The sequence below is a fragment of the Hoplias malabaricus genome, chromosome 12, assembly GCF_029633855.1.
Source record: "Hoplias malabaricus isolate fHopMal1 chromosome 12, fHopMal1.hap1, whole genome shotgun sequence".
NCBI classification, from domain to species: Eukaryota; Metazoa; Chordata; class Actinopteri; order Characiformes; family Erythrinidae; genus Hoplias; species Hoplias malabaricus.
In genome coordinates, this window is record NC_089811.1 from 28,867,965 (window position 1) to 28,939,907 (window position 71,943).

A 71,943-nucleotide genomic window follows, 5' to 3' on the forward strand; every position below is an offset into this window, starting at 1 on the left:
ACATAAAGGTTTTATTAAAACTTTTGTAGATGTAGTCATATTTAGGAAAAAATAAGCCAACCCTGTTCTTGGGATAATTGATTTTACTTTAATAATAATAATAATAATAATAATATTTGACATTTGAATATTATTCCACCCGGAATCACTGGGCGCAAGGCAGTATAGGATTAAACTCTGCAGCTGTTTCCCAAATGCCAAGGATCTCCTCCAGCATGTCCTGGATTTCTTCAGAATAAAACAGTGCCCCTTTTGTTGTAATCATTGCATCGATTTTAATAACTTCTGGAGTGGAGTCACTTCTTTGTCTGGTACATCATATGTAATGGACTCATGCTCATAAAAGTCCTCCCTCTTTCGTTTCCCTTGCATTTGCCATCCAGCATTCCTTTCTATAACCTGTCCACAGGCTTCCTCGGCCAAGTGTTTAGGGAGGTTTACCTGGTAAGCTGAGGAGGACCTGGCTATGATAGACATCTGCTCAACGTAGGTATTATTATTCCACTCTGAGAAGTCTGGCTGCCTGGAGAACTCGTGAATGCTAGAAGCAGAATCTACACTCTTAATTTCACAGTTTGGTGAAAGGGCCAAGAATTTAAGCTGTTCTGCTTTTTCATAAGCATCCACCATCTGCAATGGCTGACCCTCTGTAAGCACTGAAGACAAGAAACAAACAACTCTCATTTATAAACATTGGTTATTATATATATATATAAATCAAGTCACATGCTTCAGTGTTTTCAAATTAAACAAGTAACATGTCTGAAGAAATGTTTAGTAGTTTAGGCAATTCTGTACACAATGCAGTTCAGTAGGATTGTATGAAGAGTGAAAACATCTCTGCCTGGAAAAGGATACTGCTTATTGTTCTCTAAATTGCTGGGTGCTAGGGTCCTCCATCAGCACCAGCAGAAAGCTGTAAACATCAAAAATTTCATTTGCAAGCATCTATTCTGCAACTTTTGACCACTGCTCGACATCTTTAATATTAATGAAGACAATAGCCGGAGGTAAACTGTGAATCCTCAAAGACCCGCGTCAATCATAAACCACTGCATAATTTTGTACTATTTAGACCCATTTATCTAAGAGCACAGGATTACTTTATTAATTGAAATAAATTATTTTAAATGGTAAATTTTCTGACCAGGACTGAGTGACAAAATCAGCTCCATCTAAGACTGGGTACTGCTGCTGTCACTATTAGAGAATGAATTGAACAAAGAGGACCTGTCCTTATCCTCAGAAAAGTCTGAACCAAATTAAGAACCTATACAAGAGCAGGAGAGAAAATCTGCTTTATACCATGACACCACCAAAACATGCCTTTCCCCATGGGGTCTGTCTGTCTCCATCTTAGAAGGCTGAGGGCACAGTGAGGACAGAAAATAACTGAAGAGCATCATTTTTAAATAGAAGATAATTTATTTATCATTTCCTAACATGTTTGCAAAATGGAAAAGCATGGAAAGCTATATGATCCAAAATACAGGAAATGTACCCTGCACCAATGGCTGCTTGAGGGAAAAATAATTAACACCCCACCCCATCTTATTTATTAAAATAAAAATCATTTAGATTGGTAGTGTTCAAAATCATTAGTAATATGATGATAATGTGGATGCAAATGTCCATGTGTAATGAGTAATACAGTGACACAAAAGTGATTAATATGATGAAAACAGCACAGGCACAGCACCTCTGAGCTGACCAGTTCAACAGCATGTTTAATTATGTTGATAAATGCAAGCTCTTTTCATTTATGCATTCATAGCACTTTGTGTGAACTGTATTAACGTAAAAGTGTACATTAAAATGTAATAGTATGAATAAAATGGCAGTTTAAAATTGCATGCTAATGTGTAAAACAAACAAATATGCAAGATCCATATTATAATATGCTGCTTTTTCTTACTGTTAAATGGAATATTTGTTTAATTTCAGCTAAAATGTAGCTGTATTTCCAGTCCCACAGCTGAATCATCAGTTCTACTGGACTGGTACTTCTGTGCTCTTCTGTAAGATAGAGGTCAGAGGGGAGCAGGGGGGCAGTGAGTCCACACCCAACAGCTGGCGTGTGCAGGACTCCCAATCACGGCCGATCTCCAGTCTGCTGCACACACATGGGTACTGTCTGTCAGCCCAGCACGCCCAGTCCACAGCTCTCTTCACCACCTCATAGCACGGCAGCCTACAGGAGAAACAGCTATGTATTACAATTATACAAGCTTTCGTAATATGGGAGCACACTATATAGATACTACCTGCTAGAAAAAGAAAAGGAGTCAGTGAGGCGGAAGAGAGACTGAAAGAGCTCGCCCTCAGTCATCTTCATCACTCTCATCAGCTGCAACACCAGCAGCGTGGCCACCAGCCTCAGGATGTCAGCACTAGCCTTCACACCTAATGAATAAAATCAGAGAAAAAAAAATGTTTAACTGCTTCTGCACTTTGCAGTTCCATCAAGTGATGACACATTGCCACGTTATAGACAAAGCTGACCAAACTTTTTAGAAAACGTTGAATATATCATTAGTTGGCTATGCTCTGAATATGATTTTAAGAAAGTTATGAACGATTGAAATGTATGTATTCAATCAATAATCCTTGATCAGATACAGTACCGTACTCAATAAAACACAGAAGCAGAATAGCAGCTATGTTTACCCAAAGAACAGATGCCTTTTTCTTTCAGGAAAACATTGGCAAAGAAGTCCACATCCAGACCAAGAAATCTACTCAGCTCTGCAGTACATTCCCAGTAGCCGTCCTGTGGCCAACAAAAAATAAAATACATCTCATTCTAAATGAATCTACAGTGCCCTCCATAAGTAATAAAACCAGCGCACTGAAACCAGTCAGATTACAGATAAACTGCACAGTGCTATTTATCTTTAATCCAAAGGGTTTCAGTGCACTATATTTATTGCACAGTATACATCCTACTTCTACATTAATATTTTATGTAAGCACAGATATTAGGAAACTGTTTTTGACTGTGGTTAAAAGCTCCTAGTTTCAGAGCACAAGTCATTTATATTCTGTTACTGTCACCTGTGTATAAATGAAGTTGGCATTAATTAAAACTGAGAGCCTGGAACAGAAGCTTAAACACAGTTCATGTTCTTATTCAGAATTGTGGTGGGCTCTGAGCCTTCACAGAACCACTGGGGTCAAGCTAGGAACAGCATGGACAGGACAAAAGTCCATCTCAAACTATAATATTTTTCAGATTATATTTCAGACTATTTATATTTGTGCACATGGTGATATATTTACCTGATGCTGAAGGTCAAATAGTTCCTCCCAATTGATCATGTCAGGTCGTGTATATTGTTTACACACACTGTCACACTCCAGTAGGTTATGACCAGACTTCCCAACAGGAACTGGGGCAGGTTTTACTGTACGTGCTGCTTGACGTCTTCTACGTCCGCAATAATAGGACAAAGACTTCAAAGAGGCATCATGCATACTCTCAAAATGGCTTGACTGAGGAGGATCACCTAGACGGGGGAAGAAACCTGTATGAAACGATGCAATATACAGCAATGAGTTGAAATTTAAACTACTTAGTTAAAAAGAACTAGATACTGTAGTGTAATAAATGTTCATTCGTATTTGTGAACTTACCCTGGGTTTTAGATTTCAAACATTTAGTGGCAGGAACAGATGGAAAAGCCATGTCAGGAGAGGAAACTCTGTGGAACCTGCTCTCGCTATCAGAGTAACAATCAGAAAACATAGAAGCGCGCTCATATTGGCGTAAACGAAGAAGACGAGGTAGAATAGGAGGAGAAGCACTGATATTTATGGGATCAGGAGCAATGGGGCTAGCACAGAATTCCGCAAAAGACGTAGTAGCAGAATTTAGAATAGGGGGTAGAGGAAAACTCTGAACATCATGGCCAATGGTTCCAGGAGGACACGGGGGGAGTTCTGTGACACTTAGTGGAGAACCACTAGACAATGGACGACAAGTAGAATTAAGACAGGAGGGAGATGCAGCAAATGAAAAAGAAGGCGAGCATTCAAAAATAGTGGGTTTGACTTTCACAGCCGCAAAGGTCATATCAGAACAGGGTAGTGGAGAACAAAGCACAGGATGAGGAACAGATTGAGATCTATGTAGCGGAGAACAAGTAGACTCAATGGCTGTTAAAATAGGCTCAATCGGGTCCTTCGTGATAATAGGAGGAGGAGGAGGAGGAGGAGGAGAAGCAATACCAAGGGCAAAACGCATCGTATTTTTTCTGCACCTTATCTCTGAGACTTCATGAACACCTGAGATGGAATGGGAGTCAGGAGCAATGGCAATTGCAGAACCAGAATCATATTCAGATATCAATGCAATTTGTTCATTACAGGCTGAAATTTCAACATCATCATAAACGTCTAATCCATCTTCTAATTCTCTTTGCATAAATAAGCCCATCTTTGGTATCGAGGAATCAATGTCGCTCCAACTTTCAGCACTGTCGCTCCTAATTTCAGCATCAAATGCCCAATCATATGACATCCCGTAAAGAACATCCTCCTCCTGGGATGAAGGGAAAAAAGGTAATCAAAGCAAAGTTTAATTTAAAGTTAAAAATAAACACAAATCGATTTGTCTATAAACAAATATTTTAAGGTAAATTATGACTTATATATTTATAAATCTTTATTTCTTTGCATTTATCTTTTAACTGGAGAAGTCTATGACCCCAACATACCTCTTCTTCCAAAGACATCTGCTTCTCCTCTGTCCAGCCCATGTAGGGAAGAACATCAACATCCTCCTCTGCAATGATCTTTGGGACATCAGTGATTCCAGACTCAGGCTGCTCCTTGTCCTGTACACAGAATAAAGGGAATACATCCTCTTTGGAACATCTGTTACGCTCTACAAAAAGAAGTGATGCAAATCTGCAAAATTAAGCCTTCTGTCACCTGAAGAGGAACCTGGAACCCTTAGCATATCAGTACTAAATACACACACAGTCGGCCTACCTATGCACATATACAATCAACAGATATACTGCCTGCCAGGACCACCTCAGAGCGGCTAGTATCTGGGTGGCGGAACGTTCTCAGCACTGTAGTTACACTGACGTGGTGGTGATGTGTTATTACGTTGCACTAACATGAGTGGATCAGACAAAATAAAACAAATTTAGTGTCTTAACATGAACAGTTAAAGACTTCTATCAGTCAGCAGTGATCATACCCTTTCTTCAATGGCAACAAAGCTGGTGAACTGGGACAGGATGGAGAATTCTTTACTGAGCTCAATGACATAGGATTTCAGCTCCATCTTCTTTCCCTGTTAATGGCAGTGTAAAAGAAAAAACACACACTCAGCCCTGAGTCATTTTTCTGTCATCACACACCATGAAATTACATTCAAAATGCAAACACAAATGTACATAGTATATAATCAAGAACGACACAAAGTAAATATTTTCCTGGCACTGTTTTCTAGAATGAACGAATCTTGTACTGTGGCCTGAGCCAGTTCACAAAGGCCTCACTTCTGACTGTGAAAAAGTGCCCCAAAAGGGCCAGGAAACCCATTAAACATGTAAATGTAAAACCATTCTAGAGTCTGCTGTCCTTACTTCATGTTCTGCTTCGCTAGAACCAAGACTGCCATCTTCAAAGTCTCTGATAATTGCTCTTGCTGTTAGTTTGTGAAGAAACTAAGGCAAACAGAAACGCAAACAAGAGAATATTAACAGTGATAACCGAGGATAAATATTAGGTGAAACAATATTATTGTAGGATCCAAGTCTTACTGTTCCTTTAGTCTTCTGTAGTTCTGTTGTGGAAACCACTGTCTGAAGCTCCTGACCACTCAGATCACCAAACAGAGTGGCCTATAGAGAGCACGAGCTTTGAGTTTTTTAAAAATGTCAGATCTACCTCATTCACCATTTATCAATGGGAAAATAACATTGACAGACCTGAGTGCAGTGTGGCACAAAGCCATAAACCAGAGTGTGACAGTCACTGAAGAGAGCGTGGAGCTGGGAAGGGGCTTGAACAGGAGGGGGCGCCCTGGGGTTGAACTGTTGCCACTTTACTGCCACTGAACTACAGCCTGGAGATGCCATGCACTTCACCTGAGATTTTACCTGGAACAGGCAAGCAGCCACATTTCACAAATGTGCCACACACACACACACACACACACACACACACACACAATGCAACACATAATGAAGTGGAACTCACCTTCTCAGCCCAAGTGTGTTTGGTTTTTGTGTCAAAAAACTCATATGCTCCTCCACCTGCCTGAGCTAAAGCTCTCAGCATGTGTCGATTAGCTGTTGGGCTGCAAACAAATACACTGTTGGTTTCTGACTTACACACCAAAAGTTCAGTGGTCAAATTCCCAATGTTTTTGTACTATTAACAAGACAATATATTTTATACAGATTCACTACAGAACAAACTGACACTTGATGCATAGGGGAAGGCATCCATAACTCCTGTACTGTTTTTTAAAGCCAAAGCTGCTGAGCACTGACCTGAGGCCGCAGGTGAAGAGGCGTGTGTGATGGGTGTTTTCTCGAACCAGCTGCAGTGTTTGAGGTTGGTTCTGAACATGTCCATCAGAGAGCAGGAGAACATTCCTTATGCCATGGGTTGGAGGCAGCAGATTTAGACTGCGCAGGGGCCTCCACAGCTCAGTGCTGCCCCCAACAGCAGGAGAGGTCTAATGGTACAAACAGAAATAGCTTAAGCGTTTAATTCCAAAAGGCATTATAATCAACTTTCTAGGGGATTTGTAGCCAAGTCTTCCACATACCCCTTATTCATATGTGATTATTTCGTGTGAAGTTGAAGAGGACTCACCATGATGAACTTCTTGGCTGATTTAAACACATCCATATTCTTTAGTGCATTTGGTGAATGGAAAGCTTCCTTAAAATCTGTTAAATAGAAATGTTAAGGTTTTCCATGAAATAATTCTAAATCCTGCTGCCTAAACAATAATTTCCTTGAACAAACAGAATATGTAAATACTCTAAAATAGTAAAATAGCACTAAATTAACAGGCTTTCCTTTCTTAGCTGTAAGACACATGAAGCAAGACACAAACCAGTCCCAAAAGTGATGATGTTGGCTCGTAATGCACGGTCCAATGAGTGAAGAACGTTTACAGCGATTCTGCGTGCGTTCACCATGGCCTCTCCTCGCATGGACTCTGATGTGTCCAGCAAAATAACCACGTCACTCACACCAGAGGCAGAAACACCACTGGACTCAAAATCTGGATAAAACACCAGCATGCAAGCCTGCATAGGTCAAACACATCCAGAGTTAGGGGAAAAGAACTGTAAATTAGTTTCTTTTAAATTAATGATTTTAAACATCACATATAGTATTATCATTTAAATTTACCTCACTCTCTTTTTCGGGATGTTTCTCCACCCACATCCTGGGCATATGGATCTGAGACAGAGTAAAGCTGAGCCGGAAGCCATCAGCACTTAGAGTCTGCTTTGGTAATGTACTTACTACAGCCTTACAGTCAGTCCTCTATAAGAAAACAGTTCCAGTTTCATATCACATCAATACATGGAGAACATACAGTAGCAGTAACAAGCAAAACCACATTCACTGATAGGACACATGGTGAGGAAGTTTAATTTGGGTGTGAGGGAATATGAGGTATATGATGAATTGGGATTTTGTGTTTTTGATTTTGTTTATATGTAATTAAATTTGTGTTGTTTGTATAATGTGGTGTGTAAGGGTATTGTATTTGTAATAGAGCCATTGTGGGACGCAAGACAAATTTCAGAGAGCTCTGGCAGTAATGTGTATTGTATTGTACATGCTAGGGATGAACAACTGACTGCAAAGTGTGGATTATTGGGCCAAACATGCAATTTCCTTGGCAGACCTGTGTTTTCTCTATTTTTTCCTTTTGCATACACAAATAACAAAGCATTTGGTACGCTTGAATATTTGAACTCAGCTGCTGTACCAAAATGCTCTCTGTAGCATTTATGCATGTTTTGAGCTACACAGTCTGTTATAATTAATACAGCAAGTGTTACAATATGATCTTTTAAATAGCAAGTACTGTAATTTATTATGCAGTGGGCTAAAAAATCCTGAAAATGTAGTAATAAGTTCCTTGTGTACGCAACCCACATAGTGCAACCTTAGAATAAAAAAAACATAACAGATATCTCTGAAAGTCCTGCAATTTTGAATTTCATGAAAAGATTAAAAATGGTGGATTACTCAATTACTAATATATTCCAAAACAAAAGACAAATACAAAGACACACCTTTGTTTTGATTAGATGAGAACACTCCAGGTCAATGATTTCAAAAGGCATTTCAATGGACATGCACAAAGAAAACTCCCTAGAAAAAAAATAAAAAGCATAGACGTAAGTAGTTTTAGTCATGGATACATTATTTATATATATAAAAAATCTGAATGTCATATGCATGTATTCCTCACCCTTCTGACTCAAGCTCTTTGACACAAACTTTCTCAACAGTTGTCTGCAACACAAACACACTCATTATCACAATATCAGGGCTAGCTCAGCAAGGCAACATTCAGAAGTTTAACCCTGTACTTTCACATAAATCAAAATTTCTTCTCTACCTGGGTCCTCTGATTGAGAGCGGCACTCTGCTGCCACGGAGCCACACTGCCTGGGAGAGAGAAGAGGATGCGGCTTGCTCTCACAACCATCTCAGTGATGAAGGTCACTTTGATCAGCACTGTTGCTCCAGGGGGCAGGTTCCCCACACTGATTGTGAAGACATCCTGAAGGGCAAGATTGTGTAAATTAACGCACACAAACACACACAAATATTGTGAAGGATGAAGAAAGAACCTTTAATTATTTTGGAAAAAGGTTTCTAGAATCGATAGTCAACTGACACGTGAATTCTGATTAAGCCCTGGAGATTACTCATTCAGGACGCTCATACACTGAAAGAAACTTTGTCACTGTGGTGGTACCTTCTAAGGTACATATTCTATTATAACTCTAGATTTTAAAATTGGGTTGACTTCATTCACCCCATTTCATGTCCAGGACTTATATTATGTTTTTTTTTTTTTAATTTGACTCTATTCTATAATTCTATAAATTATTATTCTATAGTTCTATAATGAAAACAAATATTCACCCCTCTTTCTGGAGAAGATAATGTAAAGTAATTTTAAGGAACACAACTGGACTTTTACACACTGTTTTACTTTTAAAAAGGTACATTTACACTGTTTGTACATTTAGTGACCAATTATAAACCTCTGTCATACCTTTTTTTTCTGAGAGTGTAATTATGCATAGTACATACATTTATATAACAAAACAAAAAAAAAAGACTCATACAGGTGCATCCTGGTCCATCAGGTAGGCTCCATGCCCTTTCTCCACAGCTTGCCTGTACTCTCTACGTGCCTGCTCCTTCTCCTTCACCTGAAAAAAGGCAAATAGAAACAGGATCTATAGACTACACTGGCAAAAGTGAAACTGAACTGAATTGTAGGAACAAAAATGCCAGCAAAGTTTAACTACCTTTCCAATAACATGCTTTCCATTAATGAAGGCTTCAAACCCACACACTGCTGCCGTCTCTTCTAAAGGAAAGACATACTTTGCCTCAATAGAAATAGTACTGTCGTTTGTGTATGTCTGGAAAATTATAACCTGTAACAAGAAAGACAAAATCTACATTAAAAGCCCACATTTGATCTGCCCACATTCATTTTATTGAGTATGAATTTCCACAGCATTTTTTGGGCAATAGTGTAATGGAATTGCATTCTCTGGAGAAATGGAGCTTGAGGATGAGCTGGAGAACTAACCATCATCAGCATCCAACCTCATCAATGTCGCTGTTAAAAAAGCTCACAATGTTTCAACATTTAATTTAATGTGAGTAGAAAATGTAACTGGAGCTTTTAGGGGTGGGAAGGTTGAGAAGACCTCAAGTGACATCTCAGTGTTTATTAACTGCATTGTTGAACATAATTGATACTTGATTACAGTATCAGAGCTTTACTACACAGCAAGTAGCAGTGTAACACTTTACCTGAGACAGCAGGTCCATCAGTTTACACCTCACATGCACAGACTTTAGGGGGAGCGTCTGACCACTGCTATTTAACAAACCAGCAGTGACCCCATCCAGAGGGTTCTTAGTCACCTCAAAACCATCATTGTCATCAAATGGCACTGGAATACCGAACACACATACACACAACACAGTGAATACAGCTAACCTACATCAATGTTGAGCCTACTTTGGATTTATAGGAAGTAAACACTTCACTGTTCATCCGATTAGTAACTGTGGTTTAAGAATACATCAAGTCAGTTTTAGGGTGTTGTTTATTACAGAGTGATATTGTGATGAGAAGGTCAGACACTCACAAAGGTCAGAAGTAAGTAGAGAGTTCGTAAGCTCTACAGATTTGTCGATATGAGGCTGAAAGGTTTTCAGCTGGTCCTGCTTCAGAGAAAACTGAACTACGTATTTCAGCCTGACCTGGTCTGTGTTATATACCACATATTCATCATCCTGAAACACACACAGAAACCTGGTAATCCAAACTCTAAGAAAACATACTGTCCAAAGAAATGCTTTTATGAACAAAATTTCACCTCAAAATCTGAATGTGTGGTTTGGGTGCGGTGAACACCGTGCACACTGTGGTAGCCTTCAGGAGCACAGGTCAGAGTGGTGTCCCTCTTGTTCAGGTTCTTACACTGACCCAAAGCTACATCACATACCAGCAGCAGCCGCGTGCCATCTGTTGCACTGGGCTTGGAATATTTGACTGAAGTGCTGAAAGACAAAGCAATCTGCTAAGGATCTAATGTTAAATCAAAACTGATATAAACATTGACTTTAGACCATTATAAATAAAAGCATTTGGGAGTGAATGAATATTCAAATAAGGCTTGTTGGAAGTAAACCCTTTAGTCCTGTAATACTAATGGCATGGAGGCAGAAAGCTAGCTCATAATGAAAAGAAATTGAAGAGCAGGAGCAAGGAACACCACAAAAACATTTAACAGCAGATAATGGGATATTTCACATAGGAGGACATCTCATTTAGCCAGATAAGCCAAAATTGATAATTATCCAATAGTAAAGATCCCTAGAGCTTGTCCAATTGGACAGTCTTTACTTTGGGCCTAAGTTATCTGGCCAACCTGAGAAATCCTGTTTGTGAATACCTCCTGCCTGGAGAAAGCAGGATGTAACAGTAAATCACCACTATCGGAGTTGGGAATTGCTGTGTCGGTTCCTATCTGATGACTATAATAACACTGAACATCATTAAAGAGTACAGAACTTTTCCAAATGTATTATGTACAGACACTGACCTTAGAGAGTCGCTGAAGTAGATGCCACTTCCCAAATTTCCCACATCCGTTCTTTCAATCCCGTGCTGCTCAACTCCAAATCTTGGCAGTAGCAGACCCCTGGACACAACCAAATCAATCCCACTCAGGTACACATTCTATGTTTTGTGTGTGTGTGTGTGTGTGTGTGAGAGAGAGAGAATGACAGAGAAAGAGGGCATGAAAGAGCTATAGCAACAGAATGAGTGAGTGTGTGAGTGTCTGAAATCTCCTAAATGTCATCTAAAGAGAAACTATTCTAAGGGAAGAAGGAGCTTGACGATCATGACTGTATTGAATGTTTGCGTAAAATGCTTGGTCTTCTGATATCTCCACAATTCGTATTATTTTGGCTAGGTAAAGTTAGTGTATCAGAATCCTGGCAATGTTGTGACTTATTGCTGACAAACTTAATTCATATCAAGGCACTGACTCATGAGAGCGTATGAACAGTGAACTTGCTAACAGTAATTATTTAACTCGTTTTTCAGGCACAGTCAATGAGTGAAGAATGGCTATGCTCACACAGGAGGTAAATGTGACCCAAATCTGATTTTGTTGTTGTGCTTTTCACACTGTCTGTAATGTGCCCTATATTTGACATCAATCTGAACAGATCACACTCTTAAACTGAGCCGCACGTGCAAAACAACAATGCTTCAGGCTCTGACCGGAAGGAAATGTCCGTCTGTTCCATCCAAATCACGTCTGTTTTTAAGTGTAATTTACTGCAGTGTTTTATCACAACACCACCCTTTTCTTTATTCCAAATGAGTGTAAAACCATGATTAAAATTAAAGACTTTAAAATAAAAATATTAAAACATGAACTGGTGTTGCCAGGTCTCTCAAGCATGGCATGTCCACGGAGAAGGAATCAAGCACCAACATAAATAACATTTCATACAAGCATACTTCATACCAATATAAACAATAGAAAATTCATAAATAACTACTAAGACAGACATATTATGTATTTGTTTTATATATAAAAAAAAATATCACCAGATTTTACAGAATATAAAAAGAATTTACCAGGCCATTTTCATTTCATGGATTGGATTTCAATACCACACATGAAAGTGGCCCAAATCTGATTTTAAAATATCAGATAATGTGATTTGAGCTGTTCATACAGTCATACAAACGACATATCCATGCCACTTTTATCCATACAAGTGACAGGGAGAGACTCACTCTTACCGAGAGAGAATTCCCACAAAGCTGCTGGGGCTAGATGAATGGAGGAGGGGCTTAACATTACCAAGCTCCTCTTTAAACAAATGAAGCTCTGATGCTCTGTTCACGTATAGTATGTGGTGGATCTGCATGGGCCTGTAGTAACATTAAACATAAACATAAACACAGACACACAATATAAGATGTGCATACAAAGATACAGAGCAATATTTTAAAAACGATTATATATGACACATATTATGTAATAATTATACATACATATCCTGCAAAAGCTGGCAGACAGACTGAAACTCTGGGCTTTGTGAAGGCACTGGTTCAATGCTGCATCTCAGAGCTCTGTACTTTCCCAGAGAAGATGGAGAGGGGTTTCCCAAAGTTGCCTCGGTCATATTCAGAATATCTCGGATCACCTGGGGAGGTTCAGTTGTACAATTTCAGGACTGAAAACAGTGTACATTCTGGCATGTTCTTAAAATGGTGATGCAAGACCCTGCATTTTGGAATGAAAGGTTGAACTCAAACCAGCTGCTTACTGATAAGAATGGACATATATGTATATATATATGTTGTACAGTATATGTTTAATATTTTGCACTAAAATCTACAGTGATTGTGTGTTAAATGCATTACCTGGCAGAGGTCTAGTTTCTGAGACACAAGCTTCTGTTTTGAGTCAGGCTCCTTCATTCTGAGAGGTAATAGGGTATTGACCTCCTCCAACAGAGCTTTCACCTCCTCCTCACTCACACACTTCTGTACCTGCAGTAGCAAACCCTCCACCTTGCTCACCTGTATACACACACACACACACACAAATAAAGATTTAATGCTCACAGGATTGTACAGGTAACTTGGTGCTGTTTTGCCAACCAATAGCGTGATGCTAATGCTGTAGCCCTGTCTCATCTTGAACACTGCCTTCCACACATTTAAACCCCCTTCCTCTTTTCGCTTATGGTCAACTCTAACCATATAACAATAATTTTTATGAGAGTTTATCCACGTTCCTCCATTTTAGTAATGCATGCTTGAGTTTTAATAACTCTTCCTGTGGGTGACCTTCGGTCTGCTAAATACATTAAAAACCATGTTTTATATAAAAACTAAGCAGCAAATGTATTTAGGCAGAGATATATATATGGAAAATGTGTATATGGTGGACAACAGAAAAATTATAAAATTTTTGCACAAAATGGCATGATTAAAAATACAACCAGTCCAACAGAGGCAAATCAATGCAAAAACCGAAAAACCATAAAGACGAGAACAATCTAAATCAATAACCAGACCGATAAAACCAAATAATAAAATAAACAAAATAAAATCAGAATACTCATCAAAATTGATTTTTTGTCTTATTTACACCTAACATTTTTGATGTAGGTTCTGTCATATGAAATTAAACCAACTATTGTACTTTTGGCTATGTTTCATAGCCAAATAATAAATATGAGTTTGATACTGATATTCATTCTGTTATCAACCTTTATCAAGCAGAAAGTATGAAAAAAGTTATGTCAATATGATTATTTCATAACATTGTGTGTTTTGTGTTGTTTTATTAATATTAAACTTGAAATATAATGTTACCATTCAATTCAATGAACTAAACGTTCTCTAATTACTGCAAAATATCAAGATCATATTTGTGCCTTTGCAACAAATGACCATATATGTAAAAGTCTGTAAACACATTAAATGTGTAATTACGTTGCCTGATTCCATCAATTTCATATAAAACAGTCACCAAAGCATTTCCTCTGTTTATTAGGCACTAGATATATTTTCATTTATATGCATTCTCACAATCAAAAACAGTAGAAACTGTACTATTAAATTGGTAATTGCTGATATATGATTCTACACTGCAGAGGCTCATAGGATAAAATAATGTAAAAAATGATAATCATGTAATAATATGCTAAAAGATATTCAAAATCCTACATACATCATTCAGACTGATGCTGGAGACAGGAACAGTCAGGATGTTGCTGAGAGACCCGAGGGCCTCTGTCCATATGAGTTCCACAAAGGCGCCCACTTCCTGAGAGACTGTACTGCAGTTCAGCTTCTCTTCCAAGAACAGCTGTAAATCATACAAGTCACAGTGTACAATCTGAGCTCCTTGGTTCTCACATTTTATGACTAGATAATTATTGTTAAAATACAATCACACACCATTAACGTAATGATTTTTATTCATCAAAGTCTTTACAATAAAACATACAATTTGTCATTGTCCTTATTCACAATCTCCGCAATGCACTCAAATAAGCCAAATGTAAAGTAAACTGACATAATCTACTACAATAACAACACATTTCCATTCCCTTAAAGACACCGTATGAGATTCTGGAGAACAACACTGAGGTTTGTACTTGACACTGTGAGAAATGCGTCCCTCCTTTAATTGTTCCTTCAGAAGCTCCATTTTGTGTTTTGTTTCTCTGTCTGAACCACTAGGTATGTTTCCTGGTTGCACAGCCCAGGCTAGAGATAGCCATCTATGAGGAAATATTCACTGAATATTATAAAAAATTGTGGAGGAATGAAATCACATACAGTGCCTTTAAAAGGTCCCATTCCTTCTAGAAAATGGTTTCAAAACTTAGAATCCAAGATCTTCTAGTAACTGTAGAGTTTCACTGACCTGCTGCAGGCCATGGGACGCCAACTTCTGTGCCACTGGAGGAAGTGTTCTTGCTGATGTAAAGTCGCTTTTATTGAGTTCATCCTGCCACATCAAATATACATCCACAGCTTCCTCAGAGCTGGAGCTGTACATCTGCTTTTCCTTCACTATGGTTTTCTTTAGCAGAGGAAAAACAATAAAAACACTAATGTACTTTATTTGGGTTCATTTTTACATGGCTTACTGAGGTTTTCAGTTACACTTGGTGGATCCTTTTACTGAGTTTTTTATGGCGGCTCGGTGGCGCAGCAGGTAGTGTCGCAGTCACACAGCTCCAGGGGCCTGGAGGTTGTGGGTTTGATTCCCGCTCCGGGTGACTGTTGGTGTGGAGTTGGTGTTCCTCCCTGTGCTCCGGGTTTCCTCCAACAGTCCAAAAACACATGTTGGTAGGTGGATTGGCCACTCAAAAATGTGTTTGAGTGAATGTGTGTGTGTCTGTGTTGCCCTGTGAAGGACTGATGCCCCCTCCAGGGTGTATTCCTGCCTTGCACCCATTGATTCCAGGTAGGCTCTGGACCCACTGTGACCCTGAACTGGATAAGCGGTTACAGGTAACACAGATATATATATATAAATAAATACATTTTTTGCTATCAACATGCTATTGATTAAATATCTAGTGAAATAACTGAAGAGGAAAAATCAAAATATCCATTAGACACTTGCAAAAGTACTACTGTAAAGAATAGTACACCAGTAATTTCAGGGCAAGGCAGGAACACATACTGGAGGGGGTGCCAGTCCTTCATAGGGTGACACACACACATATCTACAGACACTTTTGAGTTGCCAACCGACCTACCAACGTGTGTTTTTGGACTGTGGGAGAAAACCGGAGCAAACGGAGGAAACCCACGTAGACACGTGAGAACACACCAAACAGTCACCCGGAGCGGGACTTGAACCCACAAACTCCAGGTCTCTGGAGCTGTGTGACTGTGACACTATCTGGCCAGATGTGAAGGAGTTATCAGAAGGTCTAGTCAGTGGTTGTGGATAAGGAGAGCACAGATTACTTGAAGAAATGCACTGTAGAGTTGCTTGTGGTTGTTGGTGATGTAGCACGTAGAGTTCACATGGAACTGGTGACCCTGAGCATGCATTAACGGTGCCAGTGGGGCTAGGTACAGCCTTAGTCACCAGGGAGGTCAGTGTGGATTTATGGTGGTTGATGATTAAGGATAAGTCAGGACTGTAAAGCTGGCTTGGAGGGGGTGGGTCTAGGACACCAGACTTCACTGTTGAGCCTTCTGGAGGTGTCACTGGCTTAATTCAGCAAAACACTGATGAGGGGAGGTGCCTACCTCATGGCCCCTGTGAACAGCTAGTGATGCAGTGGGTGGTTGGGGTACTCATGGGCTGGGCTCAGTGAGTAACTGTAGTTGTTAAGGATAGCTGGTTGCTGATCGGATTGTAAATAGCCACAGCAACCCTAGTGGGTAAATGTAGGAGCAATTTTGGTGGCTGCAGGTTGGAAGAGAGTGTGGTGGGCCCTATGTGAAGCTCTAATCAATTGGCATAGGATATTTTACATTTTATCCTGTGTATAATTATTATTACAAATAAGCAGCATAGAATCAGCAGAAATAACTGTACATAAGGATTTTAATGCTTTTTTTGGATTCAAACAAGCTCACCTCTCTCTCATTCATGACAGAATTAACTACACAGTAGTGCTGTCCTGCTTTTCCTCTGGCACACTGAAGCTCTAAAACTGACCAGGTTTTTGTTTCAGCCTTAAAAAAGAAAAAGAAAAAGTAACTACACACACACATGCAAGAAGTTACAGATATACTATGCTTATCTGGAGCTGTTGTAAAAGGCAGCATTCCACACCATTAATTAGGGGTCCAAGCACTGCAAGTGCTGGAGCCCTATTGTTTTTGTTCTGTTTTTTCCGCTTTTTTTTGTTTTTATTTTTTCTTCTTTTTCTCCGATGAAACGTGATGGGCAGCCCAAACCGTAGGTCCTACAGACTTGTTGTTTGGTCAACTGGTAGTAAACCCTCCCGCTACTCAGGTGCAAAGAATCAGCCCAATCAGCCTGATGATGGCATTCCGCGTCGCTCCCTATATCTCCTACCCCGTGTGGCGTAGAGACGAAATTCTTTTTTTTCCCTGATTCCTCAGGTCAGACCCTACAAAAAAGCCTCAAGAACCCATAAGCTCCACCTACTTAGATTTTGAGCTAATTTGCATAATATGAATTTATGTGGTATCAGCAGAATCCTAAGAACCTGAACTTTAATAATTATTCAAAAAAAGTTGGAATTTCATCTCTGCTTGGCTTCCAGACTCCGCCCAAATACAGGGGTTGAGCTCGCGTTCCAAAATACACCTAACCGTCATCAAAAATAAATACACCTATAACTCACAAACGCTTTCTCCGAATGTTACGACTTGATCCCTATAAGGGCTGGAAGCCATAAGTACTTGGCTGTGCAACTGCAAACCTAGGGGGCGCTATAACAGCAAAAAAATTGTTACGCTTCACAGGATTTTCCCATTGACATGCCGATTGGTATGCATGTAGTGTGTGATGAGCTGACTTAGATTCTATGACGATGATGTCATACTCGAAAAAACATGGCTGCCATCGACCAATCAAATTTTAGCAGCTGTTTCATGAAATTAACAAGGTCCTATCATCATGACACTTACATGGTATGTCCATGGCAGCACTTCCTAAGCACATAACATTTTTCATTACAATAGCCACTAGGGGGCGCAATTCAAATTTTCTACATGAAAATATGAAATATCTCAGCGAAATATAAACATCTTGACAAGCAGTTTGCTTTATTTCATACTCTGCATAGTGTCTTACAACTTTGTAATTGCAACTATTGTCAAAAAATGCATAGTTTATCCACAATAGTCAGGTATGTGAAAATGGAGCTTTTTCGAACTCCTCCCTGGAAATTCGTCTTATCGATAAACAACTGGTATTTTTGCAATCTGTATAGACTGTAGGTCAATAATTTTTTTTAAAAGTTGGAACTTTTGACACGCTGTTGCGGCAGTAATTTAACAAATATGCATGGGCGGGGCTCCATGCACTCTTTGAGCTATAACTACAACAAACTTCACCTAAATCAAACACAACTTGGTGTACATACGTATGTCATTACTCTGAAGTACTCTGCTAAATATGCCCGCATTGCACAGAAAGGGGGCGCTACAATTAGACAACAACTGGTTGCATAGGTTTATAATTGATTACACTGCCACATAGAGATGCAGTACCAGCAAGATGAGACAGATATATTTCAAAGACCATGGCAAAGGAGCTTGTGCATTTTCATAATATATGACTAACGCATTTGTGAGTTATAGCTGTTTCTTATGCAGTGTTTCAAAGGCAAGCTGCACAGCTCTATTTAAGCAGAGGCTGCAATCACACAGTAATGAAAGTTCCACATTTTGTTGATAATTATTCAATTTCAGGTTCTTATGAATCTCATGATACCACATATGTCCATATTGGCTTTTGATCCAAGCACTAGTTCATGATCAAATATATGTCTGTTACATCTCATCCTGCAGATTCTCTCTATGCAGAATCCCCCCTCAGCCCCTCCTTCTCCTCCTCACACACAGACTGTCACCTCTCCCCCTCCCCTCCCCCTGCCAGTCAGAAAGGGCCAGACGACACAGATATTTGAAAGCAGATCTAAACAAATCAACAATACCATCATGACCACCTCATTTTACTTTCAGTGTCCGTGTTTTCAGCTCCACTGTACACAGGAGCACTTTGTAGATCTAAAACTACAGATAGGGGTGCACCTCTCGCTCTGCATATTTTCATTGCTCATTTTCATGTTCTTCAATGGTCAGGACACCTATAAAGCAGATATGCTGAAAATGTATGACCTACTGTCTCTGCCTTTTTTATCTATAATCTGGACCAACAGAGTATGTGTGTGTAACAATGTAGACAGTGAGTGGACACAGGTTTTAAAATTATCCAGCAGCCCTGCTCTTTCTGATCCACTCAAAAGAGCACAGTACAAACTGACATAGCACCACAATGTCAGTGTTACTACAGTGCTGAGAATGTATGAGCTACTGTCTGAATTTATTTCTATGATGTGGACCAACAGAGTAGGTGTGTGTAACACTGTGGACAGTGAGTGGACAAAGGTTTTAAAATCTCCAGCAGCACTGCTCTGTCTGATACACTCAAGAGCAGTACTCACACTGAACTATCACCAAAATGTCAGTGTCACTGCAGTGTCACTAAATTTACAGAGAGGTGTCCACCTCTTCCTGTGCATACTTTCATTGCTCCTTTTCACATGTTCTACAATAGTCAGTACACACACACAGCAGGTATACTGAAAATATATGAGCTACTGTCTCTGCTTTTATTTATATGATGTGGACCAACAGAGTAGGTGTGTGTAACACTGTGGACAGTGAGTGGACAAAAGTTTTAAAACTTCCAGCAGCACTGCTCTGTGTGATTCACTCATAAGAGCGCTACAGACACAGACATATAACCACAATGCCAGTGTCAGTAGAGTTCTGAGAATGTATGAGCTACAGTCTCTGCCTTTATATCTATAAGTTTGATCAATAAAATATGTGTATCTACAAGTGTGGACAGTGAGTGGAAACTGGTGTTAAAATCTCCAGCAGCACTGCTGTGTCTTATTCACTCATAAGAGGGCTACACACGCTAAGCTATCACCAAAATGGCAGTGTCACTGCAGTTCTCAGAATAATCTACTACTTAAATCATCTCTGCTTTGTGGGGCTCCTGAACATTGGGTCAGCATCCAGGGTGAAATTCCAGAGTGAGTTCTGTGCTCTTTGCTCTCTCTGTACCCCAAGCCCAACCCTCACCTGTCCGCAGACCAGAAATTCACCCACTTATTCACTACCACTCCCTCTTAAATTCCTGCTCTGCTGAGAGACCAGAACACCAAGGAACATATTTTAAAGCGCTACAAAATCTATCTTAAAGTGTGGCTCCTGTATCAGGAAATGTCATATGCAAACTTCTTGCTCTGCAAAGCCTGCTTGCTTTCATCCTGCTCTTCAATGGTCTGGACACGCATACAGCAGGTATGACTCAGTTGTGGGAGTTTTAAATCCCTCAGCATCGCTGCTGGACAGAGAATAGTCCACAACCAAACATAGCCAGCAGACAGTGTCTTGTGTCCACTGATGACAGACTTGAGTACAAGCAACTCCACATCATATCTTCTGTTTGTGGGTCCTGAACATTAGGGTGAGAAACCAGGGTGCAACTCCAGAGTGACTTCTGTGCTCTATGCTGTCTCTGTCATCCCCTACTCCTCCAGCTCATGCTACACCTCCAAGGAGATGCCAGGACAGCCTGGAACACCTTACAAACACTACTCAAACTTCCCCAAAAAGCCCCTACTATCTCAGGACAGCTCATATGCTAGCGCATTCTTCTTCTACCAGCGAATACCAGCTTGGACCCCGGGAATTGCCGCTTGCGGCTATATTTTTAGTAGCTATTGCAAGTGTGATGTGTGATTTGCAAGATCTTGCAATGCCAAATTGCTCTGACTTGAATCAAAGTACTTCTTAACCAAGCAAACTAACATTAGTTCCTTTTATCTGCTCTGCATTGTGTCTCAATGTGTGTATGTATCCAACAATAAAGTAAGTACCATAATTAGGTAAATTAAAGGATGTCTCAGTGTGAGTGATGTGCAGAGGTAAGCAATAGCTATAAACCCATATTTTAATATATATATTTTTATATATATTTTAGATGGACAGTCCAAATAAACTCACCTTGTAAAAAATTGAGTACTTTGCCACTTGGAAGTGTGCAGGAAATTCTGGTATATCACAATCATTATGCTTGTATACTCTGCATGTTGGGATTTCAGAAGGCTTAGATTAAACAAGCAGAAAAGCACAAAAAAATGTAACTGATAATAAGTAAACTGGTAATAACTGCTCATAGAAATATGAGCAGACTAGTGGCTAGAGCAGACTAATATGTGACTAGAGCACACCTTGATTTCCCCAGATATGTGTTTCCCTTCACTTGAGGTTCAGTTCTCACTGTTTTATTATCAATGTTCTGGGCCTGGGGCTGACCTCTGGACTTCAGTCCTACTGGGGGGAAGAAAAAAAAAATCAACATAGCACATAGTGAGGACAAAAGTAGTCTTGGTACACCACTATCTATTCTTCTTTCTTCAAAATACACATATTCCACAAGAATACAGCCTCTAATACCACTAATGTTATTTTGGAAAGCAACAACCAAGCAGAGCTAATTTTGTTAACAATTTAAATATCATTGTTTAGGAAATCTCAGAGAATTTCACCTTAGCTAATTTAGAATCCGTATTTATTTCAGAAATGTATAGTCCCTTGATAAGGAACTATCTGTGAGAACAATTGCAGATAAAATGTATGCCATATTAAAAAAAGTCTTTAAAAACACATTCCAATATCTTTGGCTGATTATAAGCCATGCAAACTCAAACACCAAGCCAAGAGGACATGATCCTGTCATCTAAGATATTCAGCAATAGATAAATCTAAATAAAATACTATACACATACACTAAAGGAACAGACAGTAATTATGGTGTACCATATTATATGCCTTTCTTAAAAGCAACATCTCCGATTGTGGGGAATATCTGTTATTTAGTTTGTTTATGTTCCGAAGCTCTGCATGTTTTAAGGTGGAAAGTAAGACTGTAGTTTGTACGTGGCTGGAGTTTAATGTTTTAATCACCGTCTGAATTATCACAGAAACTCATTTGTAACTTGAGATGTTTAGTTTTCTAGCACTCTCAGTCTGTGTTTACATTTATGCAGGTAGTGCTCTCCCGAATTCTCAGTTCTATCTATAACAAATAGAAGGTCTAGGATACCCACCAATGAAGCATGAATTGAGCAATATCCCCATTCTGATTCATGCTTTTCAATGTTTGGACATATTTCAAAATCTCTGTCTCTACCCAGAGACAATACTGAACATCAATCAGTATTAAGCTGGAATTTCACCCAGTGTTTCATACTAGCATTCACATGAAGACATCTCCAACACTCAAAGCTCTATTTATCCAGTCTTGACACATGTAATATATCACATACACACAGCAATACCCAGCCCCGTCTGTTAGCAAACAGAGTTAATCATGTTATGACATTTAAAAACTACTCTATTTTGTCTTGAAACAGAAAGCAAATAAACGGGTGCATCATGTTTAAAATATTGCAGCCATGTATCAACTGCCCTTTCAACTCTGCTTTAACAGTGTATTATTGCAAATATACACCTGGGTTCAAATACCTGGGTGTGGATGAGGTTGGTGTGTCAGATCAGTTTGCTGTGGCTTTAAGATGTGTTCGTTCACAGGCAGAAGGAATCCTTTCTCCAGGCAGCTCCACACAAACTGTAGCCCCACCACAGGGATATGGTGCTTCTCAGCACTTCTCTGTCTGTTAGTACTCAAGTCCTCCAGACTGCTGGTCACCACAAACGTACACTGCACAAGACACAGAAGTCTGCTTTAGCCCAGTATCTGTGTGCTGCAGGTCTGCTATAGTGTTATGAAAGCTAGGTGCTGGATGTACTATGTTCTGTGAACTCTGTTGTATTTTTCACCTTACAGATTAATACTATTTCTCTGCAAATGTTTATGTAGTTACTAGTCAGATAATTAGCTACACAATAGTCATGGCATTATATGAATATCATCATTGGACCACAGTTCCAGATACAACAAATCGATAAAAGAACAAAAAAGACAAAAGTAACTAAAAGTCTATACCTTCTGGGTGAGTACATAAACAATCTGTCCTCCATTGTCCAGTACAGCAGATGTCAGCTTTTTCTTCTCCTTGTAAGGCACTTTTTTCAGGTCAAGGACCACAGAGCAGTCCTTAAACACCGACATGGCTGAAAAAGAATAACACAGCCCAGAACAGGGCCAGAATAAAGAGTAAAAGCAGTAAGAAGTCAAGGCATCTCGGTGAGCAATGTATTTCTGCAGAAGTCTGGGGGAGGGACCTGCCGGGAACTAGGAAGTAACAACACATATGTAGCTAGCTTACAAGAATTTATTGTGTAACTGAACTCTATAAAGCCTTCAGCGCAGAAGACCCTGATAAAAATACTAAACACTTTAAATAGCCTACAGTGTGAGCGCGATGTTTACAGACAGCGTTAGGCCAAACTAGCAATAACATTCCGTATGATAGGCTCTTCTTGCTAATATTCGGTTTAAAGATACTGACCTCTTATTCACGAACAAAAATCAATGTCTGTATTTCGGCGAACCGGACCCTCTTTAATAGGACGGTACAGACTCAGCTCAACGCAGAATTCACCTAACTTCCGCACAGTACACTCCCCTCTGCCCGCAAAACACACACACACACACACGTTTGTTTTTACGCTTTGTGAGGACACTTTAAAGTTCCATTCGTGTTATGGATACCACCTTCATTTTATGCCTCACAGTTTACCCTAAATTACACTAACCTTAACACATTTATACACCTTAAAATATAATTATTTACATTGTGGGAACTAGCTTTTGCACCCCAAATGTGTTTTAACAGGTTTTGGTCCCCACAACATATTTTCCAGACACACACACACACACACACACACACACCTGTCTCAGTCTGTCGGTATTTCCTACTCCCATTTGCATTTTACCTTTTTCAATATTCGTTTTTATTTTTTTGGGCCAGCTCCGGTCACTTATCACTCTCTATCTACTTCCTCTGCAACACTGAGGCTTGATTTACATTTATGTATATATATATTATTTTATATCAGATTATTATATTTTTTACCATTTCTACGTAGTGTATAATGAGAAAACTACATGTTCTTGACTTATTCAGGCTACTTTTGTGATCTTACTATGTGCCATTAGCATGTTTTTGTTAGTCTGTGCACAGGGATTTAGTGTCTTAAACAGATTATAACACATCTGGGCAAAGGCTAAAAAGCAGAGGCTGCAAGTCTACTCTTTGGATGTCTTTTTGATAATTTTTGAAACAACACATGGCCCAACTTAAAAAAGTTTAACAAGTATTAAACTGATTATACTTTTCTCAATAGAGTCAGCAATCTAAAATAAAATGACAGTTTTCAGACATTTGTCATTAAAAGTAATTTATTGAAACAAATTCTGATGCTGTATTCCTCAGTCTCAATTGGGACAGGGATGTAAATGTTTCACAGCACTTTTGTGTTATGATAATGGGACAAATTGAAAGATATGTTTTAAAATGAGTTGATTACATCCCTATACTTTGAGGGGGAGGTAATCATTTCACTGCAAGGGCTGCACATTGCCATCTGAGCATAGATGAATATTTCTGTCAGTTTTCCATACAACATACAATAGCAGTCTAATTTTGTTTTTTAAAAAGTTCAAGGTGAGCATGCTATTTCTGTCATTCCAAAACAAAATACATGCTTTACTTGACCCCAATGTACAGCACACTGAAGGACCATAATGCACAAGCTCTGGTGACTCTCATAACAGAGAAACAATGGCTACAAAAAATGCAGCAGTCTGAGGTTTTCAGGTTACATTTATAGGGAAATGAGATCCAGAATGCGTGCTGAAGCTCCACTGCATATTCTGCTCCAAAACACCTAAACATATTATACATTATATATATATATAGCCAGAATAGTACATTTAAAGGTTGCTGGTTCAATCCCCATGCAGAAATGTTGCAGTGGCTATTCAGGTAAATAATTAAAGATCTCGGATCCGTGTGACGTAGTTACGTAAATTTGTGACGAGGCCAGACCAGAAATACTCCTGCAAAAATCCTACCAGAGCACTCCTTGCAGGCATGGTTACACCAGCACATTGATACAGGTTTATTATAATATTTTGTCCCCTCTATATTCAGGAATCCTATTGCTCTCAAATAAAAACAATCTTAAGCCCAGATTTGTAGATTGTCCGCTAGGTATGTCCCTCGACACTTTTCTAATTGAACTGTCTGGACGTTGGGCTTTGCTAGTTCTGTTCTCAGACTCAATAAACCGCAAACAATGTTTGATATTACAGCCTGAAGCATGGACTACATACGTCATCAGACTTGTGGGCGTGGCATCTGCAACAACCTGCTTTACCAATTGGCCCATATATTATAGACTCCGCCCCATTTTCACCAGTCTCCAATGAGGAGCTTTGCGGATGCTGGGCGTTTATAAACAACAAAGCGGCTCTTGACAAATGCCGCATTCATAAGCTTAAAATTGCGTTCGAGTAGTTTACCCGAAATGGCGCGATATCCGTCTTTTCCGACAAATCTGGAGCTGTTGACGAGGCTGCCTCTGCGGACGGTGGTCACGGTAGTGGTGGCGGTGGTGTTGTTTAAGTGTCTGTTCTCGTGCCCGTGCGTGGCGGCGGCGGAGACCGTGTTGCACTGCTGGCTGTATCTGCTGCTCCCGGTGGGGATCGTGTTCTTTCTCCTGGTGGCGCTGGACGCGCAGCTGCTGCGGCTGTGTCAGTGTTATGTGTGTGAGTGCTGTGTCCGAGCCGAGAGGAAGTGCTGTTGTTTTGGGGGCTTGTGCGGGGGGTCTGTTGAGTGCTGCTGTTGTGCCGGAGGATACTGCTATCGTCCTAAAAGCTTCGGCGCGGAAGGCTGGCACGTGTGCGCGCTTATGTGGAGGCACGTGCTCAGCGTGTTTTACGCGGGATCTCTATGGGTCGTTGTCGCGTTTATCGACGGCGACTGGTACGTCTGTATACGCACGGCCACGGTGAACAGCACCGGAGTACAGATAGCATGCAAGGACTTACCCACCCCACAGGAGGCGGAGACCTTGAGAAAGTACAGCAGTGAATCGCGGGTAAATAACAAAACGGTCTTCTCCCAAATGACTCAGTTCAGTCATGTTTTGCATAGCCACCTATCACATTAAAATGGGCAGGCAGGGAGAAGGTCAGGAACATGTTTGGAAAAAATACTCTTCAAGCATTGCTCCTAACGCCATCTGACGTGGATATATTCCATGCTTTAGCTGATCCAAATAATGAACAAAACACTTTTGTTTTTACTGCCCTCTTGAAGCTGAACTAAAAGATCACCACAGTTCCAACCACTGGAATTAAAGGAACACTAGGTTGTATTTTAATCTAAAAATTACAGCCTCAAAATCATCGTGATGCTCCACTGACCTGTAATAAGGAGAATAGAGCCCTAAACTTGTGACTTTTAGAGGAGAGTAGGAAACCATGCCCCTCCCTCCCACTCTGCAATTTTAAAGAGGAACCCGAGAGCAAAAATACCTAATCTTACCTATTGTTATTTTAATGTATAACTACTAATTTATCAACATTTAAACCTTGTTATCTTTCCTAATTTCAGCTTCTCGAGTGTGGTCCCAATGGCTCAGAGGAGCTTTTTCAACCAGAAGGTCCAGGGCCTTTACCTTTCCCAACAATTCTGGGGTAATACCCATAATTATGAGCACACCTCCACCTTAATTCAATGATGAACTAACTGGGATGGCACTAAAATACTGAATACATACATTAATTGCAAACAGCTTGAGCATACAACAAAAGACTGGCAGACGTAAAAAGAAAAACGAGTGAGTGAACAAGCAAGAGAAAACATTTCTCCAGGCAGCTACAGCCAAACTCACTACAATTATCACAGGAAGCTCAGGCATAAAACAAGGTAAACCAAAACTCACAAACTTGGTTAAGCCAGAGCACAGTGTGGTTGAGAAAGTTCAGTAGATGTTTATCATATTGCCTTCACATTTACACAATAAGTTCGGCAGACTTATCACAAGATCTGTGTTTCCTTTCCAGATAATTGGACTAATTCTTATTCTGGGGTAAGTAAATCCCTTATGACCCGATGGAAGCCGTATTACAGGTCTCTGTTTGAGGTTTACGTGGAGCAGGAGACCTTTGCCATGCTGGAGCAAAAGCTACAGGAGCAGGCTTTGGAAAGAGCCAAGCTGCTCAGCGAGAACGCGTTAAGATACATTCAGAGTCAACCTGTGAGCCGTGGTCAGGGTGAATCCCATCAGGAGCAGTACCAGCCACTAGGGACAACAGAGGAAAATATCTGGCGGACAATATCACACCCAGCATTCCACCTAGTGGGAGTCAGGACCTATTCCTGAGCAAAGACTTTAGCAATATCTACCCCATGACAAAACTAGCATAATTCAAAAAGGCCATAATTTGAACTCTGTTTAGGACACATTTTCATTCTAATTTTACCCATAGCACTTGGGTGTGATCTGTGTATGAGACTAAAAAAATGTGGCAAGACTATTCCACAAAATACTATTATTCAAAATAATATTTCATTGTAAGCTTTTTTTTTCCTTTTTTATTCAGCATGAAAAGCACAACCTGCATGATTACCTCTGTAGGATTCCAGCCTATACTCCAAAAATATGTTTTTATGGTTTGCAAAAGCTTACTGAAAAATGATACGGTAAGTTTTCCTTAACACTAAAGGTTGTGTAACCTGAGCTGCTTAAACCAGGGCCCAGTTCTCAGACTCCAGATGTAGCCAATATGTCCATTATGCAAGCAAATGTTTTGTATCATAATGGAGAATACATTTGGAAGCATTTACTATCATGCCACGTTTTGTTTGGGTTTGTTAGATAACAGATATTTGGTTATATATTCTCTTGTTATAGTCCTGGAGCCTCACTGGATCATTTTATTAGAGACTGATTTTAGAGAACCTCCGAAATATTTAATTGGTACTTTCATAAAGTTGCTTCCTACTGTATTTTCACTTAGTTTTTTAGCACATACCTGTGTATGTAAAGCACAATGTGACTCTTTTTTAAGGAACCTATGTATTTTGATGATAAAGCTGACATTTCCTTGAGGAATTAGCACACTGTCTTTTAAATTAACATCCAAAATGCCTTACTGACAGTCTGTTTACTTAGGAGAATAGATAGGCCCAGTATCAAAGGTTTGATTAGTGCAGACCAGAGGTCAACTGTTTGAAGCACAAAGCCAGCTCACTGTCTCTCAAGGAGTCTGGACTGTGGCTGAAAAAGAAAAAAAATAATTTACCAAATAATAAATACATATTTATTTCTTTATTAGAACTTTTCTTTATAAGTTATTTAAAAATGTAAGTTCTAATATTTGGAGAATGTGAAGTTGTGGACTACCTGACAGTATCCAATTCCTCTTGTGCATCGGCATTTTATGATAAAAATGTGTGAGTGTACAGATAAACCTGCTTCCTCTGGTGGATTTATTAGAGATACTAAGATGAGGGGCATCCAATTACTTAAAATGTAGTAGAAAAAAAAAGAATGTCACATTTTATACCTTCTTTTCAGATGTATGTGTTGGTAGTATTTCCATATCCTCCAGTTAACGTGCAAATGCACTGAAAACATGTCCACTTTAAAACAAAAAATATATACAATCAAAGTAAAATAATAGTCACTTGATACGAAATCTTATGATGTACCAAACATAATTATTACAGAAATGCAAACTGCACAAATCCTAAGGCAAAGGCGGATCTCTGGATATGCACTTGTTTATTAACATGTTTTAACGACTACTGTTTTTCTAGAAAGTTTACATTGCTGTGATTTAGTTTTGATTTTTTTTTTTTATTTAAGGCAACTAGGCTTAAACAATTACACCATGAGGATGGAAGCATTGTATTTGAAATAACACTAAAACAGACCTGTGTTTTATAATAATAAATAAAAGCATATTAACTCAGAAATAAACCCGGCTGTGTCCTTTATTTTATGCAGTGTGTTTACAGACTGTCCAGAATATGAACAGAATTTCTGCTGTGTCTGATCCACGTGTACCAGCACAACACACATTAACTCACCACCACATGTCACTGTGATGCTGAAAACGTTTCACCACCCAAAATCATACCTGCTCTGTGGGGGTCCTGACCATTGAAGAAAAGGGTGAAAACAGTGTGCAGAGCAAGACATGGACTTCAGTCTGTAATTGTAGAACAACAAAATGCTCCTGTGGACAGTGGAGCTGAGAGAATGGAGAGTGATTGTAGGAACAAGGAGGTGGTCATAATGTTATGGGTGTTAGGTGTATAAATAGACACAATTTTGTACTTTGTCTGCTTGTGTGGGAAGAGCACAGAACTCTGCAAGACAGGAACACACACTGAATTAGGCTCTATTCCATTGCAGGGCAACACACACAGACCCACTTATGGACAAATATGTCCAGGCAATCCACCTACCAACGTGTTTTTGGACTGTGGGAGGTAACCCATGGTGACACGGAGAATACACCACACTCCTCACAGCCCTAATGTGGAGTTTGAACCCCACAGGACCCTGTGCTGCCCACAAAAAAAAAAAAAAAAAAAAAAAAACGGCACAGTGGCTTCCACAGGTAGAGTCACTGTCACAGAGCTTCAGGGTCCTACACATTGGTAGATGGATTGGCTACTCAAAAGTGTTCATAGTGTTTATGCTGCAATACTGGCAGGTCATTTCATAACAGAGTTTTATTATTGAGTTCTATACAATTTATATTATTTAGAGAGTACAGTTTATAAGGTATATTTATATTAAGTGAAACAAATTTGGTCCACATACTCCATGTGTGCACCATTTGATACATTCAGAACTCCTAACCATTTATGAATGAACTGTTAGGGAGTTGAGGAACATTTCATGAGGTGCTGAAGTTCCAGGTATGATTTTAAACTGAACAATGCAAAGACACTTATAATTACTTTGCTGTTTAACCAAGCATCTGGTGCGGGAAGTTCTCAATTTTTTTCCTTGTGCTAATTATACTTTAGCTTGCACTAAGTTTTTTCTCCTCTCATGACTCTGAGGCCATACAGGTGCTGCACACTTTATGGATTCGTAGTTCAGTATTTTGATTTAAACTTGTAATTTTAATTAGTTATATTTTCTTTCCTTTGTCATCTTCCATTGTCCTTATTTAGTTTATTGGGCTGACCTGAGCTGCCTGATTGTGACATTCCATCTATTGGCAGTCTGGTTAGCAATCGGTTAGGTACTGCTCCTGGCCAGAGCAATCACACACACAGGAGCTGGTGTTGAAAAGTGCAATAATCCATTCTCCATCCACTCGGCAACTAAGTGCACATTGGCCGCTCATTCTGGATGAAGTGGGTTGTCATCCTCCACGGGCTCTGGGGAGGAACATTATCGTCTGCCATCTGCCCAAGGAGCATATAAACCTCTTCAAAACACCTCGAGGTAAAGTTACGGACTGCTGTTGTGAGTCAGATAAAAATAAATGTAAAAGCTGCTGTAACTTAAGAGATTTTACAAGCAGTGAGTTTATGCTTGATTTAAATGAGCTCTGAACACAGAGCAAGCTGGGACTGAAAACCTACGCAATTCCAGTGTGTGTACACACATCATAAAATTAGAATATCATGAAAATGTTGATTTATTTCAGTAATTCCATTCAAAAAATGAAACTTCTATAATATACACATTCATTACACACAGACTGATATATTTCAAGTGTTTATTTCTTTAATTTGATGATTATAACTGACAACTAATGAAAACCCCAAATTCAGTATCTCAGAAAATTATTGAAAAGGTTTAATATTAAAGACACTTGGTGCCACACTCTAATCAGCTAATTAACTCAAAACACCAGCAAAGGTCTTTAAATGTCTCTCAGTCTAGTTCTGTAGGCTACACAATCATGGGGAAGACTTCTGACAGTTGTCCAAAAGACGACCATTGACACCTTACACAAGCAGAGCACAACACAAAAGGTCATTGCTAAAGGGGCTGGCTGTTCACGGAGCTCTGTGTCCAAGCACATTAATAGAGAGGTGAAGGGAAGGAAAAGATGTGGTCTTGTGAGTGACTGCCTGTGAGGAGCTGTCCCCGTGTCCGCGTGGGTTTCCTCCAGGTGCTCCGGTTTCCTCCCACGGTACAGAAAAAAAAAACACGTTGGTAGGTGGATTGGAAACTCAAAAGTGTCCGTAGATGTGAGTGAATGCATGATTGTGTGTGTGTTGTGCCGTGAAGGACTGGTGCCCCCTCCAGGGTGTGTTCCTGCCTTGTGCCCAATGATTCCAGGTAGGCTCTGGACCCACCGTCACCAGTCTGTGTGTAATGAATGAGTATAATATACAAGTTTCACTTTTTGAATGGAATTACTGAAATAAATAAACTTTTTCATGATATTCTAATTTTATGACCAACACACACACACATACATATACTGTGCATGCATGCATGCATGCATACATATATATAAAACTTTAGTGTATATTTAAATTGTCCACTATTTACAATAGAAATTTAAAATGTTACATGTTCAAGCAAACAATTTTTTTTATTTATAATTTTATTTATAATAAATAAAAAAAATGTTCATCGCACAAACAATACAGGAAAATAAAAAACAAACAAACAAACAAAAACACCATTGGAAACAAAATGACTCAAGTTCTTACAATTATTACTAGCTTTCAGTTTAACCAATTGTAATGAACACTAAAAGCTGCAGTGTGGACAGGTGTCAAAATACTTCCCTTAGACAAAATAAATCACAGCAAGTCCATGAACATTTTAGTGTTTTCACTGCTCCCAACACATCTAATCTCATTAATAACCTTATTAGGCAGAAATATTAGTGTTAAAGCAGGAAAACAGTCAAATGTACAGAATAATGTGTGTCCATGATCAGGTCTGAAAATATCTTAAATAATAGGTACACACATGGATTTCCACATTGGCAAATTGGTTTGACTAAATTGATATAACATTTGGGATATTTCAAGTGATCAATCTCTCCATGATTTTAATAAAATGAGGTAATTTAGCATGACCACGGGGTAATGCTTTTTTTTAAGAAAGGTTCAGTGTTGTACATGGATAACAGACAATCTAAGATAAGTAAATTAATGTAATAATGTAACGATAAGTTAAACAAACAACTGAAAATATCTTAGCCACACCTTACACACCAAAGATGACCCTGAGATCTGCCAAGGAGAGCTTGGTGAAGGAGGAGCCAGTTCCAGACAGGACTTTCTGGGCAAGTTCCTTTTTTTTCTCTTGCAGAGAAGATATCTTATCCTCTACTGTACCCTCACACACAAACCTGTAAAGTACAGACACACCAGATGAAGCAAAGAGACATCATATGACCTCAAACTCTCCTTGTTCGTCTGATACCCATTAGCAATGGGTCTAGCAATACTGGAAAGGTCTCACTCAAGGTACACAAAGAAAGCCAAAAATGTTAGGAAGGCAAAGTGATGGGAAGACCTCTACCATCCTCCTTAAATTATGCATGCTCATGAACATAACATGACACCATTAAAAAAAAAAAGCACAGGAATAAAAGGATAAAACATTAGTCAGTAGGCAAATCAAAGGCAGATCTTTAGAGGTGTTTCCCAACATAATGCTGCAGGGAAATGAGGCACTTCCAAAGCATTTAAACAAAGGTTTCAAAGCTGAACCTGCAGCTTGTATTGATTTAGAAAAGCAGAACGAGCTGGAATTTTTGTTCCCTGATTACGCTGCCCACCGAGTAGCCACTGACTGGCTGGTCATCTCTGCTGTCAAAACAAGTGAATGGAATATATTTACTATACTGGGTCATATTTTGAGCATTGTATGAATATCTGTCACCCCAATATATATTGTGGACTTTCTGATGATGAGTGTTGTTCTGATAATGTTGTATTTTTCCTTTTTTATACCCTATGTAGTGTGCTAGTGTGTGGTTTGGGATATAGCAGACGTAACAGTGGGAATTATATTTGTTTAAAATTACACTTATGTTTACTACAACAACATGACATTAAATCTCAAGAAAATCAATCTATGAGACTGGAGAGAAGTGTTGTATTTGATCCTACCTCATGTTGAACTCTGATGTTTAAAAAAACAGACCTACTGAGATTATGTTTGATGTTCACTGTTCACATAGTTTTCACTTAAGGCACTCTAGTATGGTTATGGTAAAGAATTCAGAGTCAAATTGGGTTTTACATGTTTTGAACTATTTTTTGAGGTAACAGGATTAAGTAAATTGCCTGATGACTCCCATTACTGTTATTTATACTTCCTCAATTTCGTCAGAAATTCCAAACCAGCCAAGGTTTCACAGAGCACATGAACCAAACCATGTTTCAGTTTGATTTGGGCTGAGACCACCTCTATGGGTCAGACCAAATTTTGGTTCTTTGGTCCGGATCATGGTCTGAGGCATATTTTATGACTGCCATAGATCGAAGAAAGATGATGTAAAATCACCCTATGATTTGCCAAAGCCTAAATTATTTTCTCTGTTTGTTTTCATGATTATTGGCTGGAGAAGGCAGGATATGCCATTGCTGAGGACCATTTCGCTCAACAGGAGTTTCTGAATGTGTTTGGGGGGGAGCTGGATATGAAGCTTTTGTTTTAGCCTGATCTTTGGGCTCTGACATAAAACACAGGTCCAGGACTGTGATTGAAGTTACTCAGATGAGACGGTGGGACAGTTCTAAAGTGTCTGCACTCCATGTAATATGCAGCACAAAAATCTGAATGACTGACTTTATGCCATGTTTTCAAATTTAAAATGTGCAATAAACCTGAATGAGTTATATTTCACAGTTTCCTAACTGTATGAGCTAATGCACTAAAAAAGTGATTATATGTCCCCTTTAACATCTGTAAACATCAGAGTCATGTCCAGTGCCATAAGACTCACCTATGAATAGTAACATCCAGACGCTGACCCACTCTGTAGATTCTATCACAGGCCTGGTCTTCCAGTGCTGGGTTCCTGTAATTTGAGTTGTAGTTTAAGAACATGCCAGGGGTTATATTATTTTCAAAGTAATGTTCTGCATATTTTACAGTTAATTTATTACTAGTTGGAATTTTTAAATAAAATATAATTAGTGCTCCTTTATTTATTGGTGATATTTTTGCACCACTGAAAACTGACCCATAGTGACACTGCAAAAACTACATCTTTATAGACATGTTTGCTGTCAGGAAATCCCTTGCAATATTTCTCAAATACTGACAAAATGGTTTGAGAACACCATATAAAAAATGAGTTGCTTACCAGTGCATGTCTATGAGGAAGAGATGGTTTCCACCTGTCAAATTAATACCCACTCCTCCAGCACACAACGACACCAGCATTACCTGCAATACCCAATTCAGATATACAGAGGCCAAATTAACTAAATTATCAGGTATTACATGCAAATTATTCAAAATATATTGTTTGCAAACAATCAAAACTGCTTTATGTCAGAGCCGACAATAATAATATACCCTACATTCTGGGACAGATTTGACTGCTCAAGATTTTGGAACATGGATATGTGGATAACAGCCATTCAGCCACAAGAATATTTGTGATTGGGAGTGCAAAAATTCTAGGTTTAAAATGTCCTGGCTCACAGTTGCTGTCAAATTTCATTCCAAAAGTGGTGGAATGGGATTAGGCCAGACATGTCCTGTCACACCAGCAGGATTTGTCCACAGGAGCATCATAACCTTCCAAATAGGAAATGTTTCTCCAAACTACAGAAGTGTTGTATAAGCAAACAAAATCTAGAATGCTGTTAGATACCACAGGAATAAGATTACCCTTCACTGGAACTAAGGGACATCATAAACAGCCACAGGCATTATTCATCTTGCACCAAACTTTAAAGTGGGCACATCGACACAGTGTTCTCTTAGCTTTCACAAAAACCAAATGCACAATGTCAGTGAATTTTCAATTGTGGTAGATTCTGCTCTTAGTGTTTTTATTGCTATTTTTATTATTTTTGCTCTGGAAGAGATGTGCTTGTGTGGCATCATGGGATTGCCTGAGAAACGGTTCAGGGCTGCCTTAAAATTTGGTCAGATTAAAGGTATCTCAGTAGACAGCATTAGGACAGTCTACATGTTGGGAGCATGCAAACTTGGATATAAAATTCTCTCTATGCAGACAGCTCACTAGGTTTTGGGACAGACTCAGTCTGCAGACACCTGCTCATCTACCATTTCTTCTGAAATGGGAATTTAATGGATAGGGTACCCCATTTGCAATTCGGGCATCATGAAGAAAAAATTTACAAAGTTACTATTTACAAACTTTTGAAAGTTAGGTATAAACCCACTAATCTAAATAAATAAATGTAAATCTTTCTGGATATTACCAGTACATTATTATTGAAGCTTTGTTATTTGTGTTCTCAAAATTAAATTTAAGATTTATAATGCAAAAAATAAATAAATAAACAAATAATTAAAATGTGAATTAACTTCTAAGTCCATCTCACAGCCCTGTGAAGATATACCTGGGGGCCTTTAGCATTAGTGTTGAATTCCTCCACCAGCTCCATGCGCTTCTTGGGGTTAACTGCGCCGTCTATAACTGCAAAGTGCACGTGCAACTTCTTTAAGTGAACTGCTACAATGTGCAGCATACTGGTCCACTGGGAGACAATCACACTGCCAACAGACACTCAAGTCAGAACTCTTGGGAAGGATATATTGTTAAGATTTCAAATTTGTCACATGAATTGAATGAACTTTATTTATCCCCAAGGAGGCAATTCATGCTGGGCCCACAGACATTATAAAACAAACAACAGACAAAAAAAAACAAAAAACAAATACTTAATCACTAGAAATAAAACCAATCCAAACAACTAATTATTAACGATTCTCATTCAGTAATCTAACGGCTTCAGTTACAAAAGTGACTTTACATCACACAGTCTGACATCCGTAACAACAGCCATGAGGGAACAATTCAAAGGCAAGATATATGGCATGGGATGGGTCATTAATAATAAAATAATCTGTCCATGCATGAAAGTATCTACTGAGTAGTAGTAAGAGAACTGCTTCATTTCATATATTAAGAACCTTAGAGAGATTACCTTTTCTGATTTTTTTTACGGATCTCCTTCAACTCTGTAAGAATGGCTGAAATCTGGAAAAATAAATTGTAATTAATATAGACTGTTTAAAGACTTGCATAGGACATGATTTTGTTTAATGTGTTAGATATACATTTGAATCAAGTCTTTATTCTAAACTAAAAAGAAACGTTCAGTTAATATTTTGCGCTTAAGATGGTTTAATGTATAATTATGTTTGTGTGTTAAATGTTCCATGTAATCAGAGACAAGAGCAAAGAGAAACTAGGCAAGCCTAGTTTAGCCAAACTGCCATTGTGTGAAGGGTTTTGGTCACCTTAGTGCTCTCACGACTTTCCTCAAAGAGTTCAGATTGGAAACGGCTGCCATTGAGAGAGACTGTGGATTTGGTGTCAGAGTCAGAGTGTTCAGACAGAGACAGAGCACACAGCTGCTCCTCCAAAGACAGAGCAATCCCATCACCCTGCAGCTCTGACTGATCCAGCGTCTAATATGCACAAACAGACAAACAAATATATGAGCAGACAAACAAAACACAAACACTAAATGCATGCACTGAAAGTGACAAGGATCATAGTGTGTTTGTGTGAGAAAAGTTACCTTCTTTAGTAATGACAGATGGCAACAGCACTGTCTGAGGCGCAGCAGAAGTGACAGGATGTGGATGGTGCTGGAACCCTGAGATTGCTGAGAGGAGGACACTGACGTCTCTTGAGACATTCCAAACTCACAAGCAACTAAAACGGCAAAATTAAACACACAGAGCATTATTAAAGGATTTGAAGGGTCCTGTCCAAGAGGAAAACCTAGTAAGTTTCTTACAGCCAACTAATTAATTGTATTTGGATGGTATTCTTCTTTCCCAAATGTATTAATTATGAGCCTGTTTAAAATTCTGAATTCTTTAAGCATACTTTTCTTGTTTTTAACAATTTACTTTCAAAATGCTCATCAAATAACTGCTGATTCATTTTTTAAAGAAAACGTTTGCCTTTCATGCACTTTCTAACTCTATTTTGAACATTTTATTTAAAGACAACTTTATTAAAAAATAGTATAAAAACAGTCTGTTCAAGACCTTAAGCGATAATTTCTAACCTTTCTCAAATGGATTGCTATTGTGCCCTTGATTAGTGTCTCCACCTTCATGCCTTTTCAGGTATGACTGCAGTGTTGACCTGGACAATTCAGTTTCAATATTAGACTCATAACTAAATATTATTTACAGGTTTTATAATTAGCGTTACATAACTCTGTGGTATTCTTTACCTGGACTGGGCAAATACTACATCATAAACAGACTGCTCATCCTCTGACAGTTTCACTCTGTGAATTTCACAGCTTCGATGAGGCAAAGAAACCTAGAAGAAAAAATGTGTTAGTGTGTGCTGTGAAATTTGAAATAAGTGCATTATATGGCTTGTTTCCACATACCAGAGGCTTGCCTGTAGAGTCCAGCTGGTCCTTGGTCCTGCGGAGCAGCAGAGACCTGGTGAGTATGTTGAGTCTCTCCCCCCCTCTCTTTGAGCCATTGTCTACTTGAGCCTTCCAGAGTTTATATTCATCAAATGGAGAGCACCTCAAAAACCTGACACAAACACACAGCCTTTAAGTTTAATCAAGCAACAGCTGTGAATATTTTACAGTATAAAGAATCATATTTTCTGACAACAGTGAAATCTGCAATAAAGTTCAAAGGCTAGACAATCATTAAAAAAAAAAAAATCGTACTTCAGCAGTGAGTACATATCTAGCAGGTTATTCTGGATGGGAGTTCCAGTGACCGCCCAACGTGCTTTGGCCCGCAGCTTGCACACTGCTACAGAGGTGTGGATTTTAGGGTTCTTGATGTTGTGAGCCTCATCCAAAACCACACGAGCCCAGGCAACACGCAGGAGAGGGCCCGTCCCGGAAGACTGAACAGATGTATAATGTTAAAATATTCTTTGCTACAGTTTGTGTACATTGGTACATTTAGACAATTCAACCAAGAACCACTAAATTTAACAAAGCTACCCATTTGACCACTTTAAATAATGACCAACCAGAGACCTATATTTAAGTGTATCATATCGGAGCAGATAACTGTCAAAATAGTGTAACAACAAAAATTTTCAAAATATTTATTCATACCAAAGGCTCAGAGCAATCACTGGGGTGTTCTGCATCTTCTTTCTGATTAGGAACCTCTTTAGAAACCAAACTGTATGTGGTGACTACTACATTATGCTCAGCCAGTCTAGTGGAGAAAGCAGAAGTGCAAGTGAGGGAACAAACAAAACCAGAGCACTCATGGTAAACTGTTGAAAGTTAATTAGGCAAATTCCCTTTGTGGTCCAAGGCTAGGGTTTTCAGTGTTTGTGGCATGACTCAATGGAAGCAAGTACTGTCTGGGTGTGGGGTGGCGTTTTATGAGATTTAGAACTTCGAACACTTAAAAGTTTAATATAATACTGTGGTGTCCCTGTCCTGATGGTCCTAGCAATTAATTCAGCCACTAGACCCATGGCCAAAATCATCAGGGGCATTGCTTTCATTTGAAAGAACTGTTAAGATGAGTGTCAGTGGAAAATGATAAACTACAGTTCTGGATTGGCTTAAGAGGATTTGATTAATTTCAGCCACAGACACACTGCCCACAAGTAAACGTAAAGTCTGAAACGTTCAGTGTACAAACCTGGCCTCACTGTCACAATTTTGCCAGTTGCATTCTGTTTGGTTATCTGTACATCCGTGTAGAAACACTGTGTATCGTTTTGTACTGGCTCTTGTATAAGTGTGACATGAATCTCCACTTTCTACACATCATGCCAATAGAGCAGACTTGTGATTGGTCCTTTTGAGTGTCCAAATTAATTTTCCTGCATAAGTAGGTGTTTCTAACTCACTCTCTCGTGAGTCTGGCAATGTAAGACTAGAATGTGACTGACCATGAAAATCTACTATCTGAATGGCTACTGTTAAATATGATTGCCTTGTATCCCTACCACTAGTGCTCCTGTCTGCAGCATAATTATGAGCTCTGTTATCAAACTCACAGGTGAGTTTGTCAAATGTAAAAAAATGTTTAAATAAAACCCAGTGGCCTGCAAATTTTTAAAAAAGGTCTAAAACTGAAGATAAGATTCGTTGAAGTAAATGGCAAAAATGATTGTGTTTTCAAGAGCCTTACTCAAACACAGTTTACTCAATTATATTTGTGCTGTCACTGTAAACATGGATATATGCTGTAATCAAACCTACAAAAAAGAGATTATCATTTATATATTATCATTATTATTAGTAGCAGTAGTAGTATTAATAGAGATAGTATTTTAACAATTTGGCACCCATAAATATATAGCTGAAAAATAAAATAAAACATTTGTTTGGGACAGTATACTTAAATTCACTTGCCAAATTGAACAAGATGGGAAAAAGTTAAATACACAAAGCTGTGTGTCTTACACGCTTGCACTCCTCTGACGGTTGGGCCCGTGGTAGAGATATACACTCAGTCGACCATTCTTTACATGTCTCTCTATCTCTTTCTTCCAGTGATGAACCAAAGAGGCAGGGCAGATAATCAGTGTACCCTGAGATGCAACCAAAGCTGTGTCTAACAGAAAAATATTTAAACTGAATTACATACATGAACAAAATCCTGCAAGTAAATGTTCAGTCAAATTCTGATAATCAGATAAAAGAAGGTACACACAAACACACAAAATGCATATGTGTTTACCAGTTTTGGAAATCCATCCCTCCAGCTCTGTGTTCTTTTCATTTTTCTTCTTCTGTGCCAAAATGAGAGCAATCATAGTCAGAGTCTTTCCCAAACCCATGTCATCCGCTGAAAATAGCACAGAATAACAGATTAAAAACAAAAACAATATGATCTTAAAATAGTTTCACTAAATCTTTGATGTGAGGACCTTAAACTAGAATCGCTGGTACAAAAATATACATAACATACACAAGTATCATTTTTGTACATTTTATGAGCTATACACAAATTCACTTACAATCACATACCCTTGTAAATCTTCCTTTGATCTCTTAAAAAATATTACTAAAATAAACAATAAGAAATAAATAGTGAAATACCCAGGATACCACCACAAGGGTTTTGGGTCTCTCTCCACAACAGCCATGCCAGAGCTTTTCTTTGGTGAGGCAATAACTGGACCTGAAAAGATTAAATTTAAAAAAAGAAAAAAAAGCTCATATCCAATTATTCCACACAAACAAGTAGGAATTTAACGTATCAACCTTCAAACTCGTGTAACTTCATTCTCAATATAGCATAAAGTTATTTCACAGGCTCAGCATTCATGCAGAGCTTCTTGCCTTGATTCCTTTAGGGTCCTCTGCCTCTGTGTCTGTAGAGGGGCAGGACTCCAGTGAGTGGTGGAGGTGATCTATTGCCTCAGTTGTAGCATTTCGAACAGCAAGTAGTCTGTTCTCTGTCATTCTGCCTCCATAGAAGGCTTGGTTCTGAGGATTCACTGGTTAGGAAATAAGTTGGAAATTACATGACAACATATGCACACACAGCATCAGAAACACTGACCGCAGATTAGTCTATTTATGCATTGACAAAAGAATAAAAATTCAATTACCTCCATACATCTGAGCATAACCCTGACTAAGATGGAATTCTAGAGCACTAGTAGAAGCTTGTTGCTGGAAAGGCACTGGCACTTCTGCCAAAAAGACAGTGCCTCCTTTTCTGCTAAAAGGGTTGGACTGACTGCTTATTGGTTTTTGCTGTGCGTCACCTTCTGAACCCTGAGACTCTACAAACAGAATATGAATTAACAATCAATAATGAACCTTAAAGATTAAAACACCAAGGAGATTGTTTATTAGCTCATAGTAAAAAACATTACCTGTTAGATGAATACTATTTAGATTCAAGGACTCCAAAGCCTCTTCCAGCTGCTTAACTTGGCTCTTCAGCCTCTCTCCGTTATCAGGAAGGGCAGACACATTCACCAGCGAGAGTGTTGCCTGGACCCAGGGCATAGGTGAGAGGAACGGGAAAATATAGTTAGATTGGTGCTTTGAAAATTTGTCATTTTGATATACTGTTGATTACTTGAAACTTGTGCTTTCATTCATCTCAAACAGAATAAAACAGTAAAATATATATCTGCTGTATGTTCAGAGAACATAATAGTGACTATGCCAAGTATAACTGACATTGTTATATGAAGTTATAGCAGTAATTTATTTACTAAATACAAGGGAAAGTGTATTCAAGCTTTTCCTGCAATTTCTGTATAAACAACAATGATGTTTCATTGTCTATGAAAATGTTCAATGCCCCATTAGGGCAGGTTATAATTAACAAATAACTTGAATAAGCAAATCTGTTCTAACTCAGCTCAACTGCATCTCATAGCACTTCTGTAGTAATCTGACCACTTGGTCAGACTGGGCAGTTCTTGTTACATTTTAGTTAACTGTTCTATCATGAGCATGATTTGGTTAAACAGGCTTTCATAAAAAGAAAAAAAATATTGCAGTAAAACAACAGCAGGAAGAACATTATTTAAAGAGTTGATGGCAAACACTAAAAAAAAAAAAAAAAAAAAAAAAAAAAAAAAAAAGAAGAGTACCTTCTTCTGTTTAAGCTGTTCAGTCAGCTGGGTGTGGAGAGCTCTGGGGTCTTCCTTTTGATCCTTGAAGTTTGAGGCAGGCTGGAAACCTGGGTAGGAGGTGATGGATTTCTGCACAATTGTAGTTGGAATTTTGGATGTGCTCTCAGGACCTGGCTGTACTGACACTATCTGAACATCATCATCTTCATCACTCCACTCTCCGAAGGGAGACTTGACTGTATTCTTGACATTCTGAGTCTTCTCCTGACTTTCCCTTGACACTGTTTCTTGTGCTCCATTTTTAACTGGCATTGAAGAAGCTGAATCACATTTTAATGTAAATTCTGGGCTGTCCACTTTGCCCGATTGTAAACTGTGTTTCTTTGTTAATGTGCTTGTTCCAGAGTCTCCATTTGATGTCACTGTTTTACTAGAGGTGAGGGTTTCTTTCATACCGTCACTGACAGGAGTCTTCTCACTACAGTCCTCAGCTTTTTGTAGTGAGACTTCTGACTGAACTGCCTCTGTGGCTGCATGTACCTTCTCCTTCTCTTCATCACAGTCTCTGGGGGTATATGATTTATTTTCTTTCTCCTTTATAATCTCACATTCACTTCTAGTATGAGAGCTTTCAGTGTCCTCTGAACTCTGTCTTCTGCTAGCAGGCACATCACCAGTGCTGCCACTACACGCCTTCTCCTTGTCTGATACTCTCTTCTTAATCTTTACTCCAGGAGGAAGTTTCTTGTTTCTCCAGGACTCTGGCGCTGTTGAGTTGGCCATTTCCCCATTCAAGGATGTGGCACTTTTGCCAAACATTTCTTTCTCTCCTTTAATTTTGTGCGTTTCAACATCTTTGATCTTCTTGTGGTTAACACTGTCAATAAGTTCACAAGACGTTTTCACCTCTTTGTCTCCCTCTTGAAGCTTTTTCCATTCTGAGCTTTGGTCTAGTTTGTTAGGGGCTTTGAAAGGGTTCCTAACAGGAGGCAGACTGGACAGTTGAATCTTTTTTGCTTTCAAAGGATTCCTTTCAGTGTCATTCTGTAAAAGTAATTTATACAAATTAATTGCAATATACATACACATACAGGGATTGGACAATGAAACTGAAACATCTGTCATTTTAGTGTGTGAGGTTTCATGGCTAAATTGGACGAGCCTCGTGGCCAGTCTTCATTAATTGCACATTGCACCAGTAAGAGCAGGGTGTGAGGGTTCAATAATGTTCACACAACATTATGGGTGACATACCAGAGTTCAAAAGAGGACAAATTGTTGGTGCACGTTTTGCTGGCGCATCTGTGACCAAGACAGCAAGTCTTTGTGATGTATCAAGAGCCGCGGTATCCAGGGTAATGTCAGCATACCACCAAGAAAGACTAAACACATCCAACAGGATTAACTGTGGACGCAAGAGGAAGCTGTCTGAAAGGGATGTTCGGGTGCTAACCCGGATTGTATCCAAAAAACATAAAACCACGGCTGCCCAAATCACTGCAGAATTAAATGTGCACCTCAATTCTCCTGTTTCCACCAGAACTGTCTGTCGGGAGCTGCACAGGGTCAATATACATGGCCGGGCTGCTATAGCCACACCTTTGGTCACTCATGCCAACGCCAAACGTCGGTTTCAATGGTGCAAGGAGCTCAAATCTTGGGCTGTGGACAATGTGAAACATGTATTGTTCTCTGATGAGACCCCCTTTACTGTTTTCCCCACATCTGGGAGAGTTATGGTGTGGAGAAGCCCCAAAGAAGCATTCCACCCAGACTGTTGCATGCTCAGAGTGAAGCATGGGGGTGGATCAGTGATGGTTTGGGCTGCCATGTCATGGCATCCCCTTGGCCCAATACTTGTACTAGATGGGCACATCACTGCCAAGGACTACCAAACCATTCTGGAGGACCATGTGCATTCAATGTTTCAAACATTGTATCCTGAAGGTGGTGCCGTGTATCAGGACGACAATGCACAAATACACACAGCAAGACTGGTGAAAGATTGGTTTGATGAACATGAAAGTGAAGTTGAACATCTCCCATGGCCTGCACAGTCACCAGATCTAAATATTATTGAGCCACTCTGGGGTGTTTTGGAGGAGCGAGTCAGGAAACGTTTTCCTCCACCAGCATCACGTAGAGACCTGGCCACTATCCTGCAAGAAGAATGGTTTAAAATCCCTCTGACCACTGTGCAGGACTTGACGCTGTATTGGCCGCAAAAAGAGGTCCTACACCATACTAATAAATTATTGTGGTCTAAAACCAGGTGTTTCAGTTTCATTGTCCAACCCCTGTACATACCCCCCTTAAATAGAGAAACATTACCTTTGACCATGGAACACTCCCACACCACTTCTTTCCCTCTTTCTTTCCTATTACACAGCGATAAAACAACCTGTGTAGAAATTGGCAGCACTTCAGTCAGAAATGTATGGAACAGTACTAGCATAATAAAATCACACAAGTGAAGCATATCTCACCTATAACTGTCCTGTGTTTCATTGTGATTTAAGGCCTGAAGTTCAACCAATGCATCTTCATGGCAAAGACAGTGAGATGGTGGAACTCTGAGATTAGAGTAACCTCAGGTTAGAACAGATTCAATACAACACTCAGTTTAAAACACAGATCCTGTGTACTAATACCGAGGACTCTGCTTGAGAACAAGGCATTTAAGCCAAACTAAATTAAACAAATCATCAAATGAAGAACAAATAACGCGTATAAAAGTTAAGGAATACCACTCACCCAGCAGACAGCGTGAAGTCACAAGGTTTCTCATCTCGAGCAGTGCACACATAGAAGCTCCGGCCTTTATTCGGCCCTTCATTCACCCCAGTCTTCAGAAAGCAAATGTTGCCTGAATGAAGAGAGCCGTGATAACAAGCCAATTAACAGTTAAAACAGCATCGGAGCAGGTCTACAGCAGATATAACCTGGTGCGCTGAAAGTGATCCCAGTACTGTTCATGACTAATTACAATCTAAAGAACTACATAACGCCACTCACTCATTCTCTTTCTCGTTAAGTCAACTTCTGCGAGGTTCTAACGTTTACTTCGGTTAGTTAGGAAATGTATTTAAATGTGTCTCTCACCGTGTCTTTCGCAAAGGACTCTCTGCATGGTGTGGAGAATATGTTGCACCTTTTTCAGTCGCTGAGCTGTTAGCCGACGGGCTAACTTCACTCTGGGAATGAAACGGTAAACACCGCCGTCAACCTCCTGATGACGTCACGTCCCTGCTCAGCCAATGAGGAGCCACTAGTCAAAAACCCTGTTCAGTTCAAATTGTAGTGAGTTTAAACAACAGCCAGCAGATGGCAGACTGGTCTCATAACAAAAACACGACCTCTAGGGTCCACGGACACCGATCAGACAAAAATGAATTCTTTGATTCTATACTCATTCTCCATCTTATCAGCTCCATTCTGCACTTTGTAGTTCTACATTTACAGACTGTAGTACATGTGTATGCATATTTTTAAATCCCATTTCAACCTGCTCTTCAATGCCAGGGCTTCCACAGGACACCCCTCTATTAGTCACATCTTGTTCAATGTTTTTAAATCAGGCAGTAACTCACCTGTTGTAACTGGTCACTGAATGCTGCTCACAGGACAATGTTGGCTGTTGTAGGTTGACACACTATTCTCAGTCCATCAGTCCGTAACACTGAGGGGTTTAAAAAATTCTAACAATGCTGTGTCCCACCCAATATTACTGGTGCTACAGACACCAACACATAACAGCCACATCAGTGTCACTGCCATGAATGCTTGGTACTTATCATTCATTCATTCATTCATTCATTCATTCATTCATTCATTCATTCATTGTCTGTAACCAGAATCACTGTGTGCAAGACCAGGGCACACCCTGGGGTGGGTAGGGGGCCAGTCCCCTGCAGTGTGACACACAGACAAACACACACACCCCTAGATACGTCTGAACGGCCACCCAGAGCAGAGACTGAATGTACAAACCCAGAACCCTTTATGCAGACATCTGGCCTGGATTCAAAATCCATATGACAAACAGATGCCAATTCAGTAACAGATAAGGGGATGTTTTGTGGCAGAGTTTGGACATGCATTCCAAAAATATGTATTCAAAATAACACTGAAGAAATCTGAGTTTTTTTCCCATTATCCCTACTGCTGTTGAGTTGTAATAATGCTAACACCGAGAGGATGGTTAGGCTAGCAGTGATGCTGATGAAACAGAGGAGAAACTGTGGAGTAGAGACAGACTCCTCTGACACGGCTCTGATGGGGTAAAGAAAACGAGAGAGCACAAACTATAACTATGTACCAGTTGGCCTCCTGTTCAGAATTGTGAGGTTTACCAGTATAACAGTAAGCACAAGGCAGAAACACACCCAGGACATGAACCAATCTATTACACACAAAACAACAACAACAACAACAAAAAAACACAAAACTGCAGGATATGTAACATATATTTATTTTTTGTTAAATTGTAGAATATGCATGGATACTCTTTGTATGAAAAGGCAAACATTATCAGCTGGTGTGATGCCTAAATCCCCCCCTCCCCTCCTTTTTTTTTTTTTTAAAGGAAACATCGGGCCAGTAGCCAGGTAATGTGTTCAGCGGAGCTATAATTAAATTAAATGTTGTGGTAAATTTTGCACCAAACAACGTCAGGGAATGCACAAACTGTCATTACCTGTCTGTCAGATCTGGAGTGTGTGTATGAGCTAGGGTTGCCAACTTTCTAAAATCAAAATAAGAAACGCAGGGGCTGGGGGAGCAGTATGCACTTGTAAATCCTTTTCTACTGTACTCAATCAGATAAAACCTTTTTGTTGTCAAACATTTATTAAGCCAACTGCCATCAGGACTTTCAGTGCCTGTCAGTAGCCTTTTTGAACAATGGCAAAGAGGAATCTGTCCATATATTTTGCAAATACTGTATTACCAGCTTAAATAACTATTATTGAAAATTACAATAAGATCTGAAGTGAAAGAATCTTATTGGTCTTGTCCTCAAAACATTATCATATTTAACTTATGTCCAGTCAAAATATCATAGAATTGCTTATTTGCGACTGATTTTAATGTATAAAGAATTACTTTGATTCAAAAATGTATCTGTGATGTGTTGAGGGAGAATTAAATGTAGTTTCTCCAGGACACGGTGCTAACATTAGCTCTGTCTGAAAGCATAGCTGTAGGTCCCAGTTTTTTCAGCACCTACCTGCTGCTCTCAGGGGCGCCGCAAAACAACCCCCTGTAGGAGGATGTGTGACTCCATTGGCTGCAGCACTGAATGATAGACAATAACTCTGGCTGCTTATTGGCTACAGAAATGTGACGATCAACAAATAGCGTGTTCTCTCTTTAGGAGCCCAGAGAAACCCAGAGAAAACCCACCGAGACACAGGGACAACACACTCCTCCCAGACAGTGACCTGAGTTGGGTGTCTGTTAACAACTTGCACCATCACCATTAACACGTATTGAACAATGCAATTTGAAACAATGTATGGATCTCTGAGCATTTCTCATTGCTCTCTAGGCATCTGACTGCAGACTAAAATGAGCAGTGAATCCTGGTCCTGGTGGGCCTCTACCCTGCATGCTGTAGTTTTCTCCTCATTCCATCACACATTTCAGCTTCAGAACTGGCTGGTAATTAGCTCATTAGAAGCACCAGTAGTGTTGGGAGCTTTAAAATCGGCAGGGCAAAGGCCCACCCGGAGTGAAAACCACTGCTAAAGACACGCACAGGCTGGACTTTTACTGAAGTGCTATCTATTGGACAACAATTTCTAAATAGAACAATTTCTGTATATATTCTTTATTTCATCAGAGCTAAAACCAATCTATTTATTATATAATAAGAGTTCTGTAGAATAAAGTCATTTTCAAAGTATCCATCTATCCATCCATCCATCCATTTTCCACCGCTTATCCGGATCTGGGTTGCGGGGGAAGCAGTCAGAGTAAAGAAACCCAGACCTCCTTCTCCCCAGCCACCGCCTCCAGCTCCTCCGGGGGTATACCAAGGCGTTCCCAGGCCAGTCGAGACATGTAGTCTCTCCGGCGTGTTCTTGGTCTGCCCTGGGGCCTCCTCACTGTTGGACATGCCCGGAACACCTCACCAGAAAGGCGTCCGGGAGGCATCCGAACCAGATGCCCGAACCACCTCAACTAGCTCCTCTCAACATGGAGGAGCAGCAGCTCCACTCCGAGTCTCTCCAGGATGTCTGAGCTCCTAACCCTGTCTCTAAGGGAGAGTCCAAACACCCTGCGGAGAAAACTCATTTCAGCCGCTTGTACCCGCGATCTTGTTCTTTCGGTCACTACCCAAAGCTCGTGACCATAGGTGAGGGTTGGGACGTAGATTGAACGGTAAATCGAGAGCTTTGCTTTTTTGCTCAGCTCTCGCTTCACCACAACGGACCGGTACAGAGCCCGCATTACTGCTGCACTGCACTGATCCGCCTGTCAATCTCCCGCTCCATCTTTCCCTCACTCGTGAACAAGACCCCGAGGTATTTAAACTCCTCCACTTGAGGCAGGATCTCACTTCCAACCTGGAGAGAGCACTCCAACCTTTTCCGACTGAGTACCATGGACTCGGACTTTGAGGTGCTGATCCTCATCCCTACCGCTTCACACTTGGATGCAAACTGGTCCAGCAAGAGCTGGAGGTCCCGGCTCGATGAAGCCAACAAGACCACATCATCCGCAAAAAGAAGACATGGAATCCAGAGACCACCAAACCGGCCACCTTCCGCCACTTGGCTACGCCGAGAAATTCTGTCCATAAAAATTATGAACAGAACAGGTGACAACAGGAAGCCCTGCCTTACCGGGGAGGCTGAGGAGTGTGATCCCCTATAGTTGGAACACACCCTCCGATCCCCCTTCTTAAACAGGGGAACCACCACCCCAGTCTGCCAGTCTAGAGGCACTGCCCCCGATGTCCACGTGATGTTGCAAAGACGTGTCAGCCAGGACAGCCCCACAACATCCAGAGCCTCGAGGAATCCGGGGTGAACTTTATCCACCCCCGGGGCCCTACCGCCAAGGAGTTACTACTACCTCAGCCACCTCAGCCCCAGTGATAGATAAGCCCTCCCCAGGATCCCCAAACTCTGCTTCCTCTGTGGAAGATGTACTGGTGGGATTGAGAAGATCCTTGAAGTATTCCTTCCACCGCCTAATGACACCCCTAGGAACTCCCCACTCCCACCATATACAGTGTTGGTGGAAGACTGCTTTCCCCTCCTAAGTCGCCTGATGGTTTGCCAGATTCTTCTCGGAGCCAAAGTCGTTTTCCATGTCCTCACCGAACTTCTCCCACACCCGAGTTTTTGCCTCAACAACAGCCGAAGCCGCTTGGCTCTTTGGTACCTATCAGCTGCCTCCAGAGTCCCTTGAGCCAACCATGCTCAATAGGACTCTTTCTTCAGCTTGACAGCTTTCCTTACTTGGGGTGTCCACCACTTTCAAAGTGTTTCACCACCATTTTCAAAGTATTAAAAATTAAACTAGGTCCTGTTTCAAATATGAACATTTGCTTTACATTACACTTTCTGTATTTCAGGTAGAGTGTAGTGCAGAAACCATATTAACAATAAACCATAATATTTTAATATTAACCAGAAAGCATAATATTTGATTGAAAACAATCATTTGAAAAAGTTGAAATAGTATATACTTTTAAATTGACCTTGAAATGTATTTCAGGTTTTGTCTGGTCAACTACATTTTATTTGTAGAAATATATCCATTCCTTCCATGCAGGTCTGCAACACATTCCAAAACAATGTTGGGACAGGTGCAATTTGTTTTGTGTAATCAGCAGGTAACTAATCTTGACTTACTTCAAAAGCAGTGTGTAGGAAAGGCCTAGTTTTTTAGGAGCAAATTCATCTGTAGTCCCTGTACCCACACTAAAGTTATCCTTATGTAAACTTTGTCCAGAAGTGCAGTTAGCTGCAGGTCAGAGGAAAGTCTGTTGGACCATGTGATGTGCTCCAGATGAAGGAAGGAGGACAACATCCAGACTGTTAATGGCAACAAGTTCAAAAGTCAGGTCCTTTCCTGGTGTGGGATTAAAGTTAAAAATAATTTAGACAACCACACTGCCTTCAAGAAGACATCTTTTTCAACATGCAAATTTCAAGAAGTTAATGCAAAAGCCCATTCTGTAAGAGTTACACAACATAGCTGTCAGGTGCAGGTGTTGGACTGGCCATAGTCCTGACCATCCCTAAACACAAGGACCCTGTACTACTGTACACATTAAAACTCGTTTTCCAGATGAGTGGGACAAAATTACACTTAAAAGACTTTATAGCAGGATAAAAAGGAATAGCAACATTAAAAAGGGCATATGTTTTACTGGGCCAACATTTTTAAATATATGATACAAGAATGAAAATAAATTTGTTCATTTTGAAAAAGGAATAAAATTAAGGTATAATTGTATAATTTACAATGTAACACAGACCAAAGATAATGTACAAAACACTTTCTTTTTACATTCTCTTTAGTATTCCAGCTTTTCTAAATCTGGGTTATTTAGACTCTGGCCACACAGAGATGTAGACCTCAGGTCAAACCTCTGAGCTGCTGTGAAATACAGGCTTCCTTAATATAGAACACCCAGAGCTGTCTGCTGTCACATCAGCATAAAGATCACCCGAGGCCTGACTGCATGTGAGGTAACATGTGCTTATCAATATGATATGTTTTTTTGTGCTGAGACAGACGTTTAACTGAGGCATAATCCTGTTATGGGAACTGCCATTCGCTTACAGCACATTTCCCATTGTGCTGGCCTCATATTTTTCAATCAGTTCTCCCCCTGAGGTGCTGCAGCTGGATGAGGGAAGCAGAAGAGGTGAAGCCACTGCAGGCAAGAGAGAGCTCTGACTCTAGAGCAGTGTATCAGACAAACCACAATAGTAAAAGACAAGGGCTGTGATCTCACAAACCATCAATATATTACTATCCTAAAAACAAACAAACAACCCTCTCTGGTTATAATTATGTCTCGACTCTATCAGACCTTATTTTCATGTTTAATTTGATACAGAGTGGTGTCAGCTCTTCACCCCACTTGTGCCCTTTCATTTATCCTTCCAAAATGAGTTGTTCCAGTGGTACTGTGTACTATAATATTGCTGCTCAACACTGAACAAACACTTTAGAGTATTTTAATTAACACTTTTTTGCAAGATTGATTATTAATAATTTCATTTATTTTAATAATGTATTATTATAACTGGGCGGCACGGTGGCGCAGCAGGTAGTGTCGCAGTCACACAGCTCCAGGGGCCTGGAGGCTGTGGGTTCGATTCCCGCTCCGGGTGACTGTGAAGAGTTGGTGTGTTCTCCCTGTGTCCGCGTGGGTTTCCTCCAGGTGCTCCGGTTTCCTCCCACAGTCCAAAAACACACGTTGGTAGGTGGATTGGCAACTCAAAATTGTCCATAGATGCGAGTGTGTGTCATTTCAGAGAGCGAAGGAGAGAGCAGCATAAAGTGGCTCTGAGTGAGAGAGTGTGTTTGAGCAAGTGTTTGTAATCATTTATTATTGCGTTTCAGTAATAAATTCAGACACTGATCGAATCTATCTATTTTCATGTGTTTTATATACAAAGGAATTCTTTATTGTGTTGTTTACATCCATCCATCTATCTATCTATCTATCTATCTATCTATCTATCTATCTAATCACTAAGCTAATACTAGTTAGTACTAGACCAGTTCATCGCAATAACGGATGCAGTGCTGTCATCCTTCAGTAGGATTACACTTGTGCTCTTGTTATTCCATCACATTTTTCCTTTTGTGTGGGACTTTTTCTCATTAGAGGCTCAAACATTCTGCAGTGTGTGTGTGAAACGTGCCCTTCTCTTCCGTTGCCCCAGAGCACAGGAAGGCTAGAAAACAGTCTGTAGAGATGAGGAGGATTTTATTCCCTTTCCTACAAATCTGATACAAGGAAACAAATTGAAAGGTCATCTCTTTGCAAGTAGAGGAAGGATTTGTGTCTTATGTCTCTGCTGAGACCTCTGGAGCATATTTGTGTCAAAATTGATTTGTTTGGAGCCACAAGTTGAGTTTAACAAGCCAGAGTTTACCTTATGAATATCAATGAGAAGTGTCATTGTAAGAATTCAGTATTATTCTTGGTAGTCACTCTCTTGGCAGTTTACACATAATGATGATATGTTGCACAGGTGTAGACAGGGAACAGGAGAATCTAAATGTCTGACCCCCGAGTGGACCAGCAAAGCACACACAAATAAAGAGAGATGGAGAAGAAAGAAGTGAGAAAGAAGGAAGGGGAGTGTGAGCAGGATCTATAAAGTTATGTGTTTACTGCATATTTATATCTCATCTCTCTCTATCTGCAGATGTCTAATTGCTAAGGTCAGTAAGTGTTTGTGCAAAACTGCTTGTGTCAGTAAAGAGGTAATATCTAAAGATGCCTTCAAGATGAAAGCAGACATCAACAATGGCTCATTTAAAAGGCATTGTCAGCGTGGATCATTTTAACCCAGAACATGACACATATACATACACAGTCAATTATACACATAATAAACACAGCACGTATATATATACTGATGTGTGAAGATAATTAACAGCAAACTCCAGACAGTGTGCACAAGTCTAGCTATCTAGAAAAATGCTTTCTGTTGTTATGTGGAATAATAGAATAGATGTTGAATTTTTTAACAGACAGAACCTAAAATGTGAGGGTAAATATTTGTTTATAAGACCAGTCTACTACTGAATCACCACCAGAATGTGGCTCTCATCTGTGTTGTACATTTTGTGCCCAGAAAATGGAAACGTGGGCATGTAGTGAAATTGACGTTGCATATTAATATCAATCAAGTTACAGCTATTGACAATAATTTATCATTTAAACATCATATGTCCTCAAAAAAATCCCATCAGTGGCTCTGCTAGTAAGATCAGTAGAATAAGGCAGAGGAGTCAGCACTGACAGAAGAGCTGTGAGTAAGGCTCAGGCTATTGTCTCAAACTGTCATCATCTATTGCATTTTGCTTTTCTCCTCAAGTCATTTTCTCATTGAATTCACCATCGGGCCCTCATTCTGGACATAGATAGATGCAAATATTCTTTTATCCCAACAGCCATTGGATTGCTGAATAGTTAAAGAATTTGTTTTTATATGTTGTAATGAACTAAGCTTGTACTTGGAATGATACAGTAACATAAGCCATGATAAGCTTATTAAAATGTAAACGCTGCTGTGTTATTTATTTACACGTCTACAATTATGACAGCAATGATCAAACAGAGATTTCCCGTGATGTCAAATCAAAGTTGTTTTTGGTTTTTCACTAATGTACTGCTTCTCAACAACCAAACTCAGTCAGACAGATTTAGAGAATTGTCCACAGACACCAGATATCAGTTACAAAATATAATTGTCATGCATATATGCAGAGGAAATAAATGCATTAGTCTATGTCCAGCTTTGTAAAATAAGAAAGTTGATGTATCACTATGTAATTATTTACCTTAAAAATACAGCCTCAAAATCATTGTTATGTTTCACTCACCTGTAATCGTTATCATTGCTACTCTAGGCTCAACCCTGCAGAAACCACACCATGTAACTTTTAGAGGGGGGTAGGAAACCATGCCCACTCTGTCCCCCTCCCCACTGATTTCAGTACAGTTCTGTAAATAGAAATTACACTAGGTGGAGCACCAGGGGAAAAAAGTACAATACAAATCTTATATACTGTTCCTTTAAGATCCCAGTGGGGGAAGGGTGGAAACAGATTCAGTAATCTCAATCAATAAATCTGAGGGCTAAGAATCATCATCATGATCACAGGCATCTCTGTCCTCCGCAACTTCCATTGGCTCCTGCTGGAGGATCCATAGACCTTCCCAGGCCAACCAGGAGATATAGACCCACCATGTGCCATGGGGTAATTTTAAACCTTTTATTATTATTATTATTATTATTATTATTATTATTATTATTATTATTATTATTATTATTATTTAATTAATAATCATTTAAATAAAAATGTGTCCTGCACCTATTGAACTGTATTGCACTGCTCTGTGTTTAACTGTTTCAGCTAGGATGCATTCTGTGAGTTGTTGACAAATTAATCTTAATTTATAAGCCACTTTGGACAAAATGACTTGCTAAGTGACATAAATGTAAACACTTAGTGTTAGAACACATGGCATGAAGTCATGGCAGATGACTGTATTTGGAGGATAACAATCTGTAGAGTAAATAATGTGGTGGTTTCCCAGACAAGGATTAAGCCTAGTCCTGGACTCTACACAGCATTCTCAATTGCGATTTCCATTGAAAGGAGGATATAGCCCAGGACTAAGCTTAATCCCTGTCAGGGAAAACAACCCATTAGGTTTAAAGCCATTTTGTTTACTACAGAGCATAATAGTGGTGATTTCCTAAAACTCATTTCATTTCTTTCATCAAGAAATCAGTTTTAGACCCAGGACCCAGACCAAGAGGCCGACTGCAGAACGCAAACCAATTTAAGACTCTTGTACAACTGACATCATAATACTGCTGTTTTTTGTAACTTGTAATTATTGTTTCTACCAGAGAGGGCTCCACATCCCCAAACCTGCCCTACTGCTTCATAATACAGCTAACAATGCCTAGAGAAATAGCACTGAATGTGTGGGTTTAGCTTTTTACCACCCTCTAAAAGCAGCCGATTATACAAACATAACATTGGCAATAAAATCCTGTTCTCTAGCATTACAGGAGACTTGTCACAGTGCTTTGTTCATGGGATGGACAGCTCTTTGTATAAGATCAACACTCCACCTAGAAAACATTAAAACCACATTAATATTTCATCCTATGCTAGCTATGGAAAATGAAAAAGAAATGCAGTGGTAGAGAGAGCGAGGGAGAAAAAGAGAGAGAGCGCGAGAGCTAATACAGCTACACAGCTAATTAGTACAGTGTTGTGACAGCAGTTATTTATGCACAGAGGTTACATCTGATCAAGCTAACGGCACAAAATTAAGCAAAACTCCCATAATTGCTTAAAGTAACATCACAGCTTTAAACCGTGGGTGAAATTCCACTGCGTTCTGGGAGAGAGCAGCAGAGAGCCACATTGCTCCAATCTCTCATTCCAACTCCCATTCTGTATAAGCTCCAACTTTAAAGGATTTCCTTGCTTTACTTGCACAGAGAAGGGATGACAGTACTCTGCATTAATGCTTTGATCTACAGAACATTGTAACTTTGGGTTGAACACTCAGGAATGCAGGGTTCAGAAGGATTATCTATAGAGGTTTGCTGTAGTCATGGTGAGAAGATGGAAGACGTCATTAATAAATAGCTTTTAAAAATGTATAATAACATAATCTCTGCTAAAATAATTAAATCTAAAATCTTTTTAGATTTAAAATCTAACCGATTGAATGGTCAAACACAGAGAACCAATCAAAAACATTAAAATACTGTCAGGGGGAAAATGGGTCTGTATAGAGTCATTTATCGTCTCTAAAGCAACACATTGTGTAAATGTACCTTCAACATACAGTGGTCTTTACTTTCAGTTCAAATTCAGTTAAGGTGTGTACCCTGAGGTTAACATTCACATTTCCTGAAAGGAAGAGTAATATTTTTATACCTTCATAATATAAGTGAGTATGTGATGCCCTGTGATGGCCTTACACCCACTGTGATGCTGATCAGGAGGATGCAGTTACAAAAGATGCATGAATAACCGTTTAATATAAATGCCTGGAGCCACAAATTAATGAAAAATGTTAAGTCAGGCTGTGGTCAGTTATTTTATTAGTACTATTATGCACCAGCACCATCTGTTGTTTTGTTTTGTTTTTTCTTGAGTGGAGGAATTTTGAATTATATTAAAATTATGAAAAATTGTGTTTTTTTTAAATGAAGCCACAGCTTTATTATCAGAAGTATTGGGAGGGTTACATGCCCCAGATCTGATTATTGTTGTACTCTCCGTCTCTCACAGAAAGGGTAAGCTTATGCACTGCTGTCACTGATCAGAAGTGTTTTACTGAGGCCTGCTGTGGCAGTAAATGGTGAGGGAAGCAGAGAGAAGCAGAAGCCAGTATAAGTCAGTGTTAAGTGACTAACACAGGACCAGAAGGTTCTTGTTGCTGCCTGTACTCTAAACAAAGGGAAACAAATGAAGTGAGCCACACTGTTCTCTGACACAAGACTTGGTTTCATGCCTGCAGTGAACATTACACAGCTGCTTCTTCACACATTGTCTGATCTTAGTAGCATGACCATATGAAGTAATCAGTCTTTCCCCCGGTCTCAGCACATATTCACCTCCAGCTTGAGGGTGTTCAGCAGTTCCAGACTTGTTCAGATTGGAGGGAATTTGGATTCATTGCTAGAATACAGGATTTCACTATGGGAGGGTCATGTCTACTTTTGTTGAAATGATCCGGTCTTACAAGGGGAATCGTTTATTGATATATTTTTTTAATTAATCAATGTAATTTTTATATATTGTATCATTGAAATACACACTGTGGTGCAGCAGGTTGTGTCACAGTCACACAGCTCCAAGGACCTAGGGTTGTGGGTTCGAGTCCTGCTCCGGGTGACGGCCTGTGAGGAGTTTCCCTGTGTCTGTGTAGGTTTCCTTCCACGGTCCAAAAACACATTGGTAGGTGGATTGGCGACTCAAAAGTGTCCATAGGTGTGAAAGTGAATGTGAGAGTGTGTGTGTCACCCTGTGAAGGACTGGCGCCCCCTCCAGTGTTTGTTCCTGCCTTGCATCCAGTGATTCCAGGTAGGCTCTGGGGCCACCACAACCCTGAACTGGAGAAGCGCTTACAGATAATGAATGAATGAATTAATTCATTCAATACACATTATGATCAACCAATACATATGAAAATCTAGTAGTCAATGTTTCTGTTACAGTCAAGAGCAGGAATCATGACTGTTTTAGAAGCTTGATTTTACTTGCATTTTGCTGAAGCTGAAAGAGCATTACATTTGTCAGTGTGTCAAACAGGGTACATACAATTGCTTGCTGCAACTAAATCAGTTTTAATGAAAATGTATGTTTCAGTTATTTGTCTCACATGAGGAAAGTGGATAAATGTTTTTTGAAGTAGTTTTTAAAAGGAGTCATATTTTAAACAAATGTAACTGAAATGATTTGCAAACTCAGTGGTATAACTGTGTTCTAAAGGTGAAATAAACAGTACCCTATATGACCATCTTAAATGTTTATGTATATTTCAAATCAAAGCACTGCTACTGCAACAAGAATTTCTAAATGATCTTGCCCCTGCACAGTCTCATCTACTTCACTAGAACATAAAACATGTGGAGTACTCATTACGTTCCATTTGCATATATTTACAAATTGTAGCAAATTCTTTGACTGAGGCAAGGACAACATGGAGCATTTCAGAGTAATTCATGCTTATTCTGACACACACACACACACACACACACAAACCAAGTGCTACTCATAACAGAATATTCCAGAACTGTTTATAGCTATGAATTCCAGAGAAACTGGAAACAGAGATGTTCCAGAGTTGTTCTTTGACACATGTAGTGCACAGTGGGAGATTTTCAGACAAGTCAAGTTCTTGCAGCTTGAAATGTTCCCTGTGCTTTAAGCTGGGGGACGGCACCTGTACAGCATGATTCCGTTTTATTATTCCCGGTTTTATCCACACGTTCCATCAGACATTACCCCGTGTTTGTACTAGGGAGCTAGCAGGATAAAGTCTGGGTAATGTCCAGGACTAATGTGGACAATCTGACATTTGCACATAAAGCTCCTCAGGACAAAGTCAAGAAAATGTCTGGGTCCATGCGTGAAAGGAGCTTTTCTTAACTGGGAGAACGGCAATGGTGGCTGTATTTTGTGTGAGCTGCTCCCCATATCTCTGTGCTTTAAACCCCCACTGACACATGGGGATTCAGGAAGATGCCACATAGGTCAAACAGCTCCCATATCAGTCCATGTTAAAATCCCACTAATGTCCCGGAGTGTGTCAGAGATGACATGGTCCCCACTCTAAGGCTATTCTTCCCACCTCAGAGTCTCCCAAGACTTGCTTCTTGTAGCCCTGCTCTGTTACACCCAATGACATTTATTCAGTATTTAAAATAAATGTAAAAAACCACAATTGCTATCATTTAAAATATAGGGAATGTTGTTTTTTTACTCGCGGAAATGCCCCTGTTGCCCCCAGCTTGTGAGTTGGTTGAACTTTTGATAATAATGTGGCAACTTGAACATCAGTTAGGATCTAAGATTGCTGTGAGGAAAGACAAAGATAAATGTAAAGTGACTGTAGCAGTGGACATGCAGTAGTTGTGCTCTTTCAGCGAAAATCATTCTTCCCTAAGCTAGCTACAGACCAGAAGTAATCATGGCCAAAATATCTTAAGGGAAATGTAAAGATCTTGTATAACACTCTCTGATTTGGCTAAGAACAACATGAAGGGAATGTAACATTGTGAACTTTGAGACAAACATCTGTGGACACTGCAGCTCTCAGTTGCTCAGTTCCATAATCAGCCCTAAATGTAATGTGTATCATGTATTGTATTGGTCAGGACTGAACACCGCTGAGGTCTAACCATACGAACCACCAGCCATCTGATTTACAACAGCTTCTTATAATTCTGCTTGTCAGTGAAGCATCCGAAGGTGCAGTCTTCTAGAATAAATGGGTATTACTAGCAATTCCATGTCACCACAATGATCAAATAGCTCCGACTTTGCCATGAAGAATGCCATGCAGTTTTATTCCGTGTAAGTTATGACACAACACTTTGCTACATAGTCCCAGCTGACACCTGTGATAGCACTAAGTCATTCACACAGCTACAAGTCCATTATAAAGACTGAACTCTGCTGTGCAAGCTCACACAGGCAAGTGGGTTTTAGGCCCTGTTCATTATTGATGAACAGGGCATGTTTTCACCTCTCGACTGAGCATTCACACAACAGAAACAGAAATAGCACTTAGTGGCCTGAGACATTCAGCCTTTTACGGAGAAAAAGAGAGATCATGTGTTCAGAGGTGGGAAGAAACAGTCGTAATTCCATTTACTCACTCACTCACACTTCACTTCACATTTCCATTATTGTAGGTTTGATGTGTTAAAGCTTTAAGTTCTGTTTACGTACTCTTCCTTCATATTGTTGTTAGAAAATTCATCTATTTTTAACCTACATTAAATTAAGCAGCTCTTTGGAGTGAAACTAGAGAACCTCTTTTGGTTTCCTAAAGAACTTTTCAGTGGAAGGTAAAGAACTTTCACATAATCACAGAAACTATCCCAGGTGTTCCATCTCATCCACAAACGTGCAAATATGTTTCATTCCAAATGAACACTTGTTTAATCAGATGGTCTCAGTCTTCAAACGTTTGATCTAATTTGCTGGAATGAAATCCTGCAGCCCCTGGACCTTTGTGGGACATCCCTGAATTTCACCATTTAAAAACACACCCACTATCTTACTTTAACTCAGCCTTAGTCATTATCTCACAGATATAAGTCAATTTGATTTCATAAGAAGTATTTTACTTCAGTGTGGGTTTACCATACATCTCCGCGTGTAATGCAACCATTGTGACACATTTCTGATCCAGATGATACATCTCCATAGACTTTTCCTTCATGACCTGGATTCCCAAGGTCTTGATTAACTGCTTATACTCTGAGGATCACTGGGAGGTTCAAGCTTCTGTCTCTTTATACTATAAATATATCAGTGGTTTCTCACAAACATAATGTCTACATAAAATCAAATGTTAACAACTGGCAGCTCGTTCGGTCCGGGTCCGTGTGCCTATCCCATTCCATTCTTCATTCATCATTATCTGTAACCCTTATCTAGTTCAGGGTCACGGTGGGTCCAGAGCCTACCTGGAAACATTGGGCGCAAGGCAGGAATACACCCTGGAGGGGGCGCCAGTCCTTCACTGGGTAACACATACACACTCACACCTACGGACACTTTTATTTTTGTTTTTAAGTCGCCAATCCACCTACCAACGTGTGTTTTTGGACTGTGGGAGGAAACCGGAGCACCCGGAGGAAACCCACACAGACACGGGGAGAACACACCAACTCCATTCCCATACCCATTCCATTCTGAACAATATAATTATCATTGATTTAAGGAAAACAATCCATTTTCAACACCATAATGAAACTAAATACAACAAAATACAAAAAATGCATATAAACAAATATAAGTTTTTCATTTCTACTTGTGGCCAGTTATGGGTTGGGCTGCAGATTCTAGTCAGAACCAGAAGTTTTTAATGCTAATAGCACCATACACTTGAAACAGAGAAACTTTTTCTGCTCGTAGACTTCATGATTTAATTAGAAATATGGTCAAGGACAGGGCAGCATATGCTAAGGTTTCTATGCACACTGAGAATATGGGTGTCCAGAGCGGGTGTTCTAAGGTTAATATCAGTAAGAGAAACCACAGCAGAACAGTGTTGTTTATGTGACACGTAGCTATCTGTTATCTTCCTGATAGGAATTTAAAAAAAAATTGTATATTGAACTAAAATAAAAAATATATTAGATTCCAATATTACGTATATTTGTGTTTTGATGAGTTGGAATAAAAGAAAGGGAAAAAAAAAACAATAAAATATACAGTCTCTTGTACTGATGATAACATACAAAATGCAAATGGAAAACAAATTAACAAAAGGTACATGGACCTGGTTCACAGGTTCTCCATAATACTGTATCTGAACGTCCCACTACTAAACATGCATTATTGTGATTATTTAAGTACTGTTTATGTATTTTGGAAAGTTATGGAAATTCCTGCAGTGTATTTTAGCACTGATTTATACTACACGTCAGATCAGGTTTATTCACACTTTTTCAGAACAAACACACACATGGTTAGCAAAAACCAAAAGAGATACTGCATATAGACCACTGCATGTAGCTATTTATAGATCTTATTATTGTAAACACAGTGTTTGGTGGCACATTAAGGTCTACTACTGGCTCCTACAAGAGCAGTGATGGCTTTAATGAGCAGAAACATGATGAGCAGCATGAAGATAATATTTAACAATTGGGAGAAGGTCCTTTTCCCACTAGGCTGAGAAACGCTCTACACAATCGCACATACATCTCCTGCGACAGGGGAGAAAGATGAATTTTCATGAGTGGAATGTAGTTTTGGCGGGTCATGACAGGATGAGTTATGATTGGTGTTGTGCGATTCAGTCCTGGCCCCTGGTGGTCACACTGCACTCAGTTAGCAGACTGGACAGCCACTGTGGACAGCATCATCTATTGTCTTCGACAGGCTGCAGAGGAACATAGGCTTTTACCAGTGCCTCTCCCCACACACACACACAATCACAGGCAGACATCTTAATTACCATCCAGACAGGACAAGTCATTCATGTGCCAAATGAAAGAGCCTGTGCAAGGATGTGTTTACAGATAAAGAAAAAGTGCATAACGAATGCCCACACAGCCATAAAGAAGCAAATAAAAAGCATTTTCCAAGCAACACATTGCATAAACACAACACTCATTGCACACAGAGGCACATAAAAACCCTTCACATGTTAAAAGCCATTCCCAGACTTGTCTTGTCACAGCAGGAGGGAAAAGAAGCACACAACATCCAGGGTATTGGAGGTTAATGAGAGTCGGCTTGGTATATAAAACCAGTGAGGCCGTCATTTCCCCATCCCCTTTCCTCTTCTCCACCTGATCCCCCCCCACCCCCACACTATCACACAGACCCAAATGAGAGTGTCACCCCCATTCTCCCCTTTCATCACCTGCCTTCACCAACATTATTTCTCCTTTTCTACTTTCTCCAGGTATTTCTGTGACTGGGGGAGAGGGGGGGTGTACCAGTGCATGATCTGCATATTAACAACATGCTACTGACTTACAGATCTATTATTTAAAACAGTTAAATTTTTCAGCGAATAAAACTCTCTCTGTATTTTCACAGTGCATGTGACAAAGACACTGATAGTATACCTTGTTAGCTCCTGGATGTAATGAGTATAAATAGTCTGGCTGGGAGGACTTTGTTTGATGAGCAAAACGGGCAATGAACAAAGGTCTTTTAACAATCTAAACTTTGAATGAGCAATTCATTCATTCATTGTCTGTAAGCGCTTGCCCATGGAGGGGGTGCCAGTCCTTCACAGGGTGACACACACTCACTCACATGCTTGCACCTATGGACACTTTTGAGTCGCCAATCCACCTACCAATGTGTGTTTTTGGACCGTGGGAGGAAACCGGAGCACCCGGAGGAAACCCACGCGGACACAGGGAGAACACACCAACTCGTCACAGACAGTCACCTGGAGCGGGACTCGAACCCACATCCTCCAGGACCCTGTAGCTGTGTGACTGCAACACTATCTGCTGCGCCACCGTGCCGCCCTGAATGAGCAATTATGAATTATGAATGGTAATCCATTGTCTCAATAAAACATATATCAGTTATTTACACCCATAGAATGTAACACCTACTTGTTTAGATTTGACCCATTTAATGTGAACTTTAGGAGATCTAAAACACTCTTTCCCTACACTTGCTTTGCTAAAAAAAGCAGCTCTGAGTCTTATAAAGCAATGTGATGTATATAAAAAAAAACATCTGGGTAATACATTACTTTAATTCTGCTACATAACAGAGACATACACCAATGAACCAAAACTGCTCACAGATGAGAGAAATGCTGAGTAACTTGTAATGATAATGTCAAATGTCAACGTCAAGAACAAGACCTGGGATGTGTCACACAGAGCAAACAGCTGGGAGATCCAGGAGGAATGGGGTCTCACAGCACTTGTAGCACATATAAGCACATGACATGAGCTGTCATGAAAATTACTGTCAATAAAACAGTTACATTACTAAACAAAATCTGCTATGACAACTCAAAACTGTAGATGATATCTGGTTACCATTCCACTATATACAACCTCTCCACATTGTTCAGATATCGTTAAATCCCCCTCTTTAACTCACTTTATTTTGTGATTGTTATACTCTTTTGTACTGAACTTTGAGGAATGCCTCACTGAAAGAGCCAACCATGGCTATTAGCCTCCTGGCAGAAAATGCCAGGGCACAGCTTGATTGAAGGTCAACAACGCTGTATTCCTTGAGTTTCACTATGTTTATAGATAACTAAGTGGTTTTGGCCCATGCCATTTTATATTTGTACACAAACAAAGCCATGGGTCACTACTAAACACTGGTAAAACAGGTGTGTGTGAAATTGGAAAAAGGTCAATTATTATTAACAGACTCTGGTTACAGTAATTTCTGGGTGTATCAGTAAAAACCAAGGCTTTTTTAAAAAAATAATTATTCTATTTCACTGAAAGCTTAGGTTTCTCACAGTCAAATCAAACTGTGGAATTTTTTTTTTCATATCCTATTTTGTCACCATCTGAAAGGGCACTGTGTACCAGGGAAAAGGCAAGGACAAAAATAAATATAAAGTTCCAAGGACACATTTTAAAACACTGTGCACTGAATGTGTTTTTATTGCAATAAATTGACAGACTAGCAAAGTGCCTTTTCATGATAGCGATTGCTACAGTTCAAATAAAAAAAAGATATTTTATTTAACAAAAAAAGAAAAAAGAAAATTACAACAAAACACAGAAAAGCATTTAAAAAAGCTATGACCTTTTTTTATTTTCAGTGCACTATTTCTGTAATTGAAAAAAAGAACAAAAAAATAAATAAAATAAAAAAACAAAGAAATAAAAAAAAAACCATAAAAACACATCACTTTGGAAAAAAAGCATCACTGGCTGAACTGAACACACATCACCACAATGTAATTTTTATTTAAATTCCACAGCTAATCTGGAATCAGTACACAGCCATGACATGCAGCCCTCAGAACACATCTACAACACTGCAAGGATGTTATGGACAGCTGAGTATGCTGAACTACAAAAACACTAGAGTTTAGAGTAATTCTGTACAGCTCTAACAGCGGCAGCACTGCGCCATCACACAGCGCTGCCACACCCTCCATCTCAGCAGCCCCAGAAACACACACACCTGCCACGGGATACCAGCATACCGAAAAAAAGGGGGATAAATGTTGCCTGCGGCAAAGTGTAACTGTCACTTTGTTGTTCTTGTGTAAAGGTATAGACAAGAGTCTCATATATAGCCAACAAGGCGTAGGGACAGTCAAAAAACAGACTCCTCCATTCACAGGATCATTATTTTATACAACTTTAAGGGGAAAAGAACATATTTAACTGAGTAAGTAATTGTAGTGCACAACTAGCTTTCAAATTTTAGAATTGTAATGTGTGTTATTAATTTCATTATAAATTGAGAGTTTTGTCACGTGTGTAAATATTTTGGCTATTTCATAGCCATTTTCAGTCTGTATAGTTTCAATAAGACACAATAAAACACTGTCCTGCAAATCAGGGGGAAACTTTAACCTGAAAATACACTGAAGCAAATCTAAACTCCAACATAATTCAAATTTATAAAGCCTGTCCCAACAGTTGCTAAGTAATACCGTACATATTGTGTAAAATTCACAGAGCAGACATCACTTACTTTCCAGTCAAAGGGCAATTAAATATATAAAAACACATTAATACATTAAAAGAAAATACATTTATTAGCTTTTTCAGAACCCATGTGTTCAGTTTTTTTCCCCACAGTGGAAGGACAAACAGATTTTGTTTTTCTCTTGACTCTTGACATGAAAGCTTTTGCTCCTCTGAATGAGCCTGTTTTGGTGGAGCTGCATTTTTCCTAATAATTTAAATGATGATTATTATTTTGGTCTATGGTTTCCATGTAGTGTTCCACACCAGTGTTTAATGACAGTTTACAAATTAAATAAATTAAGGGTGGGGTCTGTCATATTCAGGAAAAATAAAATAAACAAAGAAGTAAAATGAGCAGATGCTATGGCCAGGTTTCTTGTGGGGTATAACTGAGGAGAAATATGGACTCTGATAGAAATATGGAGCCGTAGAGGTCTTGAGAACTGAATGTTTAAACAACCCACAACATGCAGGAGATGGAGAGGGTGGCAGCGGCCTGACGTGATGTCACACAACACAACGCTCAATAGTTCAAAACATCAAAATGCCTCTTCCATCATGCACTATACAGTTTGACACGATTTAGAAGAGAAATAGAGAGAGCTGACAGCTCTGTGCGGATGACTGTTCGAATCCTCTACATAGTCTGCATCACTCACCAACCACCCCCATAAGACCCCTGTCAGCACATGTACAGAGGAGAAACAGTGGCTTTGTTTTTCAAGGTCCGCGCAAGTCTGTCTGTTTATGCAAATTAATGAAGTTCACACAATCTAACTAAATGTTACATTTCAATAAATAAACAAGACAACCACGTATTTCAGGTGGACCGAATATTGGGAATCTGCTGTTTTTGTGTGCATTTACAGTGAGGGCGTGACATTTCCTGTAGCAGGCAGAGATGACTGAGGCAATGACCTGCGAATGCTTGACAGCAGGCCAAACTCAGAAAAGATCAAACATAGCACTTCATTTCTAGAGAACAAGGTCCTTCTGTCTGTCTGTATGGGGATTATAATCAACCATGTTGCTCGTATAAAGTAACACATGCAACTGAAAAAATGATCTAACTCAGTACAGTCCGATATAGGCCATTATAAACTTTTCACATCACAGTTCAAAACAGTTGCAAAGCTGTAAGTTTCAAACATGAATACTGAATTGAACGATTGTATCTTAGGTCAAGGAATCCAGTTTTGAGCTGCTTTAATAGCTCCTGACAAAACAGCAGCTTACTTGCTTCATTATCAACATCATCTGGCAGTGAAGTAACAAATATCATGTCAGGTTGGTTTGGCTACACGCTTCCACACATTCATGGATATAGTTGGCGTGCCTGAAAAGGTTATTGTACACTTTTTGAACTAAAACGTTTGGATCTCGTTGTTGCACTTAGAAACATATTTAACGGGTTTTACATGAGCTCTAAGGAAGTACGGAACTACACCTCCCACAGGCTTTCAGCATTACATTATTGCCACTTTGCCTCTAAAATGGATTTAGACAAAATCCAACTTAATGACAGATCAACATGTTCATATCTGTGAATGATTGTATGATTAATTCAATTACTTCAGCGAGCTAAAGTAAAAAATTCAGTGTACTCTTACAAGAGCTAACAAGCTAAGCAGCCAGCTTGAGGGAGATGCATTTACTCTCCTGTGTAATTATGCACCACACTTAAAGTATCAAAATCCCAAACAGAAGTGTGTGTGTTTGTGATGGAATTCCCCGCTGGTGAAATAAATATGGGAGCTTTTAAAGAAGTGGTTTATCCTTAAAAAATAATAACAGTAATGGGCACCACATAAAAAAAAAAAAAATAAAAGTCCACTCAAGATTACAGGGATGATGTCTGCCATATCTGAGCGTTAATGTAGATCTGGTAAAGAGTTCAAAAGTCAGCATTAAGAACAGAATTTTATGAAACTACATATCCCACAAGCGCCATAGAAGGAGCCAGGCACCAGGCAGTCTTATTTACACAGTATCCCTAAGCCAACTGGCTTTTCTTTCCTATTGGTCCTCTTTTGCAGAGCACAGATAACAATAAAAAGGTCTTGGCACTAGGATTGTCCCATGTATCAGAAGTGTCTTTTCAGCAGGCATTGGGAACTGTCTTGAATCTTCTCTGGCTTACTAATAATGGGCAGGTTAAAAATAGCTAAGAGTTGAGGGGAATGTTGCCATTGTGTTAAAGCCCCATGCTTAGCCCTGACTCAGAAAAGCCCTCTTAATCATGTCTCAGTCTCCCAAGAGCCTAGCACTACAAAGTTGGGGTGATATGGGTGAAATATTCACAGTAGGAGGCAAGGCATTGCGACAGTGCTTGCTGTACTTGCACATCGCTGGAGTTAGGTGTTTTGAGGAGTAATCCGAAAATTCTCCCCCTCTATTCTAGTTCCAGGGAAGCTAAATTGGAAAAACAATGATTATAATATAAAACAGCACAATAATAAACAAAGCAAAAACACATCTGCTAGCAGGAGCACCTGAACACTACTGATGAAACTGCAGTTCAGAGCTTGTTTCCATTGTCTTGTTGTGTAATGTCCAACTTCCTGATGTCAGAAGGCTCATATTGAGAAATTTAATGGACCCTACTCAAGTCACTAGTTTCCGCACATGGTCAAGCTCATTAGTCCCCAATGGCTGAGAATCAGCATGAGAGTTTGGCCAAGTGTTACTGGGTCTTTGGCAGTGAAGATGAGTCTCATACAGTGTTCTTAGACTCAGTGAGAGGCTGGGGCTCTCCCTTGTCTCCATTTAATAAGTCTGTGAGGACACAGGTCTGAGATCAGGTCTGTGGTACACGCCTAGTCAAGAATGTATAACCACTGCCTTCTTTCCACGAATTCATTTGAAGGGTTGTGCATTATTCCCTTATGAGACTTTCAGTGGCCAGTGGGTTAACCAGCCAGTCTTCTGAAACATAGAACCACTGGGGCAAAAAAATTAAAATAAAGAGAGAAATAACAAATAATACTAATTACATGGTGTACACCATACTTCATAAATTGGAGAAAAAATGGATCTTCATACCACATATTCAAAAAAAGAGAACAAAAATAATGAACAGAATATTTTCTTCATCCGGGATTTTAAGCCATAAGTGCGGCTATGGGGGGCATATGCCATGTGTCAAAGAAACAAATGTTTCTTTGAAGACCCACAGGCACTTTAGCTCAGGAGAGTAAAATGTTAGATTATGAACACAGTCCAGATACTGATGTGAAAACTGTAGAAAGAGAAAATCCTCTAAATACACAACCAAAACCAAATGTCTGGGCTTTTCCTCTGGCAGTCGCTGTAGCCATGGCAACACCGAACTGAGGCGGGGCTAAGTCAGCCATATGTATGAATTGACTGGGCCAAATCAGGATCCCAGAATGCTTCCTGGTGGCTTTGTCATGGACAAGGAACAGGAGAGAGAGAGAGTGAGAGAGAGAGCAAGAAAAAGAGCAAGAGAGAGAGAGAAAGTGAGAGAGAGAGAGTGAGAGAGAGAGAGAGAGAGAGAGAGAGGGAGAGAGAGGATGAGTGAGAAAGTGGCTGCTGTTCAGCTGCTCTTATTCCACAGAGCCGGGGTGGAGGCTGAGAGCAGGGGGGTCTAGGCAAGTGGGAGAGTAACTCAGGTGGGGCTCTTTGATCCAGAGCAAGGGGGCACCATTCTTGCCCTCCTGGTTCTTGTTGGAGCTACGGCTCTTGTAGCGCACCAGCAGCACGGCAATGAGTAGAATGCCAAAGATGGGGAAAGGGTAGAAGAAGACAAAATAGAAGAGCGAGTTGTTGGAGCAGACCACTGACTGCAGGGTAGAGACTGTGGAGAGAATAAAGAAAAGGTTTACAGATCAATCAGTAATGTTTAAGTATAGAGAAAATCATGAATGGAGAAAGAGGACAAATTTGTGATCAAATGTTTTTGGATCACTTAAATTAATGCTTCCTAAAATACCTTCTTTTATGCTATATCGGTATATATCTTATTAAAAAACAATGCATGCGACATTCTGTAAATGTATATATTTGGTGAAAAAAATGATTTCAACAACCCAGCTTCTCGAAGGAAAAAAGTATTCGAGACTGTAAAATAATTATCTCTTGAAAAGAAATTGAACACCTCCTATACTAAGGATGATTATTCCAATAAAGCCAGGCATAGGTTTGACCTGTCCTGCACAGTTTTGTTTACATGCCTCTCACAACACATTTGTTGAGGTGAACTATGCCCAGGTCGATGTAATTACAGAGGACCTTGAAATAAATCTCCTTCTACCAGTCTATAATATAAAATTAGTACAGTTCTACTCTTCCTAGCAGTTGACCTCCAACAATAAGATGTTGTTTGAGACCCTGGATTTTGCAGTGAAATTTGAACATTGAAAAAGGAATAGTTAAAGTTGAAGCCAAGAAAACATTCCCTCTCACGCGCATAAGCACTTACACCTACCTTGTTCCAGTATATTAACTATGGTGACTCCAGAGTTGTTGGTGGCCAGGCGGTACCAGGAGTTGCGTGGGTTAAGCAGCCACTCCTCGACATGGCAGGAGTACCTCCCTGCATCTCCTGGACCTGCTCTCTGGATGGTCAGGCTGTACGTGTCCGATGTGGTGCGCTCGAACTGCAGACGAGAGTTTGGACCCGGTTCCTCTGTAGGACTGCAATTACCATTACCGAACACAGCATCGTGGCCAATGGAGAACACACATTCCAGGTCCTCATCATCTTCATTCTCGGAGTGGGACACGTACCATGACACAGAGAAGCGAGAGTCTTTAGAGGACTGGGAGGGTATAATGCAGCCCAATCGGATTGATCCAGTTTCGGGTACGGTGATGTTGGACTCTAACTCCTCCACCTGCAATTTGACCGCTACCACAAAAAGACAGGAGAGAAGGAGAACAACTTACAAAGCTGAAGAGTTCCCATTTAAAAGGAGTGAAAGACAGCACTCACAATTTCACAGGACAAGTTGTCTGACTTTGAAGCATGGAACATTTGATCTTTTCAGGAGATTCTCAGAAACTATGGGAGAGGCCATGCTCAGTGGTGGACTGATTTAAAAAAAGTGCTGCTGAATGAAGCATCGACATACTAAAGTTATGTATTTTGAAAAACATTACCTCATTTAAAATGGATAGGGGAGTTATTTTATTGAGAAGGAATGTCGAGTTAAAATAAACTGCAGAACTAGTCATTTCTGAGCAGTGCAGAAGTCCCAGATGAGCATATGGATTAACACACCTTGCATTAAAACTCACAGGTTTCTCTTACAGCATCTAAGCTGTGATCAGACTAAAAATAAGACAACCGTGTCTAAGTTCACAGGCCGCTTCATGTTTTCTCCTTGTGAAAAAGCAGAGAAATATCACTTTAAAGACAGTCGATAAGAGATGGTGAACTTTTTTTTTTTTTTTTTTTTATCTACATCTGTTTTTAAAGACATATTTCTGGATGCTTATCCCAGGATGCCATGCACCCATGCAGTTTAATGAGAACCTCCCCTCTATCCCAGGGGAAATTAGGTTAGAGATTTCAGCACATATTTAGATATAATATGAGGGAAATGTGAGTGCCGTGATGTGATGCTGGATAATAACTAAATTCCCCAGCGGGCAGAGGCGTCTCTGGTAGCAGCTGAAATGAGGGTTAGATAGTGCACGCTGCAGCGATCATCCTAAATGCCTTTTTTACTGAAGAATATCAAATGAAGGACTCAAAAGCATCGTGCTGATTTGGTGCTCCCAAACTAATCACCAATTACTTTAGTTAGTGAGCAGAAGCAGCAGTGGGTGGAAGCTGGTAGAATAGCTGTAGGAGAACCAAGTCTGGTTCATCAACACAAGCAGGAATGCAAATGGGACACGGTTTTACTACAGATTCCATTCATATTTAAAGGGGTGCTCCAGTCAAATTTAAATATTGCTACGTTTGTTAAATATATACTTGCTTGCATTCTGTGGAAATGTAACAGTAGTCTCTAGAGTGAGATTTTCCAGTTTAAAGACTGAGAAAACCATCTTGTAAATGGTGTATCTTGTATGTTGAAAGCTTTGCTTTGGATTTTTTAAAAGCTGGCTGTTTTTTCTCCTTCGTTGGTGAAAGTAGAAGAGACACATGCAAAATAAAAAACTTTTAATCTGGAACATATTTTTCATATTAATTGAAATTATAACATTTACAGGACTACATTCACATCATCTATAGGATTTCATTCACTGGTTCATTCACTGGCACAATGAAAAACTTGCAAATCCCTTCTGCGTCAACCATGTACTTCTGTGCTACGAGGGGTGTTTAACTGTTTATGGCAAGTTCTGTCATGAACTTTTACTTGACTTATGGGCAGTGGAGTGCTAAGTTCTACTAAACCTAACAGCATCCCTGAGAGCGTCCCCATTTCTACACTCATAAGTAAATACTACGCATATGTAAATATATCCAGCTATGACAGATAAACAAATAAAAAAATATTTAGGGGTCTGACCATGTTCTGAAAATGCCCTCTCTCTGCCCTTGTTTCAGTGCAGCAGATGCTAAGCGCTCTATGCTTTGCATGCTAAATGACCTTAGGGACAAGCTGTCCAACAAGCCATGGCTCCTGAACAGCAGAGAGGTGGCCACCTTTTTGTAGTAATATGGAGGAGTGGTGGGGGGACTGGGGCAGCAGGTGAAGTGGGGAGAATGTTTTGGATAAGGCAGGTGTCGCTGAGCCTCAGGGTCATGACATAATGGATCCATGTGGTCCATCTGGCAAAGAGGCAGTGCAAAGCAGGCCATTCAAACCATCACCTGAGCACAGCACTTGCACATGCCCTGGTAAAAGTAGGTCTGTAACAGTGGTGGTGGAAATGGGGAGGACTGAGGATAATGAAGACACATCTGAGGGTGTGTGTGTGTGTGATTTTGTCCCCAGTGTGTCTGTATAATACAGTAAACCATTTCTCACAATTAAAAAATTGAAGTGTTTTTAAAAACTGCTTTTTTTTCTGGGTAAAAAATATTATTCTTTTTTTTCTGAATACATCCTTTAAATCATGGGGTTGGGGTTGAGATAATATTATTTCCACTTGTGCGTTTTATGCAAGTCAACATGTATTTTGAGTGGCATGAACAACAAAATTACCAGCTTTTTAAGCATTGCACTTTATCATACCATTAGCTTTATGGTTTCCTCAAGCAACTGGTACAATGGCTACTGTAAGAATTTCAAGTAAATGCTTAGTTAGTCTGTATTTAGCATACATGTAGCAAAGTACTATGTTGATTAGATGGTGTCCTTAATTGTTCTTACTGTACATATTAACCATGTGGCTGTCGCAGCAGGTATCTGCAGGTTTGTTGAGGGTTTGTGCTAGAGAAGCAGTGGTACGCCACTCACTACCTGCCATTTGCTGCAGAATGGCTGTTCTGCATTGTCTTCCCCGTGGGCTGGATAAGAGCATAAGAGCATCCCTGGGGCATGGGTCTCTTATGAGGGGGGTTTCCTTGTGACAGCTGATGCATGTATGCCTTTGAGGAGTCTCTCTCTCTTTCTCTTTCCCTCTCTCTCTCGCACACACAAACA

At 39.7% G+C, this 71,943-nt stretch overlaps 4 protein-coding genes across 11 annotated transcripts in view; 1 reads left to right on the forward strand and 3 right to left on the reverse strand.

The window, feature by feature from the left end:
- Positions 1-1,442: 1,442 nt before the first annotated feature.
- LOC136710601 (protein mono-ADP-ribosyltransferase PARP4-like) lies at positions 1,443-25,643 on the reverse strand. 5 transcript variants are annotated; one of them, XM_066686265.1, is made up of 35 exons: positions 25,536-25,643; positions 23,052-23,179; positions 22,571-22,766; positions 21,274-21,376; positions 21,047-21,125; positions 16,907-17,005; positions 15,228-15,386; positions 14,526-14,663; positions 13,208-13,366; positions 12,836-12,987; positions 12,581-12,712; positions 11,361-11,459; positions 10,632-10,815; positions 10,401-10,548; positions 10,060-10,202; positions 9,543-9,674; positions 9,357-9,443; positions 8,618-8,782; positions 8,468-8,511; positions 8,289-8,367; positions 7,390-7,527; positions 7,088-7,283; positions 6,841-6,917; positions 6,513-6,700; positions 6,217-6,316; positions 5,946-6,116; positions 5,778-5,858; positions 5,601-5,681; positions 5,210-5,305; positions 4,716-4,835; positions 3,634-4,540; positions 3,280-3,524; positions 2,668-2,770; positions 2,265-2,403; positions 1,443-2,191 (listed from the first exon to the last, which is right to left on the reverse strand). In XM_066686265.1, exons 2-35 carry the CDS (start codon positions 23,175-23,177, stop codon positions 1,990-1,992), a joined length of 5,268 nt encoding a protein of 1,755 aa, XP_066542362.1. In that variant the 5' UTR covers positions 23,178-23,179; positions 25,536-25,643; the 3' UTR covers positions 1,443-1,989. The 5 variants fall into 5 exon arrangements, with proteins under 5 accessions (XP_066542362.1, XP_066542363.1, XP_066542364.1 ...); XM_066686266.1 differs by lacking the exon at positions 25,536-25,643 and adding an exon at positions 23,518-23,645 and having other exon boundaries at positions 21,274-21,373; XM_066686267.1 differs by lacking the exon at positions 25,536-25,643 and adding an exon at positions 23,518-23,645 and having other exon boundaries at positions 3,280-3,506.
- Positions 25,486-28,953, forward strand: LOC136710602 (uncharacterized). Of its 2 annotated transcripts, XM_066686269.1 has the most exons (3): positions 25,486-26,113; positions 26,632-26,946; positions 27,084-28,953. In XM_066686269.1, exons 1-2 carry the CDS (start codon positions 25,541-25,543, stop codon positions 26,716-26,718), a joined length of 660 nt encoding a protein of 219 aa, XP_066542366.1. In that variant the 5' UTR covers positions 25,486-25,540; the 3' UTR covers positions 26,719-26,946; positions 27,084-28,953. The 2 variants fall into 2 exon arrangements, with proteins under 2 accessions (XP_066542366.1, XP_066542367.1); XM_066686270.1 differs by lacking the exon at positions 26,632-26,946.
- Positions 28,954-30,242: 1,289 nt separating this feature from the next.
- Positions 30,243-44,978, reverse strand: ttf2 (transcription termination factor, RNA polymerase II). Of its 2 annotated transcripts, none has more exons than XM_066641426.1 (24): positions 44,847-44,978; positions 44,499-44,610; positions 44,231-44,317; positions 44,076-44,145; positions 41,763-42,788; positions 41,031-41,151; positions 40,761-40,937; positions 40,489-40,646; positions 40,246-40,327; positions 39,884-39,991; positions 39,607-39,757; positions 38,293-38,398; positions 37,891-38,075; positions 37,594-37,747; positions 37,429-37,520; positions 37,258-37,337; positions 36,760-36,896; positions 36,476-36,646; positions 36,160-36,212; positions 35,572-35,725; positions 34,338-34,420; positions 33,975-34,049; positions 32,224-32,369; positions 30,243-30,509 (listed from the first exon to the last, which is right to left on the reverse strand). In XM_066641426.1, the coding sequence occupies exons 1-23, from the start codon at positions 44,872-44,874 to the stop codon at positions 32,225-32,227; spliced, it is 3,555 nt and encodes a 1,184-aa protein (XP_066497523.1). In that variant the 5' UTR covers positions 44,875-44,978; the 3' UTR covers positions 30,243-30,509; position 32,224. The 2 variants fall into 2 exon arrangements, with proteins under 2 accessions (XP_066497523.1, XP_066497524.1); XM_066641427.1 differs by lacking the exon at positions 30,243-30,509 and adding an exon at positions 30,884-31,366.
- Positions 44,979-67,932: 22,954 nt separating this feature from the next.
- Positions 67,933-71,943, reverse strand: part of igsf3 (immunoglobulin superfamily, member 3) — a 145,629-nt gene continuing 141,618 nt past the window's right edge. For both annotated transcript variants that reach the window (XM_066686707.1, XM_066686709.1), the window contains exons 9-10: positions 68,826-69,248; positions 67,933-68,195 (exon numbers count right to left, since the gene is read on the reverse strand). In XM_066686707.1, the coding sequence (XP_066542804.1) occupies positions 67,945-68,195; positions 68,826-69,248 (674 nt within the window). In that variant the 3' untranslated portion in view covers positions 67,933-67,944. The remainder of the gene's footprint in view (positions 68,196-68,825; positions 69,249-71,943) is intronic.

Excerpts from the sequence above, each read along its gene's own strand:
- LOC136710601 (XM_066686265.1), bottom strand. The coding sequence starts at position 23,177 with ATGTCGGTGTTTAAGGACTGCTCTGTGGTCCTTGACCTGAAAAAAGTG. Across the intron at positions 6,701-6,840 it reads CAGCCAAGAAGTTCATCATG|ACCTCTCCTGCTGTTGGGGG; the intron begins GTGAGTCCTCTT and ends TTGTACCATTAG. Across the intron at positions 4,541-4,715 it reads AGATGTCTTTGGAAGAAGAG|GAGGAGGATGTTCTTTACGG; the intron begins GTATGTTGGGGT and ends CCTTCATCCCAG.
- LOC136710602 (XM_066686269.1), top strand. The coding sequence starts at position 25,541 with ATGGCGCGATATCCGTCTTTTCCGACAAATCTGGAGCTGTTGACGAGG. Across the intron at positions 26,114-26,631 it reads AGTACAGCAGTGAATCGCGG|CTTCTCGAGTGTGGTCCCAA; the intron begins GTAAATAACAAA and ends TCCTAATTTCAG.
- ttf2 (XM_066641426.1), bottom strand. The coding sequence starts at position 44,874 with ATGCAGAGAGTCCTTTGCGAAAGACACG. Across the intron at positions 42,789-44,075 it reads GGAGTGTTCCATGGTCAAAG|AATGACACTGAAAGGAATCC; the intron begins GTAATGTTTCTC and ends TTACTTTTACAG. Across the intron at positions 40,328-40,488 it reads AGGACCCTAAAGGAATCAAG|GTCCAGTTATTGCCTCACCA; the intron begins GCAAGAAGCTCT and ends TAATCTTTTCAG.